General features: G+C 38.2%; 2 protein-coding genes and 1 pseudogene across 4 annotated transcripts in view; all 3 read right to left on the bottom strand.

The window, feature by feature from the left end:
• LOC103936037 (lysine-specific demethylase JMJ706) overlaps positions 1-5,632 on the bottom strand; it is a 6,641-nt gene extending 1,009 nt beyond the window's left edge. Inside the window, exons 1-10 of one of the 3 annotated variants that reach the window (XM_018644723.2) lie at positions 5,179-5,632; positions 4,113-4,497; positions 3,407-3,563; positions 3,108-3,327; positions 2,458-2,511; positions 2,298-2,377; positions 1,901-2,178; positions 1,411-1,806; positions 811-1,229; positions 341-625 (exon numbers count right to left, since the gene is read on the bottom strand). In XM_018644723.2, coding sequence (XP_018500239.2) covers positions 341-625; positions 811-1,229; positions 1,411-1,806; positions 1,901-2,178; positions 2,298-2,377; positions 2,458-2,511; positions 3,108-3,327; positions 3,407-3,563; positions 4,113-4,497; positions 5,179-5,181 — 2,277 coding nt within the window. In that variant the 5' untranslated portion in view covers positions 5,182-5,632. The remainder of the gene's footprint in view (positions 1-340; positions 626-810; positions 1,230-1,410; positions 1,807-1,900; positions 2,179-2,297; positions 2,378-2,457; positions 2,512-3,107; positions 3,328-3,406; positions 3,564-4,112; positions 4,498-5,178) is intronic. The other 2 variants (XM_048573527.1, XM_048573528.1) reach the window with 2 other exon arrangements.
• A 13,955-nt stretch (positions 5,633-19,587) lies between these two features.
• LOC125472297 (UDP-arabinopyranose mutase 3-like) lies at positions 19,588-21,219 on the bottom strand. Its single transcript, XM_048573538.1, has 2 exons — positions 20,828-21,219; positions 19,588-20,006 (listed from the first exon to the last, which is right to left on the bottom strand). The coding sequence occupies exons 1-2, from the start codon at positions 21,152-21,154 to the stop codon at positions 19,752-19,754; spliced, it is 582 nt and encodes a 193-aa protein (XP_048429495.1). The 5' UTR covers positions 21,155-21,219; the 3' UTR covers positions 19,588-19,751.
• Positions 21,220-42,823: 21,604 nt separating this feature from the next.
• Positions 42,824-62,904, bottom strand: LOC103940775 (annotated as a pseudogene).
• Between the last annotated feature and the right edge of the window lie 9,185 nt (positions 62,905-72,089).

The raw sequence follows: 72,089 nt of genomic DNA, 5'->3' as shown, positions 1-72,089 counted from the left end.
TAGTTGCTCATCAGAACCCATGCACAGGTGGATTTCCCCTTTCTGGGTCCATTACAGGTATTTGATGAATAACATTTTCACTTCCAATTTCAACATCTCTCCAATTGATAAGTGCAATATTTTATTAAATTTATAAGCATGTCACTGATAAATAATGGAAAATATAGAGAAATCCAAAAAAAAATACACACACACACACACACACTACAGATAAAATCTTCAATTTCTAAATTAAGTGATGGACAAATGATCTATCAATGAAAACCACACACAGATATAGCAAAATCATTATAAAAAATCACACGCATCAGAAACTAAAGTACAGGGGGCTTCAGTATACCTTGTTTTCCGAATGATTTGATGACAAGACATCATTTACACTTCTTTTGTCCACCACCTTCAATGATGAACGGCGCTTAACCCTAAAGATCTCTGAATCAGAATCGTCACTTCCTTGATCAACAACATGCCTAACCTCTGATCCGTTTAGATTCCCTGGACGCACACTAGAGTATTCATCAAAAGATAGAGAGGATTGAGAAGACTCATATGCACCACGCACCAACTCTTCAAAACGCCTTTTAGAACTTAGAGTCCCTTTGTAAGAGTTAGCATTTCCCTGTACCTGCCAGGAAACATATGAACGCAACATTACACTTTAGTTAATCCAATAATTACGCTTCAATTCATTGAAATTTTAATAAGAAAAATTGTCCTACACCCCCTGCAGAACAAACTAAAGTAGTGAATCAACATTGTGCATTAGAATACAGAAGGCAGACACATTTAGTGAAATGAACAATGTCTCACATAATTGGGTGCAGATAAGCTCTCCCGAGGCTCTAAAAGGGAACAAAGAGTTGATGCGGCACATGAAAGGGAACCTTCTGACACTGCCGGACTTGAATAATCTGCATCAGATCTCAACATGGGCTGGCCATGAGAACCAGCTTCTGGCTCTTGTGACCGATACCAAGTTCTACCAGTAAGTTCAGGGTTCAACTCAAATTTTATCTCACAATAGGGAGAGTATCCTTTGTCTTCAGCACTCAGGGATAAATTTAATGGATAAGAATACAAGTCATCTCCACTTTCCACTAGCCCCCTTATCGCCTCCAGCATACTATCGTCCTTTTCAAATTTTCTGGCTGCAGCTTCCAGTTCTGTTATTTCCTCCCTTAAAAAGAGAGTAGGATTGCTCCCACATGAGAAGTCAAGAGACCTTACATCTGCAATGGGAAACAAGATCATAATAAGCAACCACTGGACATTTTTAAGTCAATGGAGATGTTTTACTATCCGTATATATTTTAAACTAGGTGCGGTACAATCGAGTACAATCATTATCATAACAGGTCTGAGGTCTGTAGTTAGAGTTCATCAAAATTATTCACATAATAGTAAACATACCATGGCGCAGGCAGACAGGATGCATGTAACAAGTGCAATTAATGTAAGCTACATAGCAATCGCGCTTGCATAGGCTGCATAGAACAGTTCCATAGGAGTTTGGCAAAATAGCAGTGCATGCCCCTGACTTCATTAAAGACCAACGAGCACAATGCTGAAAGCGCATCAATCTCACAAAAGACAACTTAATTCTATTATGGGAGACCAAATCAGCAGATGAACAGTCTGAATCTTCCAGTTCTAAACTTGTGTGTAGAAGCATCGCTTCTTTACACAGAAGTTCTTCATGAGGAAGCAGAGGCATCTTGTTAAGCAGCGCATAACGTTGGCTAGCAATAGCACCTAAAGGGAACCAATCACCAATTGCAAAGTTGACTGCCTCGCCACAGTTGAAACCTATACTTCCATTAGAAAAAGGCATTAAATTAATGTCTGAGAAGCAAGCAAAACAACATGGACAAATAGGGCAAAAGTCAAATATAAAGCCTACCATGACTGAATCCAGCATGGTATGCTCTGGGGAAAGTAATAACAAATTCTCCTGGCTTTTGCACAGCCTTGTAGACAGGGACATCATGCTCCAACAAAATATTTGGAGGAAACAATGTTGTTTTCCCCAATAGGACATCAACTGCTCCATCTTCTCCATCAGTTGATATGATATCATGCGTGTACACATGCTCCCTAACAACCTTTTCAAATTGCAGAGCAGCTTTACCTGGAATGCCATACCAGGTTTTGGATGCGCCGCAATGATGATAATTAATACTGCCATGTGACATAAAAATAAAATAAAATAAAATATTGATAATAACTCTCAGAATAACAAAGGGCAGACACTGTTGCCTTCACTGGGATTAAATAGTGATATATACAGTGGCTTATACCTGTACAAATAATGATCCTCCACATGCCAAGCAAACATACTAAACAGCATTCCAATGTATAGCATGGGATCCGTTACACCCTATTATAAAACCAACATAAGTAACAGAGGGATACAGCCTATAGATAATGCAAACAGGTGAACTGAACTAGTTTTGGTACCGGAATTGCAATTTCTAGAAGACGCAAAATGGACTTGGGTAACCTTGAAAGATTCTGAAATGACAAAGGGGGTATCAGTTGATGTGCATGCCACCACATACAGTGAACCAAACAGAATATTATTCTTAAGAATTTATGCAAACCAATGATTACAAATCAAAGGTCGTATATATGGTTTAACTGTAAGAGAAAAGAGGTCAAAAACAGAGAAATACAAGAGAAGAGCACAAGTCATGTAATTCAAGATAAAATAAATTTCTTGTGATCATGCTAATTAATCTGTACAAAAAAAAAAAAAAAAAAAAAAAAAAAGAACAAGAGAGCATTATTAGCACCAAATTTCTCTAACCCATCTATTTGAACAAGGTGAAACCCTCTTTCTCATAAAATAACATCCCTAATGGCATCTTTGCAACAGTACTCTTAGTCTATGGTCTTTAAAATTTTCCACTACATCCTTGTTCCTTCTTGGTTTTCTACAGTTAGGGTTAGTTTTGGCCGTGCGTGGTGTACTAATCTAACATGTGCCTTCGCGTGTATCCTGTATAACTGAGGTGCCAGTTTTAGAAAGTGAACATCAACTGCCTACGTAAATATATCAGTCACCTACTGAACAGTTAAACAGAGATAAAGAATGGCAGAATCAACACCTTTAAATTCCACTTGCTATTTCCAAGAGGATCACTGCAAGAAGATGAAAAGGCACTACCATCTACATCACAAGCATACTCAACAGTTTCTGTCTTTCCACAAGAAATTTCTTGCCAAAATTCTTTTTCCAAGTACGTGGCGGGAAGGGAACCAGTACTATAATATCTACGAGCAAAAACCTTGTTCGCCATTTTCTCGAAATCACGGAATGTATAATTTCTGTAACATTAAACTCACTCAAAAACCTGAAGATTTGATGAAGTAATACTTTATATTTGTAATTAGAAGAAGCTCTCACCTTCCGCTCATGAAAAAGGTGACCTTGTCATCATTGTCCCACTCTGCAAGACGAAGAGGTTGTACTCTAGTTGTGAACTTGAATCCTGCTTTCTCCCTCATTAATACAACCCCAGCTGGAGTAGAAGTACTCAAGGGAGAAACAATCTTGCATATACCTGAATATATCATTGCAGGTTAGAATGGGAAGAGTTGGTCAATACACCACCCCAAATTTATCGGATGTCTATGAAGGGACTCCATTATGTGGGAAAAAAATGATCAAGATATTTCGCCAGAAAATACCATCTTACATGAAACAGGGAAGAGAAATATACATTTATTCAGTATCATATAATGACAAAGAGACCTGATGTATATACTCAATATGTGTATGTGCGTACTTCAAGAGCATTTATGATATCACATATCTGTTTAATTTCAATGTAGGTCAAAAAAAGGAGGCTCTAATTCAAATGCCGGAAACAGGGGAAAAAAACAGAGCGATTATATTGGAAAATAAAATACTTTGTATAAACGGCAGAACAATTGGTTCTTGTGGAAATTTCAACACTAAAACACAGACATTGAAAGGACGAAAAGAAACCAAATCTCCAAACTGAAAACAATCAAGTGATAGTGCTTTTAGATGTATTGCCAGAGGGGTGACGTAATAGCTCTCCTAACCCAACCAACAACTGAGTGAAGAAAATTTGTAATCTCCTTACCATATTTTGAAGCTTCTGGAGCTATCTTCTGTAAATAAACCAAAGGATCCTCAAACTCCTCCATTGCTGGATAGTAGACAGGGCATTCGGGAATTTTCTCAGTCCACTCTAGGTCACTTGTTTCGAACTTATCCACCCTACGCTTTGGAAAAACATCTTTTTCATGTGAAGCACCAGTGAAGAGAGAAACTGAGTTGGCACCTCCCTGTAATCTAAGACCACAGGATACAGAAGATTCTAAAGCATCGCCTCCACTTCGAGCCATTGTATTAATGAGATTTACAGGCTCGGTAGAAGTTTGCGGTCTCATTCGCTGAAGCCTTGTACGCTTCAGAATTTCTAATCCAGTTTTGGCCTCTTTGGACAAACAAACCCTTCCTTCCACCTGTTAACCAAAGGGCTAGGTCATGTACTTGAATAATTAAAGGAAATGTGAAATGCAAAATGAAATTCAGTTCAGGCATGTATCATTTGTGCAAATTTGTCAAACGGACTCGACATGTGAGCAGATCAAAGACAAGAAAATCAGCAGGAAAGAAACAAAAGTGCATCCCAAACACCGTGGTGACCTCCGATACACCTACTTTATTTAACACTACTCTTTCCTAAAAGTCGATAACTAAAATATGTTGAACAGACAGCCAAATAAAAGTTCAACACAAAATCACGTTCATTAGTTATTCAGTAGTAACATGCAGTCAAATTAATGAACATCATCACCCAAACCCCACAAAAAGTTAACAAAAATCTAAAATAATTATATATACACACACACACACACACACACACTCTCGAAATAGCAACTTTTACATAACGCATAACTACCAGCAGAACTGAAAATATTATAAAATTCTATATACAAAAAACAATGAAAATTTCCTCAAAAAATGAACACGTAAATGCATTCCAGCAATTCATTCCATCACGAATTCCACAAATGCCAAACAAATTTTTCTTCTTCTTTTTTTTGGCTGAAAAAAAACAATTTTTACAGATGTAAATGATTCCGGAATAAAGAGAGCAATGTACGAGATCTGAAATCACAAATTAAACCAGCAAAACGCACCATCTCATTCCGTAGTCTCTTTTTGTACGCCTGCGTCTTTGTTCACAGCAACACACAAGGGATAAAACCACAACCGCAGAAACCGAATCCGAATCAGAGAACCGAAACCCTAGATCACGATCCCAGCCACGGCAGACCAAAAGCAAGCCTACAGCGAGAACCAGGCCATCCACATTCCCGCCAAACGTCCGAAACGGCACCGTCTCTGGCCGGAATCAGAGATCCGAAGCCTTCGAGCCACCGAGTCAACGAAAATAATACAAAAAAAAGGTTGAAGGAAGTCAAGGAGAGAGGAGGAGACAACGAGTTTCCGTCGGAGGACGGATGCTATTCGCCGGAGACAAAGCGGTTACACGGCGACGAAAGAAGTTTCCCGGCCAATGGAGGGAAAGAGGATTAGTGAAAGGAAAGAGAAGAGAAGAGAGAGAATGGGAACGACAAAAGAAACCGAAAAAGGTCCTCGAGAAGGATAACATATAGTTTATAACCGTAACGCTTTAATTATTAACGAAAAAATATTAACGCTTTAATTGCCTTAAATATATTAAATTTAATTTACCGAGTCTCGCCCGTTCCCACTAGGAAATTGAATTGGTTCAGGAAAATAGAACGATAAAAATGAAGAAAAAAAATAAAAGGATTAAGTATCTAAAAATTTTTAATTTTTTAATTTAAGTTGGTCTCAATTTTTTTTAAACATTTTAAATAAGTACCTAACATATTGAAAATATCACATTCGTTAAGTTCCAGTTAAGTTTTCAAACATAGATTATATTCAAACCCTACCAATTGGGTATATCATGGTCAACGTTAATATTAGTTGTCACAAAATCTAAATTTCAAACATAGATTATATAATATAGAACAATGATCAAACGGGTAGTGAATTGAATCAAACATGGACCCAAATTGAAATTACATTAGGAGGTAATTGCCTAGCAAAAAAGATGGTTAAAAATTCAAATAGGATTTCAAAGTGCTTGTTTCTGCTCATATGATTTCCTCATTCCCTCGATTCTCTACCCATAAAGCCTTCAATTTTTCTTTATGTCGGTGAAAATGGTGGTGGTCGCATCATGTCAGTTCATACAATTTCAGCAACCTCCATGACCTACTTCTCGATGTTGGCGGCTTGAGTTGAGGGTGGAGTTGATGGTTTTGCGTTGGGTTTGAAGGTGATGTCTTGATGGGGGTTTGATGATGGTTAGTTGGTAGAGGCTATGTAACATCCCACATCGTCCAGGGGAGTGGATCCTGTAAGCCTTATATGTATATTCCCATTTCAACCTAGCACGAGGTGTGACATCCCACATCGCCCAAGGGAGTGATCCTTATATGTATATTCCCATCCCTACGTAGCGCGAGGCCTTTTGGGAGCTCACTGGCTTCGAGTTCCATCAGAACTTCGAAGTTAAGCGAGTAGCGGGTGAGAGCATTCCCATGATGGGTGACCCACTAGGAAGTTCTGGTGTAAGTTCCCAGAAACAAAACCGTGAGGGTGTGCTGGGGGCCCAAAGCAGACAATATCGTGCTACGGTGGAGTCGGGCCCGAGAAGTGGTCCCGCTCGGGCTGGGATGTGACAATTTGGTATCAGAGCCTAATCCTGGTCGCGTGCGTACCGACGAGGACGTCGAGCCCCTAAGGGGAGTGATCCTTATATGTATATTCTCATCCCTACCTAGCGCGAGACCTTTTGGGAGCTCAATGGCTTCGGGTTCCATCGGAACTCCGAAGTTAAGCGAGTAGCGCTCAAGAGCATTCCCATGATGGATGACCCACTGGGAAGTTCTCGTATGAGTTCCCAGAAACAAAACCGTGAGGGTGTGCTGGGGGCCCAAAGTGGACAATATCGTGCTACGGTGGAGTCGGGCTCAGGAAACAATTTGGTATCAGAGCCTAACTCTGGTCGCATGTATGCCGACGAGGATGTCGGGCCCCTAAGGGGAGTGGATTGTGACATCCCACATCCCCAGGGGAGTGATTCTTATATGTATATTCTCATCCCTACCTAGCGCGAGGCCTTTTGGGAGCTCACTGGCTTCGGGTTCCATCGGAACTCCGAAGTTAAGCGAGTAGCGCGCGAGAGCATTCCCATAATGGGTGACCCAATGGGAAGCTCTCGTGTGAGTTCCCAGAAACAAAACCGTGAAGGTGTGCTGGGGGCCCAAAGCGGAGAATATCGTGTTACGGTGGAGTCGAGCCCGGGAAGTGATCCCACCCGGGCCGGGATATGACACAAGGCCTTTTGGGAGCTCACTGGCTTCGGGTTCCATCAGAACTCCGAAGTTAAGCAAGTTCGCGCGAGAGCAATCCCATGATGGATGACCCACTGGGAAATTCTCGTGTGAGTTCCCAGAAACAAAATCGTAAGGGTGTGGTCGGGGCCCAAAGCAGACAATATCATGTTACGGTGGAGTCGAGCCCGAGATGTGGTGGGGCCCGGACCGGGATGTGACAATTTGGTATCAGAGCCAATCCCTACCCATATTTGAGTTCAAGTATGTTTACGACTTTCTTCTTATTTTTAATACTAGCATATGGACACGCACAAAGTGTGTGAGAAAATCTTTTATTTTTGTTTTTGAAATAGAATGAGAGAGTAAGGGAGTGATAAAGAACGTGGGAGTGGGAAGTGTTTTTTTTTATTATTATTATTTTAAATAATTAGAGATATGTTAGGATTACATGTAAATGGCACTTAAAAAAAAAACAGCAAAATTTGGCTGTGTAAAATTACATTTCTGCCCCATATTTCTTATTCATGTTTTGTTTTAATTAGAGGATTAAACTGGTAATTTCATAAAATTTTGGTTGACAATGAGTATTTTATTAATTAGTAGATATTAGAATGCCATAAAACTACTTTGGCGTCTCAAGAAAATATTTGGACGTAAAAGCCCTAAAACAAAAAAAGTTACAATTGAAAAGAAAAGGTCAATAATAAGTGGTATGGGTAATACTTGTAAATTTGACATGACGAAATAAGGAAAAGCACGTGCTGATCTGATGAGCCCTGCTGTTATTTCTTCCTCCCTCTATCTAATAGTCTCCTTAAATTTCTCCGCTACTTTTTTTTTTTTTTTCTTTTGAAAAAAGAAACGAAATAAGGATGTGCTGAAAAGCCTCAAACAAGGAAGACGAAAACAACTGCTTTTCTAAGCACTGATCTGATTTTCTCCACAACTATTGCCACGATATGAGTTTTGTGGGAGATTCAAAAGTAACTACCCATAAATTTTTATGTACTTTATAAAGGTATGTATTTCTATGTTTTGATTGGTTTTGTAGGATATGAAAAAATTACGTTGGTTTGTTGGTTCTGATTTGGTTTCTGATTCAATTTAGTTTCAATTCACTTTTGTTTGGGTTTTTGTTTAAACTTTGTTACAATTTACTTTTGATTTCCCCGATAAAATCATGTGCAATTTTGAGGTTTTGTAGGATATGGAGAAACTACGTCCAAGTTTTATTAGATTTGAGTTGTAATTTGTTTGCCAAGGCTCTTCTTCAGTGATCTTCAAAAGTTTGTTCTGTGAAACGAACTCATACAACCTGGGTTCTGTGCAGTGGGTGCTCACCTTACAGGAATTCACAATGCATATTGGGGATTTTTAGCGCAAACACTCTGAGCCTATCTTCGTTGGTTGCTGATGCATTTTATTTTTTATATGCTAGTTTTTCATGTAATTTTGCTGTCCAATGTATTCGACTGGAGTTGTTTCTATTTTTCTTTACACGCTATTTAATTTGGTTTCCATCATTGGTAGTTTTAATAGGTAAAAGGCACCTATGACTCGTGTTATTTTTATTATGCTTTTATGTGTATAATATAATCTGAGAGGAAATAGAAAATAAAAGAAGAAATTGGTAAATAAATTATATAGATTAATCTAAAATAAAAGATAGAGAGAGTTAGAGCAAGATTAAAAATAAATATGTATATTCAAAAGATCTTTAGGAGCGTTTTCTTCAACAACAACAAAAAAAATCTTTAGGAGCGTGGAGCGCCTGTGAAAAGAAAAGGTCCTTCGATGCTTGTGCAAAAAGGCTAGTTTGATATTAAAGTGTTTCAAAATATATTCCTTGTTCAAATAAAAATATTAACAATGCACAAAAAAAATGGAACAATAATTTCTGAACTTTAATCTAATTAGAGTTTTCGTCTTTAAATTAACAATTTATGAATATTTGTGATGACCCGTTCCAATTTTCACTATATTTTCCTTCCCGAGTATCTAAGATGACGATTATGCCCTCGGTGGCTTAGTGACGTGGATGTACATATGCAGTTTTAAATTATCTTCCTTGTTATCGTAATTAAATCGTGCCCGACATCACAAGTACGTTGACGCGAGTTAGACTCGAATCGAGTCGTAACGAGAAGGTTACGATTATTGAAGTGCATAAACGAGTAATTACAAACCAATTATATGGGCTCATTGTCTCTTGGGCCCAATCAGATTTTATTATTTTCTTCTTTTGCCAATCACACACACACGCACACGTACACCATTACCCTTTCTCTCTTTCCTTCTCAACTCTTCTCTCTGTCTGTACACCCAAGACACCCTAGTTCGCAAGCTTAACCAAATCGGCACAGATCGAGGTTATAAGGACCACCATCATCCTCCTCTCGACTTGACAATCATCACCATACCCTTAGTTTTTAGTTTTGGTAAACGATGACCCACCGATTCTCGAGCTTCGTCACAGTGCAACTTTGGATGACATGATCACAGATGATTTTGAAGTTTTAGGGCTTGAGGAAGCTTCCAATCAACTTCCCTAGCATTTTGGATTGGAGTGGATGTCGGAATAGACAAGTTCGAGAGGGTACATAGTTGGTCGGAACTTTCGAAGGTTTTTCCGACAGTTTTCCATTGGATTTTGGACCTCTAATAGTTTCCGACGAGTACAAACGACGACCTACAGCACCGGATTGCAGAAACCGGCGAAATGACTGGAGAAGAAGGCGAATATTCCATCAAGGATAACAGAATATTCCTAACGATGTCAGGTGAGACGTACCTCGAGGACGAGCGTGGACAAGCGAGATTGGGGGACTATGATCCTCCAACTTATCACTGAGTAGGCATTTGTTTTCTACATATGTGTGTGTGTGTGTGTATCATGGTTTCCAGAACATTTTTAAACTGATTTATGCTTTAAACGCCATGTCGAAAATGAGTTACATTTTAAGTATTGCATTACTATACATCGTGAATTATATCATTTGATGTTGCGGAGGCCCAGGTAAGCTTCAGGTGAGTATATTATGATGGTATTGGTTGCATTGCACCTTGTTATGCATATATGCATTTAGAGCTCATCATTTCTACACCCCGATGTTAGTGCTCCTACATGAGGCCAGGGCACAATCCTTCACGTGATGTTTACCTCCCTTTGGTACCAGCCCTATCGTACAGACCATAATAAGTGGTTTCGACTAGTAGGTGACTCGCGATTATTCGTACAACCTTCATGTGATTGTAACACTTGAGCGTACATATGACACTCAGCCCTATCGTACATACCACAATAGGTAGTTCCGACTCATGTGCTAGCATATATTGATGAGCTATAGATCCAATCGTACAGGTCACATTAGGTGATTCCAACTGGCATATTATTTTATATTGATTTCACCTGGCTTACACAGAAACGTTATGACATGGCATATTTCAGTTTTTACTAGCCTTGTGCATTGGTATTCATATGTATATATGTAGTATTATTTTCTGGAGACTATACGGGTTTTACAGTGAGGGGTTATTATGTTCAGAAAAGATAAATATGGTTTCAAACGTTTTGTTTTTGCCCACTCACCTTTCTTTTTTGCGCCCCTCCAGGTCCTAGGTAGCTGTACATCTTGGTGGCTCACGAGGACTTCTCGGCGGTTCTGACGATCTACTAAATAACTGTAGGGATCTTCTCCCCGTTTGTATAATTAGTACTTCGTTTGTCTGACTGCACTGCTGATACCTATGCTCTGAATACTTGTGTTTGGTTATGTTCACTTTCACACACTTATTTCTAGTGTAAATAAGTTTGAGTTTCATTTTTTTTTTTATTATAATCCACGTTTTCGCATAATTATCACTTCTGTTGTGCACTTGGCTACGTCACCCTCATGTGATGGCCAACACGTCTCTACTCCGGTCGAGGTGTGTCAATTTAGTATCAGAGCACTAGGTTTGGGCAGTCCTACATTTTTGTTTAAGTCCTAATTATTTTGATCTCTTATGTCAGAATCATGATGCCTCATAGATAGCCACGTACTTCTTCTGAGTTTAATTTTCCAGATATTGGACGACTTGGTGAGGCTATTGCTAATGCCATTCAGTCCTCATTTCGTCCTCCCCAGAAGACCCCTTTAGAGATTGTATATAACTTGAAGCTAAATACTTTATTTGGCAATGAGGGGTCCGAGGGAGTTGAGTGTTGGCTCAACCATGTTAAGAAAACCTTTTGGGTGATGCAGCAGCAGGGAAATCTTTTTTAGGACAGATGGGTTGAGATGGCCTCTTGGTTCTTGTGTAAGGAGGTTGCATCATGGTGGAAACATGAATCTTTTTAGTTGACAGCTGAAGATGCCACAAATTGCAAGATTTTCAAGCATCTATTTCAGATGAGATTTATACCTTCGAAGTATTTAGATCATAAGAGGGAAGAATTCTCGAATTTGAAGCAAAGAAAAACGTCAGCCACTGAGTATCATAAAAAATTCAATGATTTGTCCTGATATTGTCCAGAGATTGCTGCAAATCCTGCTGAGATGCTCCAACGTTTTAAGTGGGGTACTCGTAAGAAGTTTCGTTCTATGGCGACTTTGACTCCCTATTCTACATATCAAGAATTTTTCGAGGTTCTACTCCGAGTTGAAGACTTCAAGAATGCTCCAGATGATAGTGATGAGGAGGAAGAAAAAGGTAATGCTCAGAAAAATAATACTAGTAAGGATAAAGGGCAATCATCATACAGTCCTCATAAGACACAAAATTTTAAACGAAGTGTTACTAGCTCTGGTTCATCCAGTGGTGGTTCGAGTTCTACTGCGCCGCGGAGGGGCAGTCGGTCTTCAAGAGGTTCTCGATTCCAGAGACGTAGATATTCTAATAGTTCTAGTGCTCTACTTTGTTGAAGATGTAATAATTGGCATTTTGCGGAGTGTAGACGAGGTAGCAATGAATGTTTCACTTGTAGCCATAAGGGGCATCGGGCTAACCAGTGCCCACAAAATCAGCAGAAACCCAAGCCTCCTGCTTTAACACCAGCGGTTCCCCTTTGGTAGATTTAGGGGCCTCGTGCTTATACCCGATGGTTTACGGTGGTGCTTACCACTATCAGGGGGATGTAGCTCTATATTGTGGTGGAACCTATTAGTATCCAGTTGATCCGTATTATTAGGGTGGTTATCCACCGTATCAGGGAGATTATACCCCGTATGCACCATACTAGGGTGGTGGACCACAATGGTATGCTAGAGGACAATCTCAGAACTTTGATGTTGCTTCTAGCAGTGTTGGTTCAACGAGGCAGCCTAATCAGCCTAGTCAGGGACGTGGTAATCACGGAAATAAAGGTCGTGGAGGTCGGCAACAGGCATAGGGCCGTGTTCATCACATCATTCTGCAAGATGCTTAGAGAAACCCTGATTTGATTATGGGTACGTTGAATATTCTTGGTCATTTTGCTAGAGTATTGATTGATTCAGGTGCTACACATTTTGTTATTTCTCATATGTTTGCTTAAAAGACTCAACCTTACCCCACACCTCTCGGGTATGAATTAGAGTTTTCGATGCCTAGAGGTGAGACATGTATGTTAACTGGGAGTATTATGGATGTCCTGTTCTAGTAGAGGATGCTGTCATGCCAGCTAATCTTGTTCCTCTGGATATTGTCGATTTCGATGTTATTCTGGGCATAGATTGGTTACATTACAATCATGCAAAGTTGGATTGTTATGAGAATGTTGTTAATTTCCATGGGTCGGCCTTGCCTGTTGTTACTTTTGTTGGCGAGCGTTGTGGATTGAGACAAGGGGTTATCTCGGCCGTAAGAGTGAAGAAACTGTTGAGGAAAGGATGTCAGGGCTATCTAGCTCGTGTGGTGCTAAACGAGGACACTTCTCCTCGTGTGGAGGATGTTTGGGTAGTCAGGCATCTTCCTGACGTTTTTCCTGATGATTTACCTGGATTACCACTAGATCGTGTAGTGGAATTCGCTATAGATTTAATTCAAGGTATAAATCTTATTTCTTTAACCCCTTATCGAATGGCTTATATTGAGTTAAGAGAATTGAAAACCCAATTACAAGAACTTGTTGATAAGGGTTTTATCCAGTCGAGTACTTTGCCGGGGGGAGCTCCAGTTTTGTTTGCACAAAAGAAAGATGGAACTATGAGGCTGTGTATTGATTATCAACAGTTGAATCGGGTGACGATTAAAAATCGTTCTCCGTTGCCTCGTATTGATGATCTTTTTTACCAGCTCCGAGGTGCCTGTGTGTTTTCAAAGATTGATATAAGATCAGGGTACTATCAACTAATGATCAAGCGTGAGGATGTCCCGAAGATAGCATTTCAAACTCAATATGGTCATTACGAGTTTCTTGTAATGCCATTCGGGTTAACCAATGCTCCAGCTACTTTTATAGATATAATCAATCGGGTATTTCGCCCGTATCTTGATAGGTTCGTTATTGTCTTCATTGATGATATTTTGGTATATTCTAAATCTAAGGTGGAGCATACTAGACATCTCACGCTGGTTCTGAAGAAGTTGAGGGAACATCAGTTATATGCTAAATTTAGCAAATGTCAATTTTGGCTAGATCAAGTATCGTACTTAGGACAAGTGATATCAGCCCAGGGTATTCTTGTGGATCCTCAGAAGGTAGCTGCAGTAGAGAATTGTGAACAGCCTCATACTATCACGGAAGTATGGAGTTTTCTTGGTTTAGCCAACTATTATAGACATTTTGTGAAAGATTTCTCAGTTATAGCTCTACCATTGACGAGGTGAACCAGGAAGGGAGTTAAGTTCAAGTAGAGTGATGATTACGAGCTAAGTTTTCAACAGCTGAAGTATTGTTTCACTCATGCACATGTTTTAGCACCAAATGATAGTGGGAACTTCGAGATTTATAGTGATGCTTTCTTGAATGGCTTGGATTGTGTGTTAATGCAGCATGGCTGGTTGGTTGCTTATGCCTCGCAATAGTTAAAGCCCCATGAAATGAATTATCCTACTCATGATCTTGAGTTGGCGGCCATTGTTTTTGCTTTGAAGATTTGGAGGCATTATCTTTATGGGGAAAAGTGTAAGATTTTTACAAATCATAAAAGCCTCAAATATATTTTCACACAGAAAGATCTTAATCTCTGGCAGCAGAGATGGATAGAATTGCTCAATGATTACGACTGCATGATTGAGTATCATTCCGGTAATGCGAACACAGTGGCAGATGCACTTAACAGAAAATCACGCAGCCGAATTAATGCTCTACATGCATGTCGTATTCCTCTCCTCACTGAATTGAGATCTACTGAAGTTGATTTAGAAATGGAAGATCGGGAAGAAGCCTTACTTTCTAGTTTTCGAGTCAAACCAATCTTGATAGATCGTGTGCTCGAGGCTCAAATGAATGATGTAAAATCTCAGGAATTAATTCATGCAGTTTCAGACGAGAAAAAGAAAGATCTCAGGATTAGGAATTTTGATGGTATACTGATGCAGGGCGATCGAATGTACGTGCCTAATGTTAAAGAATTAAAGAAAGATATACTGGATGAGGCGCATGTTTTGGCTTATGTGATGTATCCTGAGAGTACCAAGATGTATCACACTATTCCATCTTTCTATTATTGGCCTGGTATGAAAAGAGATATTGTTGAATTTGTGAGTCGCTATGTAGTATGTCAACAAGTCAAGGCAGAGAGGAAGAAACCTTTTGGGTTATTACAGCAACTTCCTATACCTCAGTGGAAATGGGATGGTATTACCATCGATTTCGTGTACAAGCTACCTCATACGCGGAATGGTTATGATGGTATTTAGGTGATAATTGATCGACTCACCAAGTCAGCACACTTCATATCCGTTCGAGAAAATTTCTCGTTGAGTCAGTTGGCAGAACGATTTATTTCAGAAATTGTCAAGTACCATGGTGTTTTAGTTAGTATCATTTCTGATCGGGATCCTAAGTTCACTTCTAAATTTTAGGTAGCTTTCTAAGAAGCTCTCGGTTCGAGATTGCTCTACAGCACGGCTTCTCACCTTTAGACTTATGGGCAATCTGAGAGAACCATTCAGATGCTAGAAGATATGTTGATAGCCTCGATTTTGAAGTTTGGAGACGCTTAGCATAAGCGTTTAGCTTTAATCGAGTTTGTTTATAATAACAGCTTTCACTCTAGTATTGGTATGTCACATTTTGAGGCACTTTATGGTAAACCATGTTGTACTCCGTTATGTTGGTCTGAAGTTGGCGATGGAGTGCTAGTGGGCCCTGAGATTATAGATGAGACTACACAAAATATCCAAGTGATTAAAGCTAACATGAAAACGGCCCAGGATCGACAGAAGAGTATCGTCGATAAACATGCCACTGACAGAGTATATAAAGTTGGAGATTGGGTATTTCTAAAGTTATCTCCGTGGAAAGGCGTGGTATGGTTCGGTAAGAAAGGTAAGTTAAGTCCTTGGTATATTGGAGCATATCAGATCATTGAGCGAGTTGGTGAAGTTGCCTACAGGCTTGAGCTACCTCCAGAGTTATCAAAGGTACATGATGTTTTCCATGTATCTATACTTTGTCACTATGTCTCTAATCTATAGCACGTGATCCCTCCTCAACCACTAGAGATTAATCCAGATTTGGCCTACAATGAGGAACCGGTGACGATCTTGGATTGGAAAGATAAGGTTCTTCAGAACAAGACCGTTCGTATGGTGAAAGTTTTGTGGAGGAGCCATTCAGTCGAGGAGGCCACCTAGGAAACTGAAGAGTGTATGCGAGACCTATATCCACATCTATTTTATGGTTATTGATGTGTTGTTGATGTCTAGAAGTTTCGGGGATGAAATTTTCTTAAGAGGGTAGACTATGACGATCCATTCCAATTTTCATTATAATTTCCTCCCCGAGTATGTAAGATGACTATTATGTGCTCGGCAGCTTAGTGACATGGATGTACATATGCAGTTTTAAATTATCTTCCTCCTTATCGTAATTAAATCGTGCTCAACGTCACGAGTACGTTGACGCGAGTTAGACTCGAATCGGGTCGTAACTTGGAAGTTACGATTATTGAAGTGCGTAAACGAGTAATTACGAACCAATTATATGGGCTTGTTTTCTCTTGGGCCCAATCAGATTTTATTATTTTATTCTTCTGCCAATCACACATACACGCACACGTACACCCTCACCTTTTCTCTCATTCCTTCTCGACTCTTCTCTCCGTCCATACACCCAAGACGCCCCAGCTCGCAAGCTTAACTAAATCGGCAGAGATCGAGCTTATAAGGACCATCATCATCCTCCTTTCGACTTCACGATCATCACCATACCCTTAGTTTTCTGTTTTGGTAAATGTTGACCTGTTGATTCTTGACCTCCGTCATGGTGGAACTTTGGACGACGTGATTGCGGACGATTCATAAAGTTTTAAGGATTGAGGAAGCTTCCAATCAACTTCCTTAGCATTTTGGAGTAGTTTTAGAGTGAAGTGGACGTCGGAATAGGCAAGCTTGAGAGGGTACATAGTTGGCATGAACTTTCGAAGGTTTTTCCGACGTTTTTCGTTGGATTTTGGACCTCTAATAGTTTTCAGCGAGTACAAATGACGACGGACGGCAAAAACCGACGGAGTGTCTGGAAAAGAAGGAGAATATTCCGTCAAAGATAATGGAATATTCCTAACGGCATCATGTGAGACGTACCCCAAGGGCGAGCATGGACGAGCAAGATTAGGGGGCTACGATCTTGCTACTTATCAATGAGTGGGCATTTGCTTTCTATATATGTATATGTGTGTGTGTGTGTGTGTGTGTATTGTGGTTTCCAGAACATTTTAAAATGATTTATGCTATAAACGCCATGTCGAAAATGAGTTACATTTTAAGTATTGCATTACTATACATCGTGAATTATATTGTTTGATGCTGCGGAGGCCCAGGTAAGTTTCAGGTGAGTATATTGTGATGGTATTGGTTGCATTGCACATTGTTATGCATAAATGCATTTAGAGCTCATCATTGCTGCACCCTAGTGTTAGTGTTCCCGCCCGAGGCCAAGGCACAGTTTTTCATGTGATGCTCACCTCCCGCACCGTAGGCTCACCTTGGATCTAAGTTTGGTGCTAGCCCTATCGTACAGACCACAATAGGTGTTTCCGACTCATAGGTGACCCGCGATTATTCGCACAACCTTCACGTGATCGTTGTACTTGAGCGTACATATTACACCTAGCCCTGTTGTATAGACCACAATAGGTGGTTCCGACTCGTGTGCTAGCATATATTAATGAGTTATAGATCTAGTCGTACAGGTCACATTAGGTGACTTCGACTTGCATATTATTTTATGTATATACATAGTATTATTTTTTGGAGACTATACAGGTTTTACAGTGAGGGGTTATTATGTTCAGAAAAAATAAATGTGTTTTCAAACGTTTTGTTTTTGCCCACGCACCCTTCTGTTTTGCGCCCCTCTAGGTCCTAGGTAGCTGTACATCTTAGTGGTTCACAAGGACTTCTCAGCGGTTCTAATGATCTACTAAATAACTGTAGGGATCTTCTCCCCGTTTGTATAATTTGTACTTTGTTTGTCTAACTGCACTGTTGATACCTATACTCTGAATACTTGTGTTTGGTTATGTTCACTTTCACACACTTATTTCTAGTGTAAATAAGTTTGAGTTTTGTTTTTTTTCTTTTTATTATAACCCACGTTTTCGCATAATTATCACTTCTGTTGGGCACTTGGCTAAGTCACCCTCACGTGACGGCCAGCACGTCTAGACTCCAGTCGAGGTGTGTCAATATTTGTCTTGAAACTTATTACAATATTAAATTAACAATTTATGAATATTTGTCTCTAAACTTATTGAAATATGTAGTAATACGTTTAGAGACAAATTTGTCCCATCTCCTAACCCAGTGTCGTATCTCCTAATCCACTTTTTAATGAAATTTTAATAACAAATTAGTCCATTTCCAAAATTACCGATAAAAATCTTAATAGATATATAATAATAGGTTGGGCTCAAAAAGTTTACATGAGGCCTGACTTACATTGGGTTGTCAAAGGATTGGACAAAATATAAGTCAAATTTGCTAAAAAGACATAAAAGATGAGGATAGAAGGAATTCTGGAACAAAAAAGTGTGAATGCCCTTTCCAATTAAAGGGTAAGAAGCTACAACTGATAATAATTGGATATTGATGGTAGTTATTAAAATGCATAATCACACAGTAGCCAAGCAGTTGGGGGTTATTCATTTGTTGTTACATTATTTCGGAAGAGACTTCATTGTTAGGTAAATAGCATTTCAATTTTTAGGAATAATGGTGGCTGAAGCAATAGCATATTGCAGGTTTTTTTTGGAATAATAGTGAGTGGAAAAATAGCATTTAAAATTTTTAACTTTTTACGGTGGGTGAGATTATAATGTGATTTGGGGAAATAAGACACTAGGGTGGCCTAGCAGCTTTCCCTAGCAGCTTTCTTTATCATTTTACTCAACCCGTTTACTACTTTGCATTCGGGTCAAGCGGCTAGTGTAGTGGTGTACTCACTTTGCTTTTCCGTTCGGTGAAGATATTTTTGGATTTTAATGTAAATGTTAAGGAACAAGATTTCAACGTATTGTTTCTCACCTCATACACATTCTTCATTTTCGTAACCGTTAGATTAAGGGATTAAGTAGAATCAACAGTTAAGATTAACAAGGGGTTGCACAACGTAAAAAAGAGTGTGTTGAAACCAATACCCTTGTCAAAATTTAGGATACGAATGGGAATGGGGTAATTTCATGATTTAATATATAAAAAACATGTCACTTAATATTACGGTCTAGTTGTATTCGTCTTTATGAGGCTTGGCCCACTCCCCACCTTATAGTGTAAATTTTAGGGCTGGGCACGGGCCGGGCCGGGCCCAATTTTGAAGGGACCGGACCGGACCTAGGTTCAAAGGGAACGGGGCGGGCCGGGCCGGGGATTACATTTTTTAATATAAGAACCGGACATTACCCGGCTCGGTTGAAACGGGCCGGTTCGGGCCGGGTCCACGGGTCCATTTTTTTTTTTTTTTTTGGTTGTTTGAAAGAAAAAAAAAATTGTACATATTCACAGATTGCAATCTGCACAAAAAACTGCAGACTAATATGCAAAGACTCCGGTGAACACAGAACTTCATATCAAAATCTTGTGAACTAGTTAACCTTTTAGCTTGTATGCTGAGAAATGTGCAACCAAATAAAAGGAAAAGAGAAGTATGTGCTGAATTATAAAAGGATATGCAAAGACTCCGGTGAACACAGAACTTCATATCAAAGTCTTCATACCCTAAGTCTGTGATCCCCACCAATTATTTTAATGCTAAGAATATGCTCGTCATCGTCAAGAAGTTCCAATCTTTCAGTACTTGTAGTGGCAGGAAGCCCAGACTTAACATCAACTTCTCTGAGACTTCCAATCTTAAGGTTCCCCTGCACCACACACCTGCTGACGAAAAATGGAGTTGACGGAGACAGAAGGTTCTTGATATGCTGCTCAAGTGCATTGATATCTTTGCCAGAAGGATCTTTGGCAACCTGCATTTTCACAAAGAGTACCATACTTAAGTTATAACACCTCAATTTCACAATAATTTTAAGGATATCGATCAAATCTGAAACACATTAGCAGCACCATAACATTGCTAATTCCAGCAACAGTTCCAAATACACAACACCAGCTACTCAAACTACGAATACACGAAACCGAAATTAAACGTTTTAATCTTAATCAATATTTACGGGCCGAAACTTTTAGGTGTAAATCTAACAATAATTCGAACAGACTCGACTCGAGTGCAAGGTGGAGATCTGTGAATGTAGTAAACAGTATATCAATTAGCTTAGTGCTGAACCTAAGATTTACGAAAACAATACAAATCTTTCAAAAGCTTCGATATCATAGAATTGCAATTATATAATTCATGCTATCACCGAAACCGGATCAGAAGACAATGACTAACAAACAACATCTCTACACAAGACTTTAAGTACACTAACGGAAAGAACTCATGGTAAGAAACAGATCAAACCAAAGGCAACTATGATATTAAAATATGACTCGAAAGAAACAGAGATCAAAGCAAGTAAAGTTCATTAACAAAAGTAAACGATGAGGGTAAGTCAAACATTAGCAGCAGAAACAGATCTAAACAACAAAAGCAACAGAATTTCATCACAAACTAATCAATTCGAGTCGAATCGAAATTCAATTGAACAACAAGATTTCGAAAACCCCAACAAAACCCACTTCCCAAAACCCACCAAGATCCAACCTTTTCAACTCAAAAATCAAATCCCACATCCAAAACAGCCCCAATTAAGATCCCAAGTTTTCGAAACCCAAAAGCGATACTTACAAAGCAATCGTCGTCGATGGTGAAGATGTACTTCTTCTTGGAGACCATGTAGCCGAAGCATCTGCAAGCAGAGTCCTTGAAGGAGATGCAGGACGCCTTGGGACCCAGAATCCGGTTGATATCGTTGCGGTTGTAGAGCTCGTAGTCGAAGCCCTCCGGGACCTTGATCACCTTCGACGGGTCGCCGTCCTGGACGATGATGAGGTGGTACTGCTGGAAGAAGGGCCTCCACATCTCGAGGAAATCGAGGTTTCGGATGGTGGGGATGACGATGTCGAGCTCGTCCTTCAGCAGAGGGGTCGGGGCGACCTTGCTGTACTGCGCCATGGCTGCAGCTGCTTCTCACCGACGGAGAGCGAGAGAGAGGGAGGGAGAGAGAGACGGGTTGGAGTTTAGACTAAAACCTAAAACCAACGGTCATGATTGGAAGGTATGTTTATTTTCAATCTGGGCCGTCCATTTCAATTACAAACGGGCCGGTTCGGGGCCCCGTTTTTCTATAAATCTGGAACCGGCCCGACCCTAGAATGCCATTACCTAGGCCCGCCCCGCCCCGTTTCCCCTATTTAAAAACAGGACCCGCCCCGTACCCGCCCCGACCCGCCTATACCCGCCCCTACCCGCGGGCCCAAGACCCGTTTGCCCAACCCTAGTAAATTTCATATGTAATTAAAAAAATATATAAAAGAAAACATAACAAAACACACATTATTATAGCAATATTGAATAGTAAAGCAATACTTACAAAAAATCGGTATATTGAACAATTTTGGCGTTGGAGATGCTATTATCTTATTTGCTTCATCACAGCAGATATCCATAGGTGGGATATCCGTGACCTCACATTAGTTAATAGTATGAATCTCACATTAGAAAAAGAGTTGGGATATCCATGACCTCAATTTTTTTTTTTATGGTAACAAAGCAGATTGGTCCATATGCAAAACTCAATGACAACACTTGGTCCGTATAACCCATTTTTTGTTATGCACACGTAAGGCTTGAGAATTTGCATGTCGCATGTGAGGTGGAGCGTTGGAAATACTAAATCCCATATCAAGGAGATAAATGACTTTACGTATGCTTATAAAGAGTTAGACTATTCCATCGAAATGACAAAGTTTCAAAGCTTAGAGATGATGTACATTGCGAAAGCAGTTGTTTGAGCTTTCAGCGTATGCAATGCATAATACGTATCATTCATTCATTCATGTTATTGTTCGGAGTACAAATTGTCATTTAGTTAGGACCACCAAACCATCAACTAAAGCTTACAATGATTAGGATCCTAAGCTCAAGTAAGGTTGTTACATTTGTAGCATAAGGCCTAAGATAATCTCTAATGCATCCTACAAATAACCAAATTTTTTACATTTTATTCCTTTTATATTATTTATCTTAAAGTCTTGGACTCAAAAGTAATGCCTCCATCCCTAACCCTTTTTACATCCGATGGGTTTAAACATCCTAAATTATTAAATGATAGTGACAATAACATGGAAAATAAAAATTTTAATTTTAATTTTTTCCACAGAGAAAGCAACTATGATCTAATTATTAATTCTTCAGATGAGAGGCATGGGTAAACGTTCACACTCTAACTTGGTTTGATGAACCTCCTGATATAATCTTAGACCTTCTTGATGAAAATAGTAATTAATTGTAAGTTGTATTGGTGCAAGACGCTCTTTTCCTTCAAACAGATGAAATTTCCGTTAAGGTTTTTATCGAGACCCATTGTTTGCACTATATCCTCAATGTTTGTTTGTACGTATTTTAATCTAAATCAATAAATATCATATTTTCTTCAAAATAAAAAAAATACATAATATAGGGATTGAGGCCTTGGATTGATTTGATTTACAAGGTTTTATTTCTCTATTAATATGGAGGATTATGCGGTTGAGAACTATATTTTAATTTTCATGTCATTGCCACATCGTTTAATAATTTAGGATGAGTCATTTAATCCTCATTTAAGACAATTGGATGCAAATAGATGTAAGGGTTGAAAGCAAACGTAAAAATGCTTGTCTCTTGATCTTGATCCATTCTAACTAGCTATTAGGAAAACAAAAAAGAGTAAATAAACAACGGATTTCGAGCATCACCGTTTGATTACTTTATCTAGGTTGAAATTCCCTTGGTTTCTAAGCAACACGTGTCTCGTTATTCTAGGTTTGATTAGCCGAGACTCAACGTTATATTTAGGAATTTTAATACCAAAGGTTATATTTAGGGGTGTTTTTCAGAAGGATCAGTTCGGAAACAACGTTTCCAATTTTCGTTCCAAAAAATCAGATTGGATCACAATTTTCAAAGTGCATTTTACTTTTCATTCCAACTTTTTTGGAAAATATTTGGATTAGAAAATTTTGAGTTCGAACTTGGAAATTCTAGTATCAAAATCGAAAATACCATTCCAACTTGCACCTCTAGTTATATGAAATTTAAATTGGAGAATTATTTTTAACGATTTATGACTAAAACCACGTCGTTATTCGTTTCCGTCACATTCTAAGTGGCTGATTCCTTAAGGAATCTTATTTCAATAGCTAATCCATTTTGATTAATTAAGGCTCACTCTGATTAATTAGTCATTTAAAGTATTCAATCATGCAGCCTCGTCACAAATTACTATCTAACGTTAAATATTATGTTATCCAACTGGAATCTGATGAATAGTAGGCAACCCATCTAAACAATATTATTATACACAAATTAACATTACTTAAACACCCTTTACATGATTTAACTAATCCCATTGCACGGTTCCAAGGTGGTTCAACCATCCACTTCAACACCCTTTGCATGATTTAACAAACTAAAGCTGGTGATCCAAAACACGTGGGCTTCACAAGGTTAGTGATTAATAGTAAATTAATAAATGAATTAGGGAAAATTGTTTAACAAATTAAAGCTGTTGATCCCAAACACGTTGGCATCACAAGGTTAGTGAAGTCTTAGACCATCTTCAAAAGAGATGTCAAATCATATGTGAAATATTATGTAATCAAATTTGAAAAAAAGAGCAAACTCCAACCGATATGTCAGTTCTATGTGGATTGACATATGAGTTTTCATATGTCAAATTTGACATATGAGAAAAGGTGATGTCAAATTATTTCTAATAATTTTATTGTGTGGGTATCATTAATGCACCAATTATAGATCTTGAATTTTTTTTTAATTGATTTCTTTTCAAAATGGATCCTACAAATATCATTTATAACAAAAAAAAAATATCGGTTGGAAAAAGAGAAAATTTGACATTGCCATGTCACCTGTCAAATTAACATTTGACATTTATCTTTTGACACCTCCATTGGAGATATTTTTAGGCTCATTTAGATGTGCTTTTAAAATAACTAAAAACACTTTTAGGGAAAATATTTTTAAGTTTCAAAAGCACTTAAAGTGCTTTCTGAAAAAAAAAATCAGTTATGTACTTCTTCTAGTAATTACTTTAAGTGTTTTTCTAAGATTTATTTGAATATTTACTAAAAATTAATTCTAAAAATATTTTCACCAACAACGCTTTCGATAATTTTAAAAACACGTCCAAACAACCTATTAATCAACTATGCACATCGTGCATGTCTTTTGGGTAGCAGTAGGGGTAGCCGGGTAGGGCCTCAGGAACAGGACAAGGTTGCTTTCGAAATTTTGTTCGTGTCAATGAGTTGTCACGTGTCCTTATTCTATTCCGCCACGATAGATCCTACTGCCCTAACTTTTTTCTCTACCAAATTCAGCTATTGATTTAGTGGTTATTGTGACTCCAACAAACTCATTGTACATCTCTCAAAAGATTTTTTTTTTTTTCTTCATCTTCTAAATATAAAATTTTTGAAATGCGCAATTAGATTAATGAATTACCATAGGTAGAAATATGACTCCTTTAATTAATAACTTACAGTGGATACAATATATAGGAGGTTGACATAACCCATATGCAAAAGAATTTTGACAAAAATATAATATTAAACACATAAGTATTTGAATTAACATGAAGAAAGTTGAGGTTTTACCATAAAATTATTTGACAATATGGAAAGTAGCATAATTATTTATATGCACATATAAGGTCCATTCTTTCTCTGACGCGGGATTCATACTCTCAAAACGCCACCCTCACATGAGTCAAATTTTCAAGCTTAACACGTCGATAACACAAATAGGATGACGCAGAGGAATGTGTGAAACTCGATGGCCTCACGTGCTCCATGTTGACAACACAAATAGGATGACGTAGAGCACGTGTGGCCATTGTGTTTCACACATGGGACAACCTACTCTGATATGGTGAAGAAAGTTGAGGTTTCACTATAAAACGAATTGGCAATATAAAGAGTAGTCCAATTATTTATAAACACATGCAATGTCCCTTTTTTTCCACTGTGAGATTCATACTCTAAACAAATAACAATTCCCTTAATCTATTGGTATCGAACTCGTCACACACGAGATTCGAATTTAAAACTTCATACTTGTAAGTGAAAAATAATATCATAAGACCGTTCAACCTCACTGTTATAGAAGAATTTCTACTATAGGAGTTCACCATCATTGTTGTCCGCTACAAATGATGGAAAAACCTGTGTATATTTTAAACTACACTAACAAGAAGGGGGAAGGATTTAAGCTTCAATTGCAGTGGATTGAAGGAAAAAAAACTACAAGAACAATCCGCCACCAAAACGCAGTGAATATATATGTATATAGTCCCCTTCTCAAAAAATATCATTCTACCCTCCTCAAAAGTGTAATTTTCTTTCCAAATATAGAAAGTTTGGAGTGTAGAATGAGATTTTTGGAGTGCCAATAACAATTCCCTATATATATATATATATATATATATATATATATATATATATATATATAAAAGAAGCTTTTAAGGGAAGAGATCATCGTTTTAAAAAAAAAAAGATTTAGTTGCTGCAATTTTATCTTGATAATTAAATAGGCAAATAGTTTCAAATTGAATTGAATTTTTGTAATGATGATTTATGAATCGAATTTACAAAATCAATAGTTCGGAATCATTAAAGTTTGATGTGGAGTGAATCTTATACCTAATCTCCATTTTTTGAGAAAAAAAAAATAGAAACCCTTTGCATAAAGAACTTATAAATAAATAAATATACATATATATATATTATTTATAAAGGAAAAATAAAATAAATAATATTTAATGGAGATCGAGCATTGTTAATTGCTATTGACCAAGTCCATGTTCTAGCATAATCATGGTTGTCTTACCAAGAAGCTGGGTTGTCGTCTTATTAGGGAGACCCTTGGGTCCTTTGACTTTGAGAAAATAGCAGGACACATACGTATCCTTTCATGTGATTTTTCAGAACTAGAAAATAAAAGAAATTAGCGAACAAAAATAAACAAAGTTTGTATAAAAAAGAGGGTGTAGAACTCATTACCTAATCTCATGATCCTGGCGTGCATTTTCGTGATTGAAGGTATTTTTACTCACCACGTCTAAAGTGCTTGTGATATGTTCATTGTCTCATTAATTGTCGTTAAAAGCGTAAAAAGGAAAAAATGATTTATGACAAATTTATTCAGTTTTTTTAATTTATGTTTTACTTTCTTCGATTTGAATATAAAAAATAAACGTAAGTGTGAAGACGTAAAAAAAAAAAGTGTAAAACTAGTTTATTTACATATAAAACAACTGGGAATTACTGTTTAATTCGTAGTACTTCTAAGCCTTTATAAAAAGTTTGTCACTTGTCAAAGCGTGGCGGTGGGATTTCTTTTTCCAAGCCACATTACAGAAGCTACTTTAATTTATTCATTAATTAATATCCACGTGACAAAATTAAACTGAGAATGGTCAATCAAAACAAACATATATTTCCTTTTCACTGTCATATGGAATAAGTATTAGTCAAAATGTCGACTAATGCATAAAGACGTGTATTTGTAGATTAATCGAGTTGAGTTGGTAGAACAACAAAGATAGCCGACACGTAGAAACCTTCGCTTACTCAACCTTAAAACTCGTCTTATATTTTGACCCATTCACTCATTCACTCATTCGTTCACATTGACACTGCCAAAAATAGCCGTATGCTTTCCATTTTTGTGGACTGAACTCGATTAGTCCATCAAAAAAGAAAATGTACGGCTTAGGAGGTCATTAGATCTCTATATTTTTTACTATGGTCTAAAAGTATTTTTTTTCATTGATAAGTGAGAGATCTTCTATTCAATTTTTGTCAAAAGTGAAGTTGAATCACATTATTACTAGCACATTATGATTAGTTCACTCCACCCCATGTAGATAATATCGTTTCGTTTATTCAACAAAAAAAAAAAAAAAAAAAAGGTAAATACCAAATAGGCTAGCCTTGCCTTGCCTTTAAGGCTTCGTCTTGTTTTACGGCTAGTAGGTTCTTATTTTGAGATCGCACATTTATCACATTTTGTTAAATTTATACTGTTGGATCGTTGGTCGCTTCATACATTACCATTTATGTCCTTATATTGACGGACGTTATCATCATCGTTCTTTGAATGTGTTTCGTTTGAGTTTCTTCTTATTTTCATCTTTCATATTAATCATGACTTCACCGATATAACTTATAAAAAATCGCACAGGCTTGCAAGTATTGTCAAATCCAACAGGGTAAAATACTTTTTGTACTTTTTCTTTATACAAGGGCTCAACTCATGATGTTGGCCTTCCTTTATTCAGATCATCTTAACAAACCGATTAATTCATTTTAAAAATCATAGTTCTCAAAAACTACACTATGATTAAAACTAGTTTGCTTCACGAACACTGTTTGTACCCTATTTTACATGGCCTGTTGGGCTGTCTAATTGGAAGGTTTTAAGCTTAGAAAGGCCCATCACATAGTGACTTGGGTATTTAGGATCAAAACATGTTGGGCTCTGTTTGCCAGGCCTAAGGGTTAATACCATAGAAGATATGATTTGTACTTACATCGAAGAAACCGAAAATATTCCGCATAGGGATATTTTCCAAAACAAGTATACCAAAGAACAAAAACTGGACATTTATGATAAATGGACCAATTTCATGAAGACACACAGATTTGAAGTATTTTTCTTCGACTTTGTTGAAAAGTACTATGAGTCTGAAAAGAAATTAGAAGTCATCAAAAAAGAAAATTGGGTAAAGGAAGACAAAACCTTAATCTCTTCTAATCACCCTCCACAAGAAACAATTTTGATCTCAACTGCTAATACACAAGTACCAGCTACTCCTTTCAAACTTCCAAAGGAAGATGTAGGAGTCAAGCCAATCATTGAACAAAACAATTTCACAAACCAAAGCCTGCATACCATAGGAAAACAATTAGACAAAATTGAAACCAAAATAGATAAACTTTCTCAACCAAAAACCCCACGGAGAGAAAAGCCTTTGGTCAACTTCCCAGAATCTTCATCTAGCACCATTGCCTTAAAAACAATATCTACAAGCCAAACAATAGATCAAATGTTACATGAATTAAAACAAGAAAAAAAAGTCAATGTTTTACAACATCCAGATGAGTCTCAGGTAGAAACAATTTCTACAGTATGAGATTCAGAAAATGAAACTAAGACCAATTCCATTAGGAAAGTAGAACAAGCTTTTCAAAATCTTGAGTTAAAACGAATCACAAACAAAAGAGTCCATCCAACCACTCTTACCAAAAATTGGTAGCCAAGGCCAACACCTTCGGATATTCAGTTTGAGGAAAGAAACATCCAAAATCAATTCTCTATCTCATCTAATAAACTCTATGAATGGAATATAGATGGTTTATCAGAACAAGAACTCTTGAATAAACTACAACACATCTCTATGGTTGCTAATAGTTATATTACCAATCATAATCTCAATCAAACACAAGTTGTTGACCTTTTGGTCACTGGATTCACATGAATGCTTCAGTCCTGGTGGGAAAAACATCTCACTAAACAATCACGAAATGAAATAAAAAATGCCGTTAAAAAGGATGAAGAAGGAATCCCCATCTTTGATGAGTATATAGGACAAGGAATCCCAGATGCAGTCAACACATTACTCTTTACCATTATTGAACATTTCATAGGAACACCCAGTAATGTTACCTCCAGAATTCATGACCAACTTAGCAATTTACGTTGTCCCACCTTAAGTGATTTTAGGTGGTACAAATATGTTTTCATGTCAAGAGTCATGCTCCAAGAAGATAGTAATCAACCATTTTGGAAAGAAAAATTTATTAATGGATTACCAAACCTTTTTGCCCATAAAATTAGGAACGTTTTAGTTGATGAAGAAGGTAGCATACCATATCATACCCTTACTTATGGAAATATAATTAATATTATCCAGAAGGAAGGATTGAAAATGTGTATAGATATGAAAATTTCAAAACAAGTTAATAAAGACAAATCAATAGCCAAATACGAATTAGGAACATTCTGTGAATAATATGGATTACCTCCTATTACTCCATCCAACAAAAAGAAAAGATCGGAAACCTCCAATAGGTACCCAAATAAGTACTCCAGTATGAGATATCCCAAATATAACAAATCAAAAAATAAGAATCTTGAAACAAATAAATTTTATGAGAAACCTAGGTCTAATAAGTGGAAGAGAAACCCTCAAGAAAATTCCGCTCCAAAAAACAAGAACAAAAAGGAAATTGCTATAAGTGGCAAATTTCATCATTATGCAAATAAATGTAGAGTCAAGAAAACAATCAACCAATTGAAGATCTCAGAGGAAGAGAAACTTCAATTAATCCAAGTCTTAGAATTAAGAGACATAGACCATAGTCAATCCGAAGATGATTTAAATTCTAATTCGTATTCTTCCAATAATTCATCAAGTAGTCTTTCATCCCCCGACATCAAAATAGGATGCACTGACACCTGTTACAAAAAGATTTCAGTACTCAATGAACAAGAAGAACAAGAAGATCTTCTTATTGAATTGATTAGCAAAATGGAAGACCCTGAGTTAAAGTCATTTTATTTAAAGAAACTTAAAAAACTAGTCTCCCAGGAAGAGACCAGTACTAGTCAGCCTTATGTATCTCAAAAGATTAGTCTTAGCACAACCTTAGAAAGGTTCAATAAATCTAAAAAAGAAATTACAGTCAAAGATTTACAGAGAGAAGTCAATAAAATCAAAGATGAAATTAGGTTTCTAAAATCAGAAAACCTAGAAATTCGAACATATCTCAGTAGAGTTCAAACACAAACACTTGTCAACAATATCGACGAAGAACACACTAGTTCTTCCTCAAATTACAATTCAAATTCTCAGTCTAAAGAAAAGTAATCGAAAGATTTAATCCTAGGATTATTAGACAAGATAAGAATCCAGAAATGATATTCTAAAATCAAAATAATAATTGAAGATTTCCACTTAGAAACAATTTCTTTGATTGATTCAGGAGTAGACTTGAATTGTATTCAAGAATGATTAATTCCTACTAAGTATTTTCATAAATCAACAGAGATACTTAGTGCTGCAAACCAATCACCAATGCAATTAAAATACGAAATTCCAAAAGCCCATGCCCGTCAAAACAACGTTTGTTTTAAAACTCCATTTGTTTTAATAAAAAAACATTTCTGATCCATTCATCTTAGATCTCCCTTTTTTAGCCCTTCTATATCCTTTTAAGGTCCATCATAATCGAATAACCACCAGAATGTTAGGACAAAAAATCATGTTTGAGTTCTGCACGGAAACAGACCTCAAAAAATTAAGACAATTACAAAAAGATAACATCTCAAAAACCATCAACTTAGTTAACAAAATATCACAACAGATTAATTTCTTAAAAGAAGAAATTAATTACAAAAGAATTGAAGAACAATTAACAAACAAATTTTTGTTACAAAGCATTGACAATTTTCAAAAGAAACTTGTTAATGAAATTTGTTCGGATATTCCCAATGCCTTTTGGCACAAAAAACAAAAGAATTGAAGAACAATTAACAAACAAATCTTTGTTACAAAGCATTGACAATTTTCAAAAGAAACTTGTTAATGAAATTTGTTCGGATATTCCCAATGCTTTTTGGCACAGAAAACAACATATTGTCAAACTTCCTTACAATAAGGATTTTGATAAAAAGAAAATACCCATTAAAGCCAGACCAATCTAAATGAGTCAAAAAGTTATGGAATTCTGCAAAACAGAAATTCAAGAACTTCTTAATAAAGGAATAATTAGAAAAAGCAAATCACCATGGTCATGCCCTACTTTCTACGTTCAGAAAAATGCTGAATTAGAAAGACGAACACCTAGGTTAGTCATCAACTACAAACCTCTCAATGAAGTCTTAGAATGGATACGATATCCAATTCCCAACAAAAGAGATTTAATTAAGAGACTTAGTCAAGCTGTAATCTTTTTGAAATTTGACATGGATTTTGGCAAATCCAAGTACTTGAGGATGATAAGTACAAAACCACATTTTCACTCCTTTTGGTCATTATGAATGGAATGTAATGCCTTTCGGCCTTAAGAATGCACCCAGTGAATTTTAAAATATCATGAATGAAATATTTAATCAATGCAGTCATTTCTCCATTGTTTATATTGATGATGTTTTTATTTACTCCAAGTCGATAGATGAACATTGGAAACACTTAAAACATGTTTGCTAGGATAATTAAGTCCAATGTATTAGTTGTCTCAGTAACCAAAATCAAATTGTTCCAAACTAAGATTAGGTTTTTAGGATACATTGTCCACCACTCAACCATTCAACCAATAGATAGAGTAATTCAATTTGTAGATAAATTTCCATATGAAATCATTGACAAAACCCAATTATAGAGATTTTTAGGATCTTTAAATTATGTTGCAGAATTTTATCCCCATCTCAGACAACAATGCAAACCTTTATTTGATCGTTTCAAAGAAAATCCTTCACCTTGGTCTCATAATCATACTTCAATTGTCAAACAAATCAAATCACACATTAAGACTTTACCCTGTCTTGGCATTCCAACTCCCAATTCATTCAAAATTGTCGAAAACGATGCCTCTGAAATTGGTTATGGAGGTATTCTTAAACAGTCCATTTCTTCCGGATCTCATGAACAAATTGTTCGTTTCCATTCAGGGGTATGGAATTCAGCACAAAATAATTATAGTACTATTAAGAAAGAAATATTATTTATTGTATTATGCATTAGCAAATTTCAAGATGATTTATTAAATAATTTTTTTTTAGTCAGAGTTGATTGCAAATATGCAAAATATGTTTTACGAAAAGATGTTCAAAACATTGCATCAAAACATATTTTTGCATGATGGCAAGCCATATTAAGTAATTTTTATTTTGAAATTGAATATACTAAAGGCAGCCAAAATTGCATCCCTGATTTCCTAACCAGAGAATTTTTGCAAGGGAAGAATGACAAAAAAAATTGATCAAAGAAGGCTTCCTGCCACCCTACTACCACCACCTGTAAAACAAGAATCAAGCCCAGATTCTTCATCGACCTTAGCCATCACCAACAGATTCACTCCCTTAGGTTCCATAATAGGAAACCTCAGACCAAATTACCAAACACCTAGTCCAAATTACCAAACGACATTAGTCAATCAATATGATCCATATTCAATTTCAACTCACCCATCTTCATCATCTCAATTAGCTAGTTATACTAAAAGATCACCATATGTTAAGAAAAACCCCAGTGAATATCTTTTCAGTATCCCTTTCAACATTCATCCAGAACAAGCACCAGAAAAAATAGCCAAAACAGTTTTTCCTCCTAATTTTCATTATCAGCTTACTGAATCATACAAAACCCTCAAATACTACCAAGCCATTCTCAGTGAGACTGAATCCATTTCCATTAAACCGCTTTATAGCAAAAATCATGAAATCAAAATCCTTTATCATTCTCTATATATTGGAAAGTTTTTAATTGAATCAAATTGGGGACTCCCCCTTTATCAAACTAAACCCCTTCATACCCAGCATGTTCTTATTCCTAACAACCATTATAAATATTTTGATTATATTCAAGTATGGATTAACATCTTTCTCCATCAAACAAAAGATTTTAGTCATTCATGGTTTATCAATTTTGACAAAAGTTTCAGATTAAATTTCCCAGCATGGTGCCCAAAATGGTGGTCAATTCATGGTTCAACGGCCAGTCTCCTACCAGAAGAACTTATGCAAGTCCTCTCAGCTAGTTTCCAGAAAAAATTTGACAGAAGCTGGTTCAACTATAGGATTACACTTCTCCCCTTATTCATGGTCAAGTACAAAGTCCCATGGATTATGAAGTGGAATTATGAAGTTGAAACAGGTGAAGTTTATCGTTCAAGATCAGTCAAATGGTGGGATAAGTTCAACCATAAAAAAAATCATCAATTTAGTCATCTCGGAATTTCCCATCACTCCAGCTCCAGCTCCAGCTATTCTAGCACAACCAACAATGGCATTGCCAATTATTCTAGAACAATCCTTATCAGACATTAGTCTGTCCTCATCCCTTAAAGGAACAACCAGATCATCCAAATCAACAAGTTCGAAGAAAAAAGAAAAATCTTCCCAGCTCAAAGATTTAGCCCACAACTAATGACAGAAGCAGCTTTGCTCTATGATGAAGGTTCAGAATTTGACTCTTCAGATGCATCTTCCCAACAACCAACCCATTCATTAATCCAAAAAGCCAAGTGGGCAGATTATCAAGATTCCCAATACCCGTTTGAATTGTAATCAACCCATGTGATCAAACAGACATTCAGCATGTAATTCCAATAAGAAATGTGTCAGTTCCAGCATCGAAAGCAGTAGTAATTATTAGCAATCATTCTAGACAATTTACTATTCATGAATAGTAAAATCACTTTTTCACTATTCATCAGCAGTGAAAGCAAACAATCATTCCAGCATGGATCAACAATTATTAGCTTTAATCATCACTCTCCAGCTCAGGAGACAACGAGATTCTCGGTCTCAATCATTCCATTCATCCCAATCCATTAAAAGAAAGCTTAAGCCTCATTGTGAAGGAGGCTAAACTTCTGCGCATTCTAATACTAGAACAGAAGCAATACTCAGCCATTAATATCTCAATTTAAAATTTGTAAACACTTTTAATTTTGAAAATGTCAAGGGTGCCTGCGTGCTCCAATATCCTTTTCATCAGTTATTTTCCCATTTATTGGCCCAATTGTCAGTAAATCAATTGTAAGTTTCTAAGTAAGTTTTCAGTAAAACTTATTTTCAAATATATCCGCATCATTACTTTGAATTCATTATTTTCATTATGAAGAATATTTTCATAACCACTGATTTTAATTGGCATAGAACTCTTACTCACAGTCAATTCATTGAGTATCTTAAATTCAAGGTAAACATCGATCAATCATTTATTCAATTTTTTCTATTTGTTTATAACAGTTGGTTCCATGGCATCTTTAATCCAGGATACCCTCCTCATCAAATTTCATATAATCCCATGAATTATTCATTTAACAGTTCATTCAACCCTGATCATTATTGCTCTTGGTGTAATTGTCCTCATCGTTATTTTCATTAAGCTTTCGCCCACCCATTTGGTATATATATATTGCATTTTTTGAGGCGTGGACGAAGTTTTGTGGATTGCGCATGTGGACCGAATGTAGGATGTTGTATGAAATATGAATGGCTAAAAACGAATCCATCAAAATGAGTTTAGGGTGAAATTGAGTCATACATGACCGATCATTAATTGAAAGCGGTACCTTGCATCAATTCAAAATATTTGGAATTTAAACACCCCCCCCCCCCCCCCCCCCCCCCCCCCCCGCACCCCGACACCAATAGTTACCATGTTAAATTATCTTCTCCCAAAATTCTCCTTCATTGCTAGCCCTTAAAAAACCTTCCCGTCGAAAAATTGCTTACCATTCAAAAATTCGTCACCGTTCGAAACCTAGTCGTAGTTGTGTTGTGCTTGTCGCCTTCGGCCTCACTGCACTTCCACATTGAAGTTTAGAAATTCAGGCGAGTTTGGTTCACGGATGAGCAGTCGGTTCCACAAAAAGGACGTGGTGCTTACTTGATTCGAGATGGGTTCAAAGCCGTTGCTCCCCAATAGTCGACGTCATACTTCATTCCCCAAAGTAAATTTGAAATTTGGTGAGTTTAGAAATGTGGAACCCTAGAAATAAAATTTGTTATTTATGTAAATTTGATTTGCAAGTTGGTTGATGAAATTAGTTGAAAGTGGTGGATATTTGTGGAACTTTTGAAAATTTAGGTGGGATTTGGGTTTATGAAATGTTGTTGATAGGTTGTGTATAAGGGATAGGTCGTTCAATTTTGTTTTGTTTTAAGTTATATTGTTGAGTTGGGAATAATTACATTATTGAGTTTGGTTGTTATCAGGGTATATTGTTTAATTTGGTTGTGTTAAACGCGTACAAGAGATGACAACTTAGAGGGTTCAACTAGCAACAACAGAGGAAGAATCGTACAGGGAAAGGGTTGACAACCTTTCTCAACCAAGTCATGTGCTAGGAGTCATGTGTCAAAAGTTTAATGACACACAACTTACTGGTTTTAGGGCATCATGCTTTGGACACTTAAAGATTGTTGATAGACTAACCTTTAATGGCCAATTGGTGCATAAATTGTCCCTTGGTAGAGTGGCTAATCTAAGGGTGAAAGATTTAGAAGGACTCACATATTTAATAGGCTGTGAAGTGACCCAGTTCACAGAGAATGATTTCTGCCTCATTACAGGGCTTCGTTGTGACGAACCCTATAATATAGGAGGAGCCTTCTCACATTAGGATTTTGACTAAGTATTTTCCTGAGAATTGGTTTTGTTGGAGATATTATCAAGGGCAAGGGTAGGAATGGCAAAGGTAAAGTGAATACCGTTCCTAAGAAAGGTAGCAAAAAGGTTTCGATGACTTCTGTCGAGCTTGAAAAGGCTTTTAAAGAATGCGAAAATGAGGATGATGCTTCAAAGATGAGGTTGATATACTTCACCAAAGGTGTCTTGATAGGGGGCGGAGAACCTAGACTACTTCGAGCTCGTAGACGACATAAATATGTTCAACAGTTATTCATGGGGTGCAAAATCCTTTGAACATTTACAAGACAACCTCTCTTTTGCTGCTTCTAGGAGAGGGAGAGGAAGAGTGGATGGTGACGTGGAAATAAATGAGGAGAAGGAAGAGGAAGAAGGTAGGGGAAGTAAAAGGGGACAGAGATCTGGATAGGGCTGGAAAAGGGTTTGGTTATGCTTTTCAGATACTATTGTTTCTTTGATTGAGTAGTAATAATGGTTAAATTATTGTGATTGAGTACTAATTTAGTGTACATACATATGTAGGCATACAAATAATTCCCCCACTGGATAAGCCATTATGCTATTCCAAGATGACTGATCCGTCAGCCATCCCAAGAATTCTTCAGTGGTCAACAACGAAGAAGCAGTCGATTCATGAACAACTGCAGAAGTACATAACTGAGAGTCGAGATGTATGACTTTATTTGAAAATTTGTGAACTTTATGAACGAATGTTAACATATGTAAATGTTGATAAATGTTTGTGAAAACAGTGTGTGAGAAATGTAATTCTTATGAGTTGCGTTAAATGGCAGGCAATGGGGATTGGGGAAATTGTGTCGACTGAATCAGAGAAGAACACATGCTACTAGACATGAGGATATATGGCTGAAGTAATGATGCTTGACACCTTCACTCCCAACATAAATGATGTTGATGAGCTGTAAGTATAAATAAAGAAGTTGAAAGTGGCTTTGGCGCGTTTGATGTATGTGAAGGATATTTCGGAGATGAAGGTATTGAAGAAGGTGGAAAAGTTAACTAAGGAGGTAAAAGAATTGAGGAGGGAAATTAAGGAAAAACATGCGGAGGAGAAGAATGAGGAGGAATAAGAAGAACAAGAAAAAGAAGAAAAAGATGTAGAAAATCAAGAGGAAGATGATGAAGAAGAAGAAGAAGATGGAAAAGAAGTAAAAGATAAAGAGGGAAGAGAATGAGGAGGTGAAGAAAAAGAAGAAAATGATGATGAAGAGAGAAAATAAGAAGAAGGTAAAGAAAAGGAAACAGAAGAAGAAGAAGGTGGTGAAAGTGGTGGTGATGTACATGTTATCCAAGAAGAAGAAGAAGATGGTGGTCAAAATAGGGTTGATGAAGGCAAATACAGGAAAATGAGGGATCAAGAAGGAATGCGGTTATGGGAGGAATGGACGAAGATGGTTTGAATAAGCTTTTAGGGACTATTGAGTAGGATAGTCTCGTAAATGTATGCCAAAAATGCTTGGATTGCTTAGACAACATGTACTGGGCGAGTACGAAGAAGTTTAAAGTTCCGATGATGAGGTTGTTATTTACACACCTGAGGATGAGCACATGGGAACAAAGATGATGAGGTTGTTATTTACACACCTGAGGGTAAGCACTTGGGAACAAAGAGGAGGGCCAGTACACGAGGGGGACTTGAAAGATTGTGGGAACCAAACAGGGGGGCCAAGAAGAAGATGAAAGTGATTCGCCATATGACATTGATCTGTGACGTCATAAAGTGCGAAAAATCCAAGATGGTGAGCAGAATGAGCATGTTTTGCAAAGGAAGCACTGTTTTAAGTAATAGACAGAAACCATGTGTTTGAGACGATTGAATATTCCTATCAATTCAAAAAGGTGAAGGAGAATCACAACAAGTAAGGGATAATTGACGTTTGGATTTTATGCATGAGAAATTATATTGATTAAACAACTAGAATAATGAGCCTTAACATTTTTTTCGTTACATTGTTAGTCTAGTTACCCGGTTAGAGAATATGACCGTTAGAACATTGATTTTTTTGAGACGGCTCATTGACAAGGAAGGGTGGCTGTTAACTGATGTAAGTAACTAAACCCTATTTAGTTTGAAGTTATATAAATGTGTTGTGATTGCTTTGGTGTCAAAGTTCAATTAAAATTCATGTATTGCAACACATTCATTTTTAGTTGTATCTCTTGCGGAAGCATGTTGACGAGGCTCGGAAGGTAGGGAAATGTTGACTAACAACACAACCGATTGGTTTCTGGTATGGAATCCAACAAAATTTATGCTAAAGTTGTAAAGTTTAGAAATTGTGATTTTGAGTGTGTTTTTAAATGTTTGAAGTGTTGTACATGTTTATTTATTTATTTTAGACTTGTGGGCAACCCTACTGTGAAAACTGCCATAATGCGAGGACAACTCAAAGAGCAATTAGAGGGCACAAAGGCGATGCATCCAAAGAATCATTATCGGTGTTGTTGAAGACAGTGAAGGGGCATGGGGAGCTGTTTTGTACATTATGGTTGGTCGATGTGGAGACGATTTATATGCCCTTCAACCTTCACTACTACAATATTAGCTTTAGGTGTTGGATGATGGTGGCAGTTTAATAAGCCATTATGTCAGATAAAAGATATCTAACACATCATTCAGTTAGTGTTGGATAACAATAAAATCCTATCGGTTATGTCCGACATAAATTCCTTGCGGTTATTTAGTGTTTGATGCAACCGCCATAAAATTATTCTAATTGCCAGTATTTTTGATTTTTTTTAAAATATTTTTAATATATTCCAGCAGTTTTTAAGTTAATTGTGGCGGTTATAACCGATAGAAATTGACTATTTTATTATTTTAGTTTTTGGCGGTTATTATTTTAGTATTCTAGCGGTTATAACTGACGAAAATTGATTATTTTATTATTTTACCCCAAAAGTGCCCTCGTGTGAGAGAAACCTTAGCAAGTTAGTATATAAGTTAAGTTATCGCTTCCCTTTTCTCATTGCTGCCATTCCTCGTGCGCTGTTTACCCCATCTCTCTGCACTTTCTCCTGCAATTTCTTCCATTCCTCTTGCTTTCAGAAAAACCTTACTCGCCTACAATCAAAACCAAAGCTTATCCGTCCAAGCTGAAATCATCCATCAGTTCTCTCTGGTTTCGCATTGCAACTCCATATTTTGAGACCTGCAAATTTGAACAGAGATCTGCCTTTATTTCTTCGCGGACCCGAGCCTATCTCACCTATTTCAACTGCCTCGGTTTGCAGACGCACAAAGGTAAGATGCATCGATCTCGTTTCCTCATTAATTTCTTAATTCCAGCACAAATGCAATAGTGAAATCCGAGCCTAGTTCGTGAGCTTGTGTTATAGACGACGATTGGAGATGATGGCGAACACAAAGAACGGTAGCAACGTTAGACTTTAGATCTGCAGGAAAAATGAGCAGCGACAACCATGTTTTCCACAGATCTCAGAAATACAGGTATAAATGCTCAACCTAGAATGAGCATGGTCTCTGCATCCATAGATTTGAAAGTCTCCATTATACTCATGTATTTTTTTTGTATTCATGTATTTTTTACAGGGAGTGGAGAAAGATGAAGTTGTTTGTGAGCAACAAGTCTGGGAGTCTTTTGAGGAAGATGAAGTTGTCAACAAATGTTTGTTGTTTCTTTACCTTTTGTTTCAGATTTTGTTTGGCCTGGTGTAAACATTCAAGTAAATTCAATGTATTCAAGTAAATTTAAAATATTTTTTTGAATGGATGAAGAATGGATTTGTCAATTTAAACTTAAGTTTGTTTCATGCTTAGAATGGTTTCTGTTTCGTAATTCATGTGTATATTTTTTTCAATTTAAAAAAAAAAAAACATTAGCATTGAGCATGATTTCAAAATGGTGCCCTTTCAATTAAAAAAGTTGTCAGACCTGTCAGAATATTAATGTTGTATGTATCCGACACGAGACATCCTAGCAGATTAAGCCTTTCTCTTGGCAGATTAAGATATTTTCTGGTGCACGCAAACATGTCGCTTCACTTTTCTGCAACTGCAACCATTTCTTGTTGGATTTTACCTAATATCCGACAGTAATAACCTTTTCTTGTCGTTTTTATTTGTGGCAGTAATGGGTAGTTTTGTAGTAGTGCTTGATCATCATTGGGTTGCCGTTGAGATCAATCTTATAGTTGAAAAAATAATTAGGTACGACTCAATGGCATCTAAAACCCATAGACGTCAAGCGACTGGGAAATTCACTCACATCACTTATGTGTTGCCCGATGTCCTTTGAAGCCTGTCTAAGGAGGTGAAGAATGAACCTTAACCCATCATGGTAAGTTCAAAGTCTCCACAACAAGACAACGAGTGAGTTCAAATTTATTGAATTGTTAGTGAGTTTAGTTAAATGATTGAATTGTTTGTGAATTGGTTTTGAAACTTGTTGAATTGTTGTATGGCACATGGAGGATTACATTATTTTCATTTTAAAAGTGATCGAGGTCTTGTCTGCTATCATTTCTTTGGATATAATTACGTCCAACAACGTCCTTGCATTTTGACTTAGAATGGCAATCAACATGTTACACGGGCTTCATAGGGTATAATGAGTGGTGGATGATTGAGAATTTTAGTTTAGCAACTGTTAAGTGTAGAACGACCGCTGATGAGCAATGGTAGTCCATTTGTGTATTATATTGTTGATACGTGGTGTTGGAGAAATTAGTCATTTGTGGAGACGGTAATTTGTCGGGATGAGTTTAATGTCTATAGGAATTCTTTCATTATATCTTTCCAGATTGTTACTTGTTTTGGATAGCTTAAATGGCATCCCTCGTAATTTTATATATTGAATGAATGTTTGTCACAATAAATGAAATCATCCCTTATGTTGAATTAATGTGTGTGACAATTTATGAAACCAACCCTTATGTCTTGTGAAATTCTGTTGACAATTTTGAAACCAACCTTTAATTGTAAGGTAAACAACCAGCGTAAACATTACTTAAAACAATACAACATAAAGTACCCTGCACCTTCTTCCTTACAACTTGCTGGTTGAGGCAAGCAAATGATTATATCATCCTTAATGTCTGCCCAAGTCAAGCAATCACCCTTAACACCCTCTAGTAGCACGTTTGACCAAACTCTGAACATTTTATTGACCATGAACCAACTGACATCCAGCTCTTGCAAATCACATCCAAACACAATATAAAATAATTCGGTCAGTACTATCCAATCCACATATATCTTATCCAACTGAAATAGTCAGTACAGTCCGAGTTGCCAAACAAGCCTATACACTCTCAATACGTAGCAAAAAGAAGTTCAAAATTTTGGATTAAAGTATATATAAGATGGGGCTTATTTGGAAGTAACCAAAATCGACTGGAATGCGAAGTGTTTTTTAAAAGAAGCACATAACACATGTGTTTCTTCCATAAAGCACTTAAGTGCTTTTTTAGGAAGCACCTATATTTTTATTAAAAATTCCGTAGTACATCTAATGGAAGTGTTGGTACTGGAAACATTTATGAGCAGGGTGCTTTCTTTTTTCTTTTGTTTTTGGTCAATTAAAGTAAATTTCATTAAAGAAGAAAGTTAATACAAAGGTGAGGACCATCCAAAAAGAGAGTCCATAACAGCCAAGTGAAACCCAACTCCACATAAAGAAACTACAATGAAATAGGATCAAAAGAGGTAGCCCATACTGACACAAAAGCAAGTAACCCTAAAACTAAAAAAAGCAAATAGCCACATCTAACAAATCTACCACACCCCAACCTTAAAGCAGCCACCGCCTAGAAGACGAACCAACGAATCAAATGGATCAATGGAAGATGGGGTAGACAAGCCACCCGCTTTCAGTGTTCCCATAATCCTACCAAATAGTGCAAAAAGCACTTTACAAGCTACTAAACACCAAGGAGTGCCGCCAGAGAAAACCCATGAAGGAAACATCCAAAGAGTTGAGTAGTAGTGGTAGATGGTAGAGGATATCCGGTAAGGAACGATATTTGGAGAGGAAAATGGCAGATTTGAGACAAGCTCAAGGTAAACTAAGACAAAGCACAAGAAACACTGAGGTAGAAGCTCAGACCAAATACAACCGATAAAAAATAGACATAGCAAGGTAAAGAAAAGGAGGAAAAGGTTGGGGAAAGAGAGAAGAAGGCTGAGAATTGGAAGGATTTGGCTACCACCCATCCCATCCAAAATAGGAGCTGGCGGCTGAGAAGAAATTTTTAGGGTTGACCGAGAGACGATGAGCTTTTGAGAGAGAGCTGCTAAAGAAGCATTTCCAAACTAATTTATAAAGATATATTCAAAGAAAAAAAGAGATGTGCGGCATGTGGTTTAATATCAAATGTCTCTAGCCAACGAAAAAAAGAGATGAGTGTAGGGTTGCTACCTATGCATTGCGGATTCGAAACTCTACTCTCTCTTAAATTATTCTAATAGTTACGAACTCTCTCTCTTTCCCTTAATAGTAATGTCTTATATAAAAAAAAAAAAGAATAAAAAAAAAAAGCAATACGAAATGGGTGAGAGATGATTGACAAATTGTAAAATTTTAAAAAGTTCAGAAGCATTGAATTCGTTTCATCAACACAAAAGTCAACAGACAAGTCAGTCCAGAAATAGAAAACACAAAGGGAAAAAGGCAACAGACAAGGAGAAGTCAATACCCGAACCACCACCCTTGCTGACTGGTGAGGCCCCATTCTCATTAATTTACCTTATTTGAACCACACCAGAAACCAAGGGTACTTGTACATGGTGCGCTCTTGACTACCCGCTCTTAACCACCACATCCACAACCTAACAACCACCACCTACCACTCCACTACTTCTTACACCATCTTGTTATTTACCAAAGAAATAACTACCACACCTTTAATTCCCTTGGACCTTACAAAATTAACAAATAAAAACTAGGTGGAAATTGCGAACATGCTGTAAAATAGTCACACTGCATTCCTTCTTGCGATTCGCATATAGATTCAGTGAATCACTACTGTATAAAAAGGAATGCAGGATGACTTTTTTTTTTTAGTATGAATAACAAATTCCGAACGCAAACCCTAAATGCATGAGTACAAAAAAGGCCAAACTGCGGGATAGTTGTCTCTAGTTAGGGAAAAAGGAAGAGAGATTTCCGAGCAAGAGCTCTATGTATAGCTAGGTATTATTGCTGCAGGCTGGCAGGAGTGGGGTGGTCAGATTCGCCAGAAGCATCACCAACACTGCCATTATCATCATCAGTAGTAGTAGTAGTAGTAGTGTAAATGTTGCCGCTTCCGAGGGCGGAAATGATCTGCTGCACCGAGTTGCACAGATGGTTGTTAATCGCGATGACACTGGAGAGGTTGAGTTTGGCAGATGGGCTTGTGCTGGCAAGAACTTGGAGTCCCACAGTCAGCAAACAACCCGTGTTCATGACGCTGCTTTCATGATTCTGATCTGGCGATGAGCTTCCATGATCGGCTGCAGTGCTAGTACTAGATTGCATAGGCAGCACTGGGACAATAACAAAGCCTAGAGGAAGGAGGGGAATGCAGGATGGGTCCTCTCCGCTCATCGCTAGCTGGAAGCCATCAACATCCATGGTTGCATACATCACCAGGCTACCTGACTCGTCGGTGCAGCTCTCTTGTAGCATTAGCTCTGTGTTCTGCGATGAGTTGCCCGATACCTGTATACATATGTACGTGGCATAAGGATCAGTTATATATTAGTACTAATTGAAAATGAAAAGAAGAATTGAACTACATGAATTAAAAAAGATAGCAGATGTACATTAAAAATACATTACGTACATTAGTAAAAGTAAAATCGAAGGGAATGTCATAAACTTACATTTATGCGAAAAAGAGAAATGCAATTTCCAGGATGAAAGCCATTAGCAATGTGAGCCACTTCATGCAGGGAATTGCCATTGGTAAGAACATCGAGCTGCAGATATAAAATGCAGTCGGCTAAAAGTATTGCCGGTATACTTATTGTTCTAGTGAACAACGTACGTACCTGAGCTCTGTGGCGTTCCTCCCGTAGGAGTTCGAAGACACGGTAATGTGAGTAAGGGAGCCAAGTGGTGGAAACAGCAGTGAGAATGAACCCAATGGGTTGACCAGGGTCTGTGACTTTCCTTGTGGTTATTCGAACTGTGTCATCTGGGGAATCAGATAGAGCCGTCCATGACTGCCCATTGGAGGTGCTCATGTTTACACAAACTGTTCTTGTCATTCTCTGAGCCAATTTCATCATATTCTTGCGTGCTTCAGGTGAAGGCATCACTACATGTACAGAAGGAATTCAATAATTAATGTGTAAAACACCAACAATTTAAATCTTGGAACGTTGATCTTGATTACAATATGAGAGAAGTAATTAATATAACCTCCAAGGTCTGATATATTTCTGGCCATTAGACTTGCTACCCTTTCACATTGCCTTTGTAAGACTGCAAGCCATCGTTGTGCTCCAAATGCCATCCCACTGTAGACATAGTGACTGAATATTTGATGGACAGGCTTCTCCTCTATTTCTGCATGTTCTATCCATGTAACCTGTGCAGAAGCCCAGAGAATAATAAGTTTTATACATATATAATTCTCATAGCTATTTTTATTTTCTCTACTAATTAAGGCCATATATGTTATGTTCGAAGCCAACTCGAATCGGTTGGATTAACATGTTAAAATAAATGATTGCAGAAGCAGGAGTATATATTTCTTTGTAAAATCTATCTAGGGAACTGTAAAAATTCAAAAAGCATGCACAGAGAGGTTGAGTGAAAGCAGCGGAAACACACCCTTGAGTATCCATTGGACATATCTTGGATAAGACAGCCGGATGGCCATCTCTTGTACCTGGCAAAAGATGATTGAAGGTTGTCATGGAAGCTATCTGTGGGAAAATCAACAATTGCCCAGCTTCCCTCCTCTTCATTTTGTTGACAATAACGTAGAAAATAAGCTTCTCGGGTTGGCACCAGAGGAGAAACAACTTGCAATTCCGCATACATCTGCTAGTCAAATAAAGAACTAGTAACCAATTTAAGTGTCTTGATGAGCATATGGACTTATGATTTGTGAATTTCAAGCATTGAGATATCTACCAGCTGAAGGGAACGATTTGCTTGACCCGAAGGATCTGCTGAAATAACTTGAACAGTTTTTGTTGAGAGTTGTCCCACATTGATGAGAGATAAGGTTTGCAATGTGCTTATATGATATTGGGATGCTCCCCATATTGCCAATTGATTTTATGGTGGAACTCCAATTTCATCATGGTATCAGAGCCAGGTTGTCCACGTGTGAAGCTCAACGGCCACACGCACTCCACGTCACCCAGTTGTTGTCCACGTGTAGGCTTGAAAATCCACCAAACGTGCGGGGGCGTGTTGAGAGTTGTTGCACATTGGTGAAGGACAAGGTTTGCAATGTGCTTATATTATCTTCGGCTGCTCCCCATATTGCCAATTGGTTTTATGGTGGAACTCCAATTTCATCAGTTTTAGCTCTAGAAACTATAGAAGGAAATAATTCCATCCACTTATTCTGCAAACAGTAATTGAAACAAGAGAAAAAAGGGAATATATCAGATTATAGTACAAGATAGTATGATTACCCAGGAATAATGGTTTAAATAATAAGTAATCACAATGAGAATATTTTGTATACTTTGGCAACAACATATGAAAGTGGTAAGTTGTTAATTAATGGTACAAGATGTGGATGCAAATTTCCACATTCTCCTTCTTAGACAAAATTGCACCAACAAAACATATCACACATTTGGTCAAAGCCAAAAAGCCTCACGAGCCCATGATGAATCCGCGGGGGGGGGGGGGGGGGGGGGGGGGGGGGGGGGGGGGGGGGGGGGGGGGGGGGGGTGGGGGAGGTTTTGGCCGAAGAACCTCCGATGCCAAAGTTAAGAATTTTGAGGGAAGACTGTTTGGAGAATTTTGTAGAGTTTTGCAAGAGACTTGGAAGTAGTTTTTTGAGAGCATGAAGAGCTATTTATAGGGAAATGGCCGGCCTTATTAGGAAAATAGGGACCGGCCATTTGTGGTATTTTTTGGGTGTAATTTGTAGTTAATTAGCCATTAATAGATTAATTAGGTAATAAATCCATTAATTGACTAATTAACATAGTTTAAAAGAAATGTTTTGGGGGTTATGGAATAATTACCTTGTGGAGAATATAGGATGATGGTGGATGAAATAGTTTTGAATTTGTTACCCATATTGGGCACTTTTGACTTGGTTGAGGGATGATTACCCATTGCTCGCGCGTAGGAATCCCGATATGTCTCAAGGGTATTTTTGTCCTCTTTTATCCAACAATTCACATGTCGCCTTGTGATTATTTTTTGCTCCACAAATGCCCCCACACCTGTTGGGCTACTCGCAGAAAACAGGTGTAGAGATTTTCTTGCTTTAGGAAACTTTGGACTGCTTCCTATTTTGATGTAGATTCCTTCTTTAATAGGAAATTAGATCATTCTAGGAAAGGGAAATAAATTTCTCTCAAAACCTATTTAAGTCCACCTTAAGCGGGATATTAAATCAACTTTGAAAAGCGATTTATTCTACCCTACAAGAGAGACAGAGCTTAGAGGATATTTGTTCACTCTCCTCTAGCAATCTTCTACATCTTGCCCGTGCAAAGGACCGTCTTTCGTTGCTTTCTTCGTTTTCTCCGTGCCGCATTGATGTAAGAAAGATTTCATTTTTCTTGTCTTCTTCATGGATAATGCTGTCGCGGGCTAGCCGTTAAGGTGGTACGACATGTCGTTTGTAGGGGCCAGGAGTCAGCTTGGCATGGGCCAAGGAGGTGGTTTGGCAGGGGCCATTACTTGTGCAGCTCGGCTTGATTGGAGCCAAAGATTGGCTCAGCATGGGCCGAGGAAGTGGCATGGCATGGGCAACGGTTTAGGCTGCTTGCCAAAAATGAGGAAACTGCTTGAGTTGGATTTCTCAGCTATCGTAGATGGAGCTGCCAAGATTGGAGTTGCTGAAGATGAAATGTCGAATAAGCGAATTGTTAAGTGTCTAAGTGGCTGCTGCCACCGAACCATTTGTTGCCTAGTTGATCTTCAAGCATTCGATCTTTTGAGCTATGTGGCCTTCTCACATTGGATAGCTTACCCAGATGGGTGTTAGGGATTTAATTTACCTTTTTGCACTGAAGAGCAATTAGTTTACCCTCTTGCATTGGAGAGCAATTAGTTTACCTTCTCACACTAGAGAGCAATTAGTTTATCCTCTCGCACTGGAGAGCAAACCTATATGGGTGTTGGGGAATTGGTTTACCCTCTTGCACTGGAGAGCAATTAGTTTATCCTCTCGCACTGGAGAGCAAACCCATATGGGTGTCGGGGAATTGGTTTACCCTTTCGCAGTGGAGAGTAATTAGTTTATCCTCTCACGTTGAAGAGTAGACCCATATGGGTGTTAGGGAATTGGTTTACCTTCTCGCACTGGAGAGCAATTAGCTTATCCTCTCGCGCTGGAGAACAGACCCTTTTGGGTGTCGGGGAATTAGTTTATCCTCTCACACTAGAGAGCAATTAGTTTATCCTCTCACGTTGGAGAGCATGGAAATCATTGTCGTGAGTGCAGCTGAAGAAAGTTAGACTGTTGGGATAACCGAAATAATCCTTAGCATGTCCTCGATTCTTGGTAGTTGGGCTGGTGTGTCATTCTGGTACTCGTATGCCCCCGGCATGCCATTAGGCTGAGCTACTATATTTGTCAGAACAAAGGTAGTGTTTATATCTAGCAATCTATATGGGGTAGTCCCGTCTGCTCAATCTTGTCATTGAAAGATGACTCGCTTATGTTGGTCATGTCTCATCGAAGCACATTGTCAATAGCTTCGTTGCGCAGAAGATTGTGCAATCATTTGGTCAGGAGCCTTTTTACTTCTTCCTGAATTTGTGTTTGTTAGGGGTGGTAGAGCTCTTGCCTGCCCCCTGTTGTGACCTGTTGGTCTAGGCTGCTCTTCCATGTGTTCGGCTCGTTTGTGCCGTGGCTGCGGTGGGTGTGATATGTTCCTAGCAAGCGAGCGGGTGACTCAAAAACTACTGGTTGAACTTGAACTAGATTGAGTGACTGCTTCTCTTCATCCTCTGTGCTGCTTACTTCGATGTGAGGCGGAGGATGCTCCTTGAGGGCCTTACAGCGAATGAACACTTCGCCTGGAAGGTTGCTCATGTTGATTATCAGAGTGTGGCCCCAACCATGAGTGTATGTTTGTTCATAGGCCTAACTGAGAGTGCACGCTCCTCCACCCGCTAAGACAGGAGTATACACTATCTCAAGGGTCCAATCGGGAGCGTACTTCGTTAGAACGCTCGGTTCGTGACTGGTTAAGTGGTTGTTTGTCGAGACGCTGGTGGAGAGGTTCGTCTGCCCTTGTCCTTCTTTGGGACACCTCATCTAGGGCACGTTGGATCTCAATGTGTTGCAAGAGTTGACTCACCAAGGTTGTCTGTTGTGCAAGGGCGCTCGTTAACTTTATGACTTGTCGAGACAAGTGTTGTTCGCCATTTGGATTGGAAGAGCTTGGAAAAAATATGCCTCCTTGAATAGTGGAAGTGTGGTAAGCTCCGAGCACGAGATTTCAATTGGGAAATGTCAAATTCACAGAGAAACGTGGTGAAAATGCCCCTGGCTCGATGGTTGGTCTAGATGGTTGAGATAGTCTTGGGCTAATTTGGGCTGCTTAGAATATAGCAGAAGCACGTTGGGACGCGAGAGCAGGCTGGGCCACGAGAGTGGGCTGCTCGACGAAAGCAGACTGGGCTAGGGGAGTGGGCTAGGCCGTGAGAGCAGGTTAGGCCACGAGAGTGGGCTGTTCGGCGGGAGCAGGCTAGGCCACAAGAGTGGGCTACTCAGCGTATGATGCACGCAGGTGCAAGGCTTGGGCTCGGCCTGGCAACGAGTTGGGTGTGGAGTGACATGGCTTGGGCTGTGGCCTTAATGCCGTGAGCCGCCTTGGATGGCAAGGCTCGGGTCGTGGTGGTGACACTATGGACCTCGCCGCGGGTAGCTACCGTGGTAGCCACTGCGATGGTTCCCGTGGTGGAAACTCGTGCTGGTGGTGCCACTCCACCTATTGTCACATTTAGCCTTATGGATTGCCGTGGTCCCATCTCTTGAATGTTTAAATTTTCATTTGTTGAATTTTCTACATTTCTAGCCATTATACTTCTCTTTTACGTTTTATCAAAGAATTTTTGCAAATAAAAACTTCTAATAATAAGAACGTACGAAAAATCTACAAATGGACAAGAAAATAGAAAACCTTGGATGTGAGAGTCTTCTACGAGTGTGGGACTCAACTCTCAATGAAAGCACCAATTTATGGATGCAAATTTCCACCTTCTCTTTCTTGGACAAAATTGCACCTGCAAAACAAATCATACCTTTGGTCAAGGCCAAAAAGCCTCACGCGCCCCATGATGAATGGGGGGGGCCTTTGGCCGAAGAACTTCGATGCCAAAGTTAGAATTTTGAGGGAAGAGTGTTTGAAGAATTTTGTAGATTTTTGCAAGAGACTTGGAAGTAGTTTTTTGAGAGAAAGGAGAGCTATTTATAGGGATATGGCCGACCCTATTAGAAGAATAGGGACCGGCCATTTGTGGTAGTTCTTGGGTGTAATTTGTAGTTAATTAGCCATTAATAGATTAATTAGGTAATAAATCCATTAATTGACTAATTTACATAATTTAAAAGAAATATTTTGGGGGTTATGGAATAATTACCTTGTGGAGAATATAGGATGAGGGAGGATGAAATAGTTTTGAATTTGTTACCTATTTTGGGCACTTTTGACTTGGTTGAGGGATGATTGCCTGTTGCTCACGTAGGAATCCTGGTATGCCTCAAGGGTATTTTTGTCATTTTCTATCCAAAAATCCATGTGTCGTCTTGTGATTATTTTTTGCTCCACACAAGAATGTTATGAATTTGGATAATTGTTTAATCTTTATTCTAGGGTTTTGTATGATCCAATTTATAGTGCAACAACATTAATCTAGTACAAGAACATTACTCATTAATTAATCAAGGCAATGTATATATTCAATAATAAAATATTTCCAAGCTAACAAAAACAAGGGCACTTACAGCGTCAAGGAAGGCAGTTACAAGATTAATGCCATTCATGATTGATAACTCCAAGAACTCTTAGAAGATGAAGATCGAAGAATTCAAGAAGCTTGAGAAAGAAAAGTTGGAGAGAGAGAGAAGATAAGCAGCGGAAAAGATATAACCAATTGGATTGAATGAATAACAAACGTTTGTACAGTAGCTTTTATAACACTACATTCCTAACTAATTTGCCTATGTGGCAATCCTCTACACCTCTCCTTATTACATTTTAACCAATCAATATTCAACACCTGTACTTTAGTTATTACCCCCCTCAATCGCAGCTAGGAACACCAAGGCTGAGATTGATGCAGTGCTTAACAAACACAGGACTGTGAAGTCCTTTAGTAAGAATGTCTGCAACTTGATTATCTGTGGAGATATAGTGAACCACGATATCTTTCTTCTGCACCCGTTCACGAACGAAATGATAATCAATAACAAGGTGTTTAATTCTGGAATGGAAGACAGGATTTGTGCTAAGGGACAATGCTGAGATATTATCACAGTGAAAATCAGGAGGAGCATATAAGAACTGATTGAGATCTTTCATTAGGGACCGTATCCAACACACATCAGCTGCACAATTAGCTAGAGCTTTATACTCAGCTTCTGTTGAGCTTCGAGACACAAATGATTGCTTCTTGGATTGCCACGAAATAGGATTAGAACCAACATATCCGGTTACTGACCTCCTGGTGTTGATATCAGAAGCCCAATCAGCATCTGAATATGCGAAAATGTGAATATCAGCCCCTGAATGATATGTAATTCCACACTTTAGAGTCTCTTGAATATATCTTAGTATCCGTTTTACTAAGAACATGTATGCATCAGTTGCATTTGTCATATATTGACACACAACATTGACAGAGTGAGCAATATCAGGCCTAGTGAAGGTCAGATATTGAAGTGCTCCAACAATACTTTAGTAGACACTTGGATCAGACAAAGGTTGGCCATCAGATATGAGTAACTGAGTATGAGGCTTTGAAGGTGTTGGTGCAGGCCCACAATTCTCCATTCCTGCTTTTTTTTATAAGCTCTTGTGCATATTTGGTCTGACTAATAAACATATCTCCATTGCTTTGATACTGAATGTGCAGCCCTAAGAAGTATGTGAGCCTTCCCATGTCCTTTAAATCAAATATCTCATTGAGAGCAGTAATCACAACTTGAACTTTTGTGATATTCGAACCTGTAAGTATTATATCATCTACATACAGGAGTAGAATGATAGTATCCTCGCCATCTGTCTTAATAAAGAGGCTTGTGTCAGACTGAGAAACTGTGAACCCCAGAGATGGTAACACACCTGTGAACTTAGCATTCCAGGCTCGTGGAGCATGTTTAAGGCCATACAATGATTTAACAAGTCTGCAAACATGGTTTGGTGCTCTGGAATTGACAAAACCCTGTGGTTGCTTCATGTATATTTCTTCCTGCAACTCACCATGTAGGAATGCATTCTTGATGTCAAGTTGTCGAAGTTCCCATTTGTAACTTGTAGCAAGTGCAAGGATTAACCGCACTGTAGTGTGTCGTACCACTGGACTAAACTTCTCGGAATAATCCAGACCATGTTCTTGTGTATAACCTTGAGCCACCAAACGTGCCTTGTATCTAGATATACTACCATCAGGATTCTTCTTCAATTTGTATACCCATTTGCTCCCAATAATAGTTCTGTTATGAGGAGGAGGTACAAGAACCCAAGTCCCTTACCCTTTAAGAGCATCAAACTCATCTTGCATAGCTTGTTGCCAATTTGAATTTGTAGCTGCTACTTTAAAATTCTTTGGTTCTTCATAATCAACACTTTCAGCCAGAAGAGAGAATCCATCATAGCATATAGAACCATCATCAACTTCCAAAGACTGTAATTCAGGTAAGCTAGCATAAAAAGCAGCATAATCTCTCTTCTCAATTGCTCCAGTTTGAAGGCTTGTTGTCATAGAGTGTGTTCTAGAATTATTAGCAGGAATAGAACTAGAGGATTGATTCCAATCACTCACAGAGATAGGAAGTAATACCTGAAGGTGTGCTGGATCTAAGACAGGTGACAAAGGTTGATTAAGATCTTGTATAGGAGTAGATTGATGTGAGCTTAATGACTCAGATTCCTGTGTTCCAGATTCCTGCCTTTGTGGTGTAGACTGTGAAAGAGTATCAGACATAGACTGAACTTGCTCTGTAGATATACTGTCATGTTCACTTGAAGCTCTTAATTGAACTATAATTGGAGTATAATTGACCGAGAATGGTACATATCTACTACTCGACATCACTGAGGGTTTACACTTTGCAGGAAACAGAGACTCATCATGTATAACATGTCTAGATAAAATCAATTTCTGCGTCTGCAAGTTGTAGCAAATTGCCCATTTATAACCCGAAGCATATCCTAAGAATATACACATTGAGGTTCTAGGTTGAAATTTACTGTCATTATAATGTCTCAAGTATGGAAACACAGCTGAGCCATATATTTTGAAATCCTTCAAGGATGGATGCTTATCATATAAACAGAAATAAGGTGAATTCATTTGTAATGACTTAGAGGCCATTCTGTTTATTAAATACACAGCATGTGCACAAAACAGATACCAAAACTCCTGTGATAACCCAGCAGCATTCATCAAAGTTATTGCTATTTCAACTACATGCCTGTGTCTTCTTTCAACCAAGCCATTTTGTTGTGGAGTGTATGGACATGAAATTCTATGAACCATTCCTTTTGATTGCATAAATTCTTTGAATGAATTATTGACAAACTCACCACCCCCATCTGATTGTAAACACTTTATTTTGGCTCCAAATTGAACCTCAATATACTTGTAAAACTTGACAACTATCAAAATCACTTCTGATTTATTATATAGTGGAAAAATCCACATGTATCTTGTACAATCATCAACAAATACAACATAGAATCGATACCCTTCTATAGACTTAACTGAAGAGGGTCCCCAAACATCTGAATGGATTCTATCAAAAGGTAAGATACATTTAGAAGACTCATTATCAAAAGGTTTTCGAGTAATCTTCCCATGAATACAATCTGTGCACATGGTATGCTTATTATCCATAGAGACTAAAATATGAGACTTAGCTAACATAACTGCCATGACTTCATTTGTAGGATGCCCTAGCCGTTGGTGCTAGAGAGAAGACTTTATCAACTGTCCAATAAAAGCCCTTGGAACTGTCCATGATGACACAGGAATCTGAAACAACTCTTGAGGTCTACTCCTTCCTTTGTACAAGGTCTCCCTTGTCACCTTGTCCTGCACAAAGAAATTGATGTTATCACAGATAAGCCAGCATCTGTTATCTTTACACAGTTGCTTTACAGACATTAGATTCACAACAAGAGATGGAACATGTAGCACATTTTTCATTATAATAGAATAAGAAGGTGTTTTAATAATTGCAGAACCAGTATTCTGAATTGGCAAACCTTGACCATTGCCAACTTTAATTTTCTCATAACCTTCAAAAGGAGAAACTTGGTGTAAGCTAGCAAGGTCAGATGTCATGTGGTGTGATGCTCCTGTGTCCACAATCCAATTTACAACATTGGAATATGATGGTGAACCTTGAACACTTATCCCTTGCATTGCAGGTTGTACTTGATATGAAAGATCAGGTTCATGTATGCTCTGTTGAGCATTCATCCCTTGCATGACAGGTGGATGCAACTGATATGAATAATGAACAGCAAAATTCGGAGGCTGTTGAACAAAACCCTGTGATGGAGGGATCACTGAAGATTGACCAGGAAATATAGGTGCAAGAGAAGCAGCAGGCCCAAAGGGTTAGTAGGAGTAATTTCCCCTATGATAGCATTCCAGTGCACTATGTCCCCTTTTACCACAAATCTGACATTCAGTATTAAAATGTGGTGAAGTACTCTGAACAGTTCTATAAAAATAGTTCGGAGCAGTGTGCCCTCTTCTCTGACAGATTTGACATTCTAGATGTAACGTAGTTCTGGACTCAATATTTCCATTCCAACCACTATTGTTCCTGTAATTAGACCCTTTACCTTTGAATCTTGATCGATAAGTACTATTTCCCCTTGACTGTCCTCCATTGTAAAACCTTTGTTGATTTCCATTAAACTGTGCTGAAGATTGATGTTGCCTTGAGTTGTCTTGTGGATGCTGCTCCAAGTTACCAACATAACCACCACCTGAGCCGTAAGAACTTTGATTAGGAAAATAAGCAGGTTGCACCATTTGAGACTGTGGAAAGAATGGCATTTGTTGTGGTAGCGAAGTAACAGTAATAACACTTCCTGTACTAGATGGTTCATTTGTAGAAGAATTGGAACTGGATGCACCATTATTATACAGAGAAGAACTTGAACCACCACTATTTCCTTGCATATACAAAACAACCATATTTTGATTCAATGAATTCATCACCACATCACTTTCCCTTTCAGCTCCAATTAATAATGCCCTAAATTCCTTCATAGTGACATTAGAGTCTCTCGCAAGTATAACAATCCTAATAGTTGCATATTCTTTGGGTAACCCAGCAAGAGCGGCAATCATCACATCATTATCTGATACATATTCCCCAGCAACCATCAATTGATCCCTGATTGACTTGATCCTTAACAGATATTTATCCATTGAATCCCCACCTTTCTAAACTGTATGTAATTTCGTTTTCAAGTGATTAACACCTGTCCTAGACACAGATGCAAACCTTTCCTCAAGATTTGTCCAAGCTTCAGCAGCAGTTTTACACCCTATAACATATTCTATAGCATCATCAGTCAACATTGCTATCAACAAACTTAATAGTGACAAATTTGTGGTATCCCAATCTTGAATGGCAGCAGTCAGTTCTTTGGTAACCCCAATTTCTGCACTAACCACAAATTTCGATGGACAAGGAGCTGAACCTTCAAAATAATCAAACAGTTTGTACCCTTTTAACACAGACTTGAATTAAAATGACCATTTGGTGTAATTGTGCTCATCAAGTCGAATAGTCAACATGCCTAACAACCCCTCAATTTTCACAGAAGGAGCCATACCTAATATAGTTCAAGAATCAACCTTTTAACAACTCTTTGAATAATTCTCAGAAAAACAAAACAATTTTCTTGAAACAAACTTCTGACTAACTCAAATTTCTTGAATCAATGGCATTGGCCTTTAGATTCCTTCTTAGCATAGAGTAATGGCATTGGCCTTCTCAACGACCTAGTGCTCAACAACTATCTAATAATGACTTTGGCCTTCAGAACTTCATCTTCGCAAATCAAACAAAATTATTGAACACAAACTACTCAAAGATACCAGAATCGCCCAAAAGCATTTCAAGAAAAAAAGACAATATATTGAAGCACTGTAAACACAGAACCTGAAATTCCTGCTCCACCTTGATTGCATATAGAAAACCCCAAATCGCCAAGAAAAATACTCCAAATCACTAGGCAGATCTGCAAACCATCACGCTTCCATCACTGATTCTGACGAGCACAGACCCACGCACGATTGCTGGCTCTTGATACCATGATAACTCCAAGAACTCTTAGAAGATGAAGATCGAAGAATTCAAGAAGCTTGAGAAAGAAAAGTTAGAGAGAGAGAGAGAGAGAGAGAGAAGATAAGCAGCAGAAAATATATAACCAACTGAATTGAATGAATAGCAAACGTTTGTACAGTAGCTTTTATAACACTACATTCCTAACTAATTTGTCTATGTGGCAATCCTCTACACCTCTCCTTATTACATTCTAACCAATCAATATTCAACACCTGTACTTTAGTTATTAATGATAACCACAGCACTATCTCGAGTAGCTTATGTCCTGCACTGATCACTTGGCTGCTGCTTGAGATTCAAAAGCCATAGTGGGAATATACGGGCATGTTCTTTAACATTAAGCATTTCCTTCCCGTTTTCACTGTTCCGGATCCAAAGAGGCTCACCAGTCTGGCACATCTTCATAAGTTCGGCAGCTGAGGTAACAGAGGCATGTGAATCATTTTTGCAAGTGACTTTTCGTCATCTGATAAGACACCGCCCCAACTCCTAGAAAGAACAGATAGGGAGAAGGTACGTGTGGTGGCAACAGAGGCATGCGAATCATTTCCGCACAAGAAGTCATTGGGTACTATTGGAAATGCCTTGCATAGATATTCATATCCAAATCCAAATTGGATGCCGGCATTAGAGGCGCTCTAGGTGCCGTTGTTTGGATTTGCTCCCACCGCCCCCCCCCCCCCCCCCCAACTAGTGCATCTTGAATTCAAACAACAAACTCGTAACAACTATGAGCAAAAATATTGTCATAACTTAACTAACCCTAAACAGTTACTCACATTAGATATATATTTCTCTTCGACAAGCCGTAGTCAATCCATTTACACATTTTTGGCTCCTTTTAGTCATCCGAAATTAATATTCAACTTAATTAATTTGTTCTACAGTCTATTCAATTTGTTATCTTAATTAGTGTACATTAAATAGAAATGAACTGCTATTTTCTACAAAAGAGAAGTATTAATTTTTTGATAATGAAATTACAATTAATTAAGTAATGGAATTAGTACCTCTTCTTTCAGTCAAGCATTCTCAAGGCGAAGATGTTGTTCATCTATGCCGATGCCCCCAATCATAGCAAGACCTCCACAATCAGGGCACATAATATTGCATAGCGCCGCTTGTAGCGAGTAATTCTCATTCTTTAGGTTCTCATTTTCCGTTCTTAGTATAACCTTATCAGACTGATCTTGTTGTGCCTACAATAATTTAAACCACAACAAACTAGTTAGTCAAATTTAAGCACAAATTGAGATAGGTAATCCTAGCTATACAAATACTTTTGACATAACCGTAGCTGCTAATGGCACTCGTATGAAAAATGAAACAAAAAAGAAAAGGAAAAAAAAAAAAACCCTAGATGGGATATGGATAGCTTTATTTATTGCTGGGCTTTGGGAAGCCCATGCATAGGTAGAGGGTTTAATGCACATATTAATTTGGGTTCAGACTTTATTGATTGCAAAAGAAGAATATCTGCAGTGCAGTAAGACACCAATGGAGCGAGCGTGATTATATATGTTTATGGCTTAAAACTTATCGTTTAGGTCAGAAGGAAACGCGGTTTCTTGGGAAGCGTTTTAATTCTCTTACCTTCATTTGGGTTTGTAGAAAAAGGTATGTAGGCTAAAAAATATATTTGTTATTGATACGTGAATGTGGAAAAATGGAAGAGTATGCTTTTTTTCTCATTATGTTTCTCTACAAGATTACAAGGATATATATACATGATACAAGTGTGTAGGTAGGACAAGGTAGCCGTCCTAGTGTGTAGGTAGGACAAGGTAGGACGGCTGTAGAGGACAAGGTAGCCGTCCTAGTGTGTAGGTAGGACAAGGTAGGACGGCTGTAGGACGGCTTGACGGCTGTAGGATGGCTAGTGTGTAGGTAGGACAAGGTAGGACGGCTGTAGGACGGCTTGACGGCTGTAGGACGGCTTATTCTTCCAATAATAATATTATATACAATTACACAAGGACTCCAACCATATTCCTTATTTGTCTAACACTCGCCTTCAAATTGGAGAGTGGATGTCAAGAACTCCCAACTTGCGTAGCATACCCGAAAACTTTTCTTTCCCAAGAGGTTTGGTAAACAAGTCTGCCAACTGTTGTGCCGTACCCACATGCTTGGTCTCTATTGTGCCATCTACAATCTTATCTCGTATAAAGTGACAATCCATCTCAATGTGACGAGTTCGTTCATGAAAAACAGGATTGGCAGCTATATGTAACGCTGCTTGATTATCACAAAATAAAATGGAAGGACCATCCAAAGAAATGTTCAAATCCTTCAACAAAAAACGAAGCCAAACTATCTCGCAACAAACACCTGCCATGGCCCTATATTCCGCCTCTGCTGAAGAGAGCGAAACGGTTTTCTGTCGTTTCGTCCGCCAAGAAATCAAAGAACCGCCCAAGAATACACAATACCCAGTAGTCGAACGGCGAGTGATAGGGCAACCTGCCCAATCAGAATCACAAAACGCAGTTAACTTGGTTTGGTTGTCAGAACGAAATAATAAACCTTGACCTGGAGTAGCCTTCAAATAACGAACAATACGAAGTGCAGCATCCATATGAGATATCCTTAGCTCGTGCATAAAACGGCTTAGAACATGCACAGAATAGGTGATATCCGACCGAGTGATAGTGAGATATATTAACCGACCTACTAATCGTTGATACTTTTCAGGATCCTTGAGAAGTTCTCCTTTATCAGATAATTTTGTGTCATCCATAGGAAAAGCAATGGGTCGTGCTCCCAAAAAACCATAGTCCTTGAGAATCTCTAATGCATACTTGCGTTAAGAAATATAAATCCCTTGTTTGGAACGAGAAACCTCAATACCCAAAAAATATTTTAAATCACCAAGGTCTTTTATCCCAAAATGATCACGGAGAAAAGACTTCAGAGAATTAATGGCACTAGCATCATTGCTTGTAATCACAATATCATCCACATAAATGAGCAAAGCTGTGAAAGAAATACCAGACTTTTTAGTGAACAATGAATAGTCAGCTTTGGATTGTTGAAAACCAGCAGAAATGATGGCACTAGTGAATTTGGCAAACCATTGGCGAGAAGCCTGCTTAAGACCATAAAGTGACTTGTGAAGGCGACACACAAGATTCTCCCCCTGTCGCCGAAGACCAGGAGGAGGAGACATATAGATTTCTTCATGTAAGTCACCATGTAAGAAAGCATTATTAACATCAAGCTGATGAAGAGACCAAGACTGACTAGCAGCAAGAGCAAGAAGACAACGTACCGTAATCATCTTAGCAGTAGGAGAAAAAGTGTCATGATAATCAATACCTTCAGCCTGAGTGAAGCCTTTAGCAACCAAACGAGCTTTGTAGCGGTCAATAGAGCCGTCGGAATTGTGCTTGAGTTTGTACACCCACTTACAACCAATGGGAATTTTGCCAGGGGGCAAGGAAGTTAAAGTCCAAGTACCATTAGCATGTAAAGCTTGAAGCTCCTCAGTCATAGCACGTTGCCAATTGGGGTCAATGGCAGCCTCGGCAAAGGAGGAAGGCTCCACAGTCCGACTGACAGAGTTAATGTAAGAAAAATTCCTGGGAGAGTAACGGTGATAAGAGAGAAAATTACAAAGTGGATATCGCGTACCTTGTGTAGAACCGGGTTGCGAAGTCGAAGATGGGTGGGATGGCAGAATCACCTGCGAGCAAACGTAGTCTTTTAAATAGGATGGAGGTTTATGGGGACGGGAAGAGGTGCGGGGAAGGGGAGGATTGGTAGGTAGTGGGGGGGGGGGGGGTAAGGATGTCCGTGGGTAAAAGGGTGAAAGGTAAGGAAGTAGCGGGGGGGGGGGGGGGGGGGGGAAGGAGGGGATGCCGAGAGGGCAGGGGCATGGGGAGGAACGGGTAATGGGGCAGCAAGGGAATCTGTAGGAGACGTGGAAGGGGAGGAAGGTGGAGGAGGGTGAGGCGTCGGGGCAGGAAGGGGTGGGTTATATGTAAAGTCCAGAGGGGGTGGGATGAGGAGGGTAGGCGAAGAGGATGGGATAGGAGGGTGAGAAACGGCATAAGGGAAAGTAGTTTCGTGAAAGATGACGTCTCGACTAGTGAAAATGCGGTGATTGTCGAGATCGTAAAGGGTATAGGCCTTTTGTCCATAAGGATAACCAAGAAAAATGCAACGATGAGCCCGAGGGGAAAATTTGGTGGTGGGAGTGACAGAGGTGGCATATGCCAGACAACCAAAGACGCGGAAGTGGTCATAAGATGGGTTTTTCGAAAAGAGAACCTCAAATGGGGATTTATGATGGAGAAGACGGGTAGGGAGACGATTGATGAGATAAGTAGCGGTAAGAACACATTCCCCCCAAAACTTGATAGGAAGATGGGATTGAAAACGAAGGGCGCGAGTGGTTTCAAGAAGATGACGATGTTTTCTTTCAACAACGCCATTTTGTTAGGGGGTATAAACACAAGAAGTTTGTAAAAGCACCCCATGATCAGAGAAAAAACTACGAAGAGATAAAAATTCACCACCATTGTCAGTACGAATGCATTGGATGGTAGTGCGGAATTGGGTAGTGACATAAGCAAAAAAATCCTTAATTAATTGTTGAGTGTCAGATTTATGTTTCATGAGGAAGACCCACGTAAAGCGAGAAAAATCATCCACAATGGTTAAGAAATAATGAGCACCAGAAAGAGAAGATTGACGATTCGGGCCCCAAATATCACAATGAATTAAAGCAAAAGGGAAAGTTGATGAAATTGAACTCAAAAGAAAAGGTTGACGAGTTTGTTTTGCCAACGGACAAACATCACAAATATGACTAGAATCAAAAGTGCAATTAAGAGAGCTAGATGCTAAAGCTTGCAAACGAGTGGAGGAGGGGTGACCAAGACGCCTATGCCAGAGGGAGGAGGGGATGGTAATGATGTTGCAGAGAGGTTGACGGGTGGGGAGAGAAGAGGTAAGGGCCACAAGGTAATACAAATCGCCACGTCGCTTACCCACACCAATCATCGCCTTCGAAACCAAGTCCTGCAAAACACACCAAGAAGGAAAGAAGGTTATGGAACACGATAATCCATCTGTAAGTTTACCAACGATAAAAGGTCCACTCGGAAATTAGGGACACATAAAACATCCTTCAAAGTAACTGATGAATTTAAAGGAAGAGTGCCGGTAAAAGTAATGGGAGCGGAAGCACCACTTGGCAAAGAAACATGCGGCAAATGTGAAGGAGAGCGATTAACCAAACATGAAGCGGAAGAAGTAATATGATCCGTAGCATCACTGTCAAGAATCCATTGACCATGACGAGAGGTGACAGGTAACAAACCTTGGGCAAAATCAGTAGTGAGCACGGCATTGGCCTGAGGAGGGGTGGTGGTGTCACGTAGAGCAGCTAGAACACGGGAGTGCTGCTCGGCAGAGAGGTCAGGCATGGCAAGCTGCAAGTCATGCAAAGTGGGCTGGGCCCCGTGCACTTGGTGGGTCGCTGGAGTAGAAGAGGAGGCGGGGGCCTGGGTGCCTTGCACGTGATGGGCCTGGGTGAAATTATGGGGCCGGGAAGCAGAAAACCGTGGCTGCCGGGGAGGACTGGAAGGTTCATGGCTGCGGGAAGAACTGGAAGCAGTGGCACGGCGCGGTGGTCGCCACGGTTGGCCATGGATGGGATGGCCAACGGGATAGCCATGAAGTTTATGGCAGGTGTCTCGGGTATGATAATCAAAATTGCAGTAGGTGCAGTGGAGGGGAGGACGAGCAGAGAAGGGACGGGACGAGCCACGAACAGCCATGGCAACAGGTTGATCGACAGAGCGAAGGACGCCCAGGGAGCGTTGTTTTTCAGCTTGAGACACTGAGGAACAGGCCTGACGAACAGTGGGAAGGGGATTCATTAAAAGAATCTGGTCACGAACAGCAGCAAAGGATTCGTTGAGGCCCATTAAAAATTGCATGAGTTGTTGACGGTCATGCTTGGCGTTGCAAGAGCATGTGCAGCCATCATTATAAGAAGCAAGCTCATCCCAGAGAGCTTTCAGGCGAGTAAAATAGGCGGAGATAGAAGAAGAACCTTGAGAAATTGTAGCAAGTTCCCGGTTGAGTTGGAAGATGCGTGGACCATTACTCTGAGAGAAGCGTTCGCGAAGATAATCCCATACAGCTTGGACAGAGGTGGAAAAAAGCACAGATTCTTAAAGGTCAGGTTCCAAGGAATGCAGAAGCCAAGAGAGAATCATGTCATTGCAACGACGCCAAGCCGCGTGAGCATCAGGGTCGTCGGAGGAAGAAGGTTCTTGGATATCGCCAGTGATGAAACCAAGTTTATTCTTGGCACTCAAGGAAAGCTGTATGCCACGGGCCCAGGATGTGTAGTTATCACCATTCAACTTCTTGGATACAAAGAAAAGATTCGGGTGGTCGGAATGATGAAGGGAAAAAACACCATCGGAAGAAGAAGAGTCAGCCATGGAAACGGTAGAGAAAGCTGCCGAAAAAAAAAATTAGGGCTAGGGTTATAAACCTGCTCTGTATACCATGTAGAAAAAGGTATGTAGGCTAAAAAATATATTTGTTATTGATACGTGAATGTGGAAAAATGGAAGTGAATGCTTTTTTTCTCATTATGTTTCTCTACAAGATTACAAGGATATATATACATGATACAAGTGTGTAGGTAGGACAAGGTAGCCGTCCTAGTGTGTAGGTAGGACAAGGTAGGACGGCTGTAGAGGACAAGGTAGCCGTCCTAGTGTGTAGGTAAGACAAGGTAGGACGGCTTGACGGCTGTAGGACGGCTTATTCTTCCAATAATAATATTATATACAATTACACAAGGACTCCAACCATATTCCTTATTTGTCTAACAGGGTTCGCCGGTTTTGGAACCAGAACTTGACCTGGCGCAGCTTCAGCCACTAGTCTTGACTCAGTTTCATCCTCTGCTTGTCGTCTGGGTGCGGACACTCCTTAAACAAACTGTAATATGAACGGAATTAACACGTTAATTACTTTGTTAGAGAGAAACGGAAAGAAACGTAGAGAGAGAGAGAGAGTAATAAGCTAGTACTTCTCCATTTCTTGGATCTGATGAGCAGTGTGGCGATGGTAGCGTTTCTTCTTGGGAGGTTGCAGTTGGTTGTGTGCTTCTTGTTCGTTGCCTGATTGCTCTTCAACTTGGTCGCTCCCGGACCCTCTCTCTAGCATCTGATATTCCTTTCCTCTCATCATCATCACAACCCCATTTTCTTCTTTCTGTTTATTTCATTTGTCATCGTAAATAACGTTTGTTAAAAGGATCAAACATCACAAATTTAAAATTAATTAAGAGATTGTTGGATAATGAATGCCAAAATTATTAAGAGAAAGGTTGCTTAATTACAGGAGGACTGAAGATGGGAGAGAGAGGCTGGAAAAGCAGCTGATGATGCGCAGGCATGAAGTTGAAGTTAGGGTTCTGGATCGGCGACGGAAAGAGGGTTTCCGGGCTGACTACGTTGCCACCTCCCATGGCCATGCTTGACATTATTTGGCAATCCCCATACATTATTTCTTGGACTCTCTAGTGCTCAAAGTTTTTGCAGATAGCTAGCTAGGGTTTGCTCCTCTCTTTTCTCTTCACTTCAGGTTTGAGCCTGCAGAAACTGTTTCACATTTGGTATCACAAAATGGATCAGATATATTGACAGACAAATTTGAACCAAGGAAATCAATAACCTATTTATTATAAAATATATAGGAATAACAAAACAAAAATCACAATTATCTGTCAAGTAAATTTACTGAAGAAAATTACAAAAAACAAGAAGAGTATTTTTTCAAGCCTCAACATGATAATTTGGTTTGAATTTGTGTTTGGCTAGAATGAAACCTAAAACCTCTTATTGTGAGAAGAAATACCACCGTAAAGAGAGTACTTAAACCCGGAGGAAATAAATATCTTTCCTTTTCCCTTCTGTTTTATAAAAGGAGTCCAAAATATTACAATGGAGACATGAAAAATGCTGAAATTAAAAGCGCTTAGTTAGAAATTTTTTTTCAAAAATGAGATGAGATATTTCTATCCATCAAGTAATTAACAAAACCATTTCAAAGTAAATAAAAAAAATAAAAAATAATAAAAATTTTAAACTTTATAAAAAACAGTACTTCCAGCAGTGAAGCAAAGATCACCACTAAATATAAAACTTCAAAGAGAGAGAGAGGCATGAAGACTCACCGTTTTGGTTTGGTTGATCTGCAGATGCTTCACAGTTTCAGAGACCTAATGGTAATAGTATCTAGGGACGGAGTTAGAAATTTCTTCTTGTGAGGGCAACTGAAAACAACTAAGAAAACCTTATTATAGTATGGTTATACGCAATATGATATTAAGGATGATTTCAAATGATAATGTATCACAATTCTAATGTTACAAAAATTTTAATATAGTAGTGGAAAGTGGTAAAGTGTTGAGAAAAATATAAGTACATGATAGGCGGGAGAGGATTTATTTTTTAGGGTAAAGTACAAAAAAATACCTCAACTATTGGGGTCACGACAGTTTCATACCTTATCTTTTAAAATTGACAATGTCATACCGCATCTTACGAATTTGTGACAATGTCATACCTCCGTCAAATTTTCTGTTAGTTTTTCTGTTAAGTACTGACGTGGCAAGAGATGGGGACCACTTTCTGTTAAAAAATTAATAAAATATTATTAAAAAGTAAATTTTTTTTAATATTTTTAAAATATTAAAATAATAAATAAAAGTTAAAAAAAAAAAAAAACTTAGTCATCCCTTCCCTCCCCCTCTCTCTCCCCCCATCTTCATCTGCTTAATCTTTACCTTTACCCCCCCCAAAAAAAAAAAAAAAAAAAAAAAAAAAACCAGAAGAAGGAGGAAGAAGAAGAAGGAGAAGAACAAAAAAAAAATTGAAATTGGTGCAATTTCCATTTTTTTTTTCTGAGTTGCAGTTTCCTTTTTCTTTTTTTTTTCCTCCTCTTCTTCTTCCTTCTTCTTCTTCCTCCTTCTCCTTTGGGGGGGGGGGGTGGTTTTCAATTTTTTTTTTTTTTTTTTTTTGTGTTAAAGATTAAGCAGATGAAGCTGGGGAGAGAGAGAGGGGGATGGAAGGGACAACTAAGGATTTTTTTTAAAAAAAACTTTTATTTATTATTTTAATATTTAAAAAATATTAATTTTTTTTTTAGTTTTTAATAATATTTTTTTTTTTTTTAATAGAAAGTGGTCCCCATTTCCTAGGGCGGGGGGGGTTTTCAATTTTTTTTTTTTTTTTTGTGTTAAAGATTAAGCAGATGAAGCTGGGGAGAGAGAGAGGGGGAGGGAAAGGACAACTAAGGGTTTTTTTTTTTACTTTTTTTTTATTATTTTAATATTTAAAAAATATTAAAAAAAATTTTAGTTTTTAATAATATTTTATTAATTTTTTAATAGAAAGTGGTCCCCATTTCCTGCCATGTTAGCACTTAAGAGAAAAACTAACAAAAAATTAGATGGAGGTATGACATTGTTACAAATTTGTAAGATATGGTATAACATTGTCAATTTTAAAAGATGAGGTATGAAACTATCGTGACCCCAATAGTTGAGGTAGTTTTTTGTATTTTACCCTTTTTTTTATTTTGTTTGAATGATAGAACAAGAGCACTATTGCTCATATAATATTTGATATGGAGTATAAGTAGAATGAATGTATGTTGGATATTAGATACATATATTTTCTTCGAAGATAACCCGTGTATATTATATAATTGTAGTTTGCAACTAAACAAACGAATTACTTGAGTGGGGGCATCTGCCTCCGGTGAGCCTTCATTGGCTCCGTCCATGCTAGTATCCCATCCATTCTCTCTCTCTCTCTCTCTTTTCCTAGATTTAGCACTTTTTTTTTTGGTCGAATAGGTTTAGCATTTTTACACTCTTTCTTTCCATCCCCATAAATCTGTAAATTTATTAATTTACTGTGCGTGGTAAGTGCGTTTCGACAGAAACCGATCAACGTCACTTAACTCGTCGTCGGTTGTTTCAGTACACATGTCTATTTCTTGATGGAGGAGTAAGCGTTTCTCCCAGACAAGTCTCATCCCCAAGTCAAACCTCTTTCCTTGCTACCAAATCACGGCACTTCCGTTATCTAATTTTGAGTCTGTACTCGCGGTTTGGTTGCGTGCGATGATTGCTTTTGCTATATAGATGAAGGAATTTGACTTTTAGAAGGGGAGGAAGGTTGAAACTTTGTAAAGACACAGATCTAGAGCTCGTTTGGATGTGCTTTTAAAATGACTTAAAGCGTTTTTGGTGAAAATGTTTTTGGAACCAATCCTTAGTAAAAATGCATGTAAATTCTGGAAAAGCATTTAAACTGCTTCCTGAAAGAAGCACATAACTGGTGCTTCTTGCAGAAAACACTTTAAGTGCTTTTGGAACCAAAAAATATTTTCTCTAAAAGCGCTTTTAGTCATTTTAAAAGTACATCCAAACGAGCCCCTAACTAGTGAAAGTTACTTTATAACTAATGAGAACGGGGTCAAAGGACCTTGGCTATCCGTTTATCTCAATGTGGGTCCCACATTAAAACCTATAAATTTTTCTTCCCCCTCTCACAGAGTCATTTCCAGGGTTGAAGAGTTCAAATCTTTTGCACCTAAACATAGTTGTGGCTCCTATTTGGCCATCCTAATTTAGTGACACTTATTCATTCATTTAACACAACTTAACATTGTTAAGTCTTCCATTATCTCCTAATTAAACAAATAAAATAAAAATTAAACAGACAGACGCTTGGGGTCCTCATCCTCTATCGAGAAGGATCTTGTAATTTTGACACTTGTTGCATCCATCTATGAGAAGGATCTCGTCATATCTCTTAATTTCAAACCAACGGGAGCTCAATCGAGAGGGATCTCGTCGTCATCATCGACGGTCTCCTATTGCAAAATCCTTATGGTCATTGTCTTCCATCGTGAAGCCCACCAATACACAGGTTCAGTGATGTGACTGTAAGCTATTGGGCTTCTACTAGGACTAATTGGACCACCTATTATTATTGCTATATATTAGGCCCATTACATATGGAATACATAAGGCTTGTCTTCATCTCAAACCTTAGCTATCCTTGGATATATTTAAACCCCTCTTATGATGTAGAGAGTATATGAATGAAATAATATGAATTTACTTTAATTTCTTCTTACTTTCTTGCATTTTCCTTTCCCGTAATTTCCTTTTTTAGTTATGTCGATCTCTGATCCTATCATTTGGTACCAGAGGCAGAGATCCACCAAGGATTTATGGTATGGCTTTTTCGATTTAACACCTCCATCAGTCGTTTATCCTCTAATTGCGACGCCTTTGATCTACATGAGTGAGCAAATCTACCATCCTCAACTTGGGATTTTGGTTCGAATCGAAGGTCACTTGAATTTTTAATTTGTTTATGAGGATCCTACACTTCCTCCACTGTGGGAGGGAGTGTTTGATGGTAACACTTGGGTTTTGTACTACTAGCATCCTATGAAGTCTAGTTTTATTGTTTGGCTTCCCTTGCCAAATGTTATAAATTGTACCACACATGTTCTAGTTAGATTTAGGGTTAAATTGCTACTTTTGAGATCATGCTGCTGGAAATATCACTTCAAGAGCTTAACTTTTCTCATCAAAGGTTTGTTCATTCATATGCATTTCATGCCATTATTTCTAGTTCATTATGTCTAGTGGTTCTATCTAGTCAAAACTTCTCGCTGCTTTCAAGCGAGTTGGGCACACACTTTAAGACAACCCAAATGGGCCATTTGACTGACGTCTTTTTCCCAAAAATGGATTTTCAACCCTAGATCTTTCTAGACCGATTTTCCACATGACACATGGCTTTTCTGGTCTGTCTAAATATCAAGCCCTCTTTAAAAGCTAATCTAGGGTTCATTTATCTTTGGGGTTTGAGATTGGAAAATCTTTGAAAGTTTTATTTTTCATCTCCATCTCAGATCTTCTAGGAGCATCAAGCATATTTTATGGGTAATGTTCTTCATTGAATATTTATAAACCTATCTTTGAAATTGCTTGTTTAAATTCATTTTATATGCTCATTTGTTTTGGCTAGGAGTTTTACATTTTCAGAAAAGAGTTGATTCTAGCTTTGAGCTTCCTTTTGTGATCTTCATTGAAACCCTAGCCACAAAACCATTTCATGCATCAAACACCCAATCATTGCATATTAGGGTAGCATTGTCTTCATGGTTTTGTTTTAATTTGGTGGTCAAGTTTTTCAAGTTTCAAATCTTTAAATTGACCTCTTTTTGGATTCGCGTCAGTTTCATCTTTCAAGTGTTTGACTGGTGAAACTAATTTGACATCGAATCTAGATTTTCATCAACTTCATCATAACATCATTTGCATAAGTTAATTTGATTTCAATGCCATAAGGTGAAGAGCTCAGGAGGAGTTGCCATTTTGTGAAGACCGAAGGAATCCATCTCGTGAAAGGCAAGGTTGCACAAAAGTACAAGCTACTTCATCGATTAGGATTTAGGAATAGGATTTAGGAATTGAGCTTGTGTGGTTAGTTTGTAAGAATCTTGATTTCACTAGCGGATTGGACTCAGTGGAGAGTCTCTGGTTTTTAACCCAGATGTAGGTTTTTCCGACCAAAAACTTCTTGCATTCTTTGTTTTTTGAGCTTGTCCACATATCTTATTTACTTGCATATGTTTCATGCATCCTATGAATTATTATTTGATATGTGTTAGAGACTAAGTTTACATTGCATATTTTGAGTAATAAACTAATTTGTTGTTGACTAAGATAACTCGTAGTCAACTAAGTTTGATCTGTAGATTTGCGTTGGATTAACTCAGGGGCGGATTTTTTTGCCATTGCCTTGCCAACCATGCCATACCGATTTTGTGCCAATCGATAATGGTACGGTATTGTACCTTACCAAAATTTTATAGTACAGTATTGGTAATGGGTATCATTACCATGGTATTACTGTACCGTACCAAAAATATAATATAATTTATAATTTATAAATTATAGGGAAGTGTTATTGGCACTCCAAAAATCTCATTCTAAACTCCTCACAAGTGTATTTTTCTTTCCAAATATAAAAAGTTTGGAGTGTAAAATAAGATTTTTGGAGTGCCAATAATAATTCTCAAATTATATACTATATAATTATATTAACACTATTTATAATATATATTTATAATCTTCCATTGCTTGCTTGATTTATATAATGAGTATAGGATGGGTTCTTCAACTACCATTGGGGCTCCATTGGAAGATGTAGAACTAAATGGAGAGTTCATAATTCAAGCATGTGGGGGTCATGAGAATAAAATTGAAATGATGAAGGAGCTTATACAAGAAAGGAAGGAGCAATGCCTTTTGGAGATATCCAATGAAGTTGATAAGTACTTCGCCACTGCTTATATTAGCATTGTTGTTCGTGGCTTTGATCTCTTGAGTTGGTGGAAATCAAACACAAAAGAGTTCCCAATTCTTTCACAAATAGCCAAGGATATCTTTACAATCCCCACTTCTACCATTGCTAGTGAAAATGCATTTAGCCTAGGGAGGAGGGTTGTGGACCCTTTTAGGGCATCATTAACTCCTAAAATGGTACATGCATTAGTGTGCACTAGTGATTGGCTTAGGGCGGATGAAGTAAACTTCAACAAGGAACTAACCAGATATATACTTCAATTTTACAAGGAAATGGAAGAAGTGAAAACAAGTAAGATATGCCTAATTTTTTTAGTAAATTTGTTATTAAATGGTTTTCAACTTTAATTCTTCTTACTACTAATATGTTTTCATTGGTTGTATTTAGGCTTGACACAAGCTTAATCTTCTACAAGTTCAATGCCTCCTCCAAAAGTTTCGACATCTCAAACTTAAAGAATTGATCAATGGATTTTACTTTTTGAAGTTTAGTTCCAATTTTCATTTGGTTTGAAACTTTAACTTATATTTGAATTGTTAACTTCTATTTGTTTTGGTTCGTAACTTCTATTTGGATTGTAAGCTTAATTTTCATCATGAATCTTGATGCATCATTGAATTATTGTGACTAGTTGAATTTTCATCATGTTTTGTTCTTACAACTGCACTTTATATCACTGACTAGCTTGTAACTAGTTGACTAGTTCATTTGACTAGTCTACTGTGCAAAGTTAATTATTTATTTGTAGGATATTTTGTTTAGTACCCAATTTCACATCCTTAAACCAACATTTCTCAATATGAAAAACTAGTCCCTTATCTGATGCACTCCATCGAAGTTTATCAACTTCAGCATTTATATGCCATAAACCTTATTTTTACGTTCTCCAAATTTACTCTCTTTCTTCGTCGTACAAACAGTGTGGGACCATGATTTTTCTGGGCTGGAGTAAGGCTGATTGGATTAACGTTACTTCAGAAGTCCCGTCATGGACTCAACAACTCCGAACGAAGTTGTATTAGATGGAGTAGTGGTGCTACCATCACCCTAGTCCAGGGCAATAGGCGAAGTCCGAGTGACTCCACCAAGATGACCATGCTTGTTCCGCAAGATACATGATCTCATCAAGATAGAGACACAATCAGGTCCTTATACGTCTTAGAGTTCCTACAATCTAGGAATAGGCGTTCGCCAAAAGTAATCACACACATAAGAGGACGCAATATCTAATCCAAGATATCTTTAGGATTCATCCAGTTTAGAACGAGGATTTTATCTTAAAAGAACTCTTACACGGTTAGTATAAATACACTCATCTAGGGTTCATCTAAGGTATCACATTCTAAGTATTCTAATTCCCTTGCCTACTCTTAAGTCTCAAATTGTTTACTAGCTTGACCGTTAAAGAGCCTTTGACAGGCAAACCCTCTTCGGTCTAAGGCTAGCTCATGGTTATCTCTATTTTGCAAGTTACTTGAGTTCGTGCCTTCTCTGCTCATGGTGGTGTGCGAATTTGGTTCCAACAATTGGTGTTTTCAATGAGAGCATGGCCTATATTTATCTCAACCAAATCACTCTACCGTCAACATGTTTACTGAAGAAAGCTCGGTTAATGTCAATGCTAACCCATTCGATAGAGGTAACCCATCATCTGACGTATTTGTGATTCTTAGAGCAAATGATCTATTGACCAGTGCCACTGTCACCCCTGGCGCAAGTAGAGTACTGCAAGAAATAACCACAACGCCAATAAATAATGGGGGACCAGCCAATAGACACCCACATTTTATGGACCAAATTTGGGAAACCTTAATGAAAATCAACACTTCTGATGATAAACTACAAAAGAATCAGACTGTTGCCCAAGCTAAAAGTCACTCTAACTTCGTGGACATGGATAAACTGGAGAACTCAAGTGGAACAACCCCTCAAACTCGAATTCCAGTTTATGGCTTTAGGAACAAAAGCACCATTACCCCGGACATAGAACCTATATAATCACCTGTTGCTCCAACCTCAGCTAACGTCACTAGTTCAAACAAGGACCCTTGCGTCACGGGTAAGTCGCCAACATGGTACCTGGAGCTGGGAACCAAGCACCACAAGACTTCGTTCCATCACATGACGCAAGGATGACAAGGTTTGAACCTCGTCAGCTTGGATTCGATAATCAAAACTCACAGAAGAATAAGGTCAACGTGGAACAATCAAGAAATGACATCATCACGCCATTTTCAAATTAATGGTTCGAATCAGGACCCTATTGTCAATGGTGATCGAATCCACGCCTCCATTAAAGAAGTTCACCCAGCTAATATTTAAATCATTTCGTGGAGACTCTAATCTAGACTGCCACATCATGCACTACCGAAATGTCATAACGTTTTATAACAAAACAATAAGTGGATATGCAAGATGATCCCTTCCACCTTGGAATGACTAGTGATGAGATGGTTCTCTGAATTGCTGGCCAAGTCTATCGACTACTTCAAGACCTTGGCTAATCTTTTCACCAATACATATTCAGTATATCGTGATGTGCGCAAACGCCATGTTCAGGATGTCCCCCAAGTCAAAAGATGAAAGCCTCATAACCTAATTAAAACATTTCCAAGTAGATTTAACTGAAGTAGAAAAAACCAAACTATAGATTGGCCAATATGAGATTCAAACAAAACCTTTACGTTTATTTGCCACTTTCCTAGAAGTTGAACAAGAAAAATTACAAATATACCACCTTGCCAGAATGTTTCGGCATCGCCGATAACCTTAAGGACTGGGATCACAAAACTAAGAGAACATCAGTTTAATCAAATTATTCCTGGAGGATAGAAAGAAAGAAAAGTGACAAGGACATCATTCATCTTTCCCCACGCCAGATGATCAGGGGAGGATGTCGAGACGTACAAGCTCCACCAAAACCAAAATAGTACACCACACTAAACACTGCTATCAACAACATCCTTCTTAGCATTAAAGGCAAACCATTCTTGAAATAGCTAAAACCCTTCCCGGAACACCTAGCTAAAAAAAACACAAACAAGTACTGCTCTTTTCAAAAAAGCACGAGGCATGCTATCCCCTTTTGACCTTCACACTCTTTTATTTGTTTGCTAGATATAAGGCAGTTTTGATTATTCATTTTACCTATAAAAAAACGTGTTGTTCTGGCACATTCTCCTATTCAGCAGAAAGTAGAGATAACCATCACCTATTATAAGTTGGAGGCCAATATCAGAGTGTAGGAGAGTTCATTTTCTTGTTGTAAACATTCGATCAAAACTCC

Source organism: the organism of the source record quoted next, unplaced genomic scaffold, assembly GCF_019419815.1.
Source record: "Pyrus x bretschneideri cultivar Hongxiangsu unplaced genomic scaffold, Pyrus_bretschneideri_v1 Contig69, whole genome shotgun sequence".
Lineage (NCBI taxonomy): Eukaryota > Viridiplantae > Streptophyta > Magnoliopsida > Rosales > Rosaceae > Pyrus > Pyrus x bretschneideri.
This window is presented reverse-complemented; position numbering and strand designations above follow the sequence as displayed.

What these genes read in the sequence shown, in the direction of transcription:
- LOC125472297 (XM_048573538.1), bottom strand. Translation starts at nt 21,154, where the DNA reads ATGGCGCAGTACAGCAAGGTCGCCCCGACCCCTCTGCTGAAGGACGAG. An exon ending in CCATCGACGACGATTGCTTT is followed by an intron (nt 20,007 to 20,827) that starts GTAAGTATCGCT and finishes GTGAAAATGCAG; the next exon opens with GTTGCCAAAGATCCTTCTGG.